This window comes from Coffea arabica, chromosome 3e (assembly GCF_036785885.1).
Source record: "Coffea arabica cultivar ET-39 chromosome 3e, Coffea Arabica ET-39 HiFi, whole genome shotgun sequence".
In the NCBI taxonomy this organism is placed as follows: domain Eukaryota; kingdom Viridiplantae; phylum Streptophyta; class Magnoliopsida; order Gentianales; family Rubiaceae; genus Coffea; species Coffea arabica.
Window position 1 is genome coordinate 33,241,574 of NC_092315.1, and position 72,089 is coordinate 33,313,662.

At 37.0% G+C, this 72,089-nt stretch overlaps 2 protein-coding genes across 5 annotated transcripts; both read right to left on the reverse strand.

The window, feature by feature from the left end:
- Positions 1-7,657: 7,657 nt before the first annotated feature.
- Positions 7,658-31,029, reverse strand: LOC113736712 (electron transfer flavoprotein-ubiquinone oxidoreductase, mitochondrial). 4 transcript variants are annotated; one of them, XM_072083363.1, is made up of 19 exons: positions 30,515-30,700; positions 28,771-28,849; positions 25,825-25,883; positions 24,239-24,345; positions 22,119-22,200; positions 21,933-22,041; positions 21,202-21,248; positions 21,033-21,107; positions 19,919-20,035; positions 18,337-18,405; positions 17,236-17,328; positions 16,818-16,920; positions 10,677-10,801; positions 10,339-10,388; positions 10,170-10,236; positions 9,448-9,527; positions 8,806-8,934; positions 8,652-8,718; positions 7,658-7,970 (listed from the first exon to the last, which is right to left on the reverse strand). In XM_072083363.1, the coding sequence occupies exons 1-19, from the start codon at positions 30,557-30,559 to the stop codon at positions 7,887-7,889; spliced, it is 1,587 nt and encodes a 528-aa protein (XP_071939464.1). In that variant the 5' UTR covers positions 30,560-30,700; the 3' UTR covers positions 7,658-7,886. The 4 variants fall into 4 exon arrangements, 3 of the variants coding, with proteins under 3 accessions (XP_071939464.1, XP_027119587.1, XP_071939463.1); XM_027263786.2 differs by lacking the exon at positions 25,825-25,883 and having other exon boundaries at positions 28,773-28,849; positions 30,515-31,029; XM_072083362.1 differs by lacking the exons at positions 18,337-18,405; positions 25,825-25,883 and having other exon boundaries at positions 28,773-28,849; positions 30,515-31,029.
- Positions 31,030-52,343: 21,314 nt separating this feature from the next.
- Positions 52,344-54,495, reverse strand: LOC113737526 (zinc finger BED domain-containing protein RICESLEEPER 2-like). Its single transcript, XM_027264750.2, has 2 exons — positions 52,435-54,495; positions 52,344-52,370 (listed from the first exon to the last, which is right to left on the reverse strand). The coding sequence occupies exons 1-2, from the start codon at positions 54,493-54,495 to the stop codon at positions 52,344-52,346; spliced, it is 2,088 nt and encodes a 695-aa protein (XP_027120551.2).
- Between the last annotated feature and the right edge of the window lie 17,594 nt (positions 54,496-72,089).

The following is a 72,089-nucleotide window of genomic DNA, read 5'->3' on the forward strand; positions in this document are numbered from 1 at the left end:
CAATCATTAAATCGTTGAAAATTTCACTTTTCATTTGGGTCGAGCGCGATAAAGTACACGCTCGCCTAGAAAATTCGTTTTGAAAATCATTGGAAACACTTAACACATTATCAAACAATAACAACAAGTCATGAAGTCAAGGAGAACATAACAAACAAGGAACACTCACCTATGTACGCAAAACAACGTGCAAAATATTCTTCCGGATATTATCTTAGTCACCGAGAAAACCTAAGATTAAACGAGAAAGAATATTACAGCTCATCTAGTTCAAACAATTAGGTGAAATCAAAGAAACTCAACAATTGATGAGTAGAACGTATAAAAAGACTTTAAAGTGAAACGAGGACATTTGGACCCGTGGACAAGAATAATTAGGGTTTCGTAGACCAAACGTAAAACCAAACTAAAGACAAGTCGGAATCCAACTAGATAGGCTAAGAAATACTGTTTTCGGAATCGTTTATATGGTTCAAAATCATCTCATATTCAAGTAGATATTATACACTAAAGGTCTTAATGAAATTCATGAAAAAAAGGAGGTCAAAATACCCAGGAAAATCCTAAACCACTCCTCTTTATTTGGGTAAGAGTAAGTACACATTTGGAGTTTCCAATTGAAGAAGGATCGTGTTTTAAGATGGAAAACGGTCATAGTATTTGCCAAACGAAAAATATACAAGTTCAAATAGAAACTTAGCCCTAGAGCGAAAATTTGGGCAGCACGCCCTTTGTATTTACCTATTTCCCAGCCATTTATGGCTTCATTGTTTTCCTCAATCAATCCCAACATTACACACAATATAAATAGCCACTCAATAGGCTCAATGTCATATGATTACCAAATCAAGCTAGGACATGTGTGGAAATGACGTTTAGGTTGGAAAACAAAAGGCAGATTTGCTGTTGCTTAGCGGAACTAACACAACTGAAGTGACACTAGTCGAATTGAGGTACAATGTACACCGTTTCGAAGCTAAGAGAAAGGGCTACAATGTTGAAGAAGGCCACTCAGTCCAGTTTGCAATGTATCTAGGTCAAATTTACCAAAACAACCCCAGATTTTCCAGTTCGCAGTTCAACTAGCAGTCCTGATTCATTCAATCATATCTCAACACATACAACTCCAATTCAAGTGATTCCAAAGCCATTTGAAATCTAAGATACAAGGTTATAAGTCTTAAAAAGACATCGACAACCAAATCAGTAGTATTCCTGGTCAAAACAACCAATTACAAAAGCTGGTTAGCATGTTCGGATAGAAACAGGGCAGCAGGGGTATTGTGGTCTTTTCACAGGCTACGTTGCTCCGATTGAGCTGAAATTTTACAGAATACTATAAAACATCATTCTATACAACTTTCATGTTTTAACCCAAGGCTAATTCGGCCTCTAACTAAGGGAAACAGTACTGGGCAGAAAGGGGTTAATTGAAACCCTAAGTCCGAAATTTCCTTTCAAAGCGGAAATTTTCCGCAAATAGCCACAATTTACGCACTATGGATTCATTCTAGACCATTCCCAACCATCATCCATGGCCACATCATAAGAAACATAGAAAAAAAGAAAAATCATGAATAAATAGAAAAATTCACCAATCTCAACCAAAATCATGAAATCTTTCACCAAATCACATCTTTGACTAACACAAGCTACCAAATTAACATTAGCAAGTCCAAAGAATGAACTCCTTAGCTACTCACCTTGCAACTCAAGAGAAGAGCCAACTAAGCACCTTTGTTTCTCAAACCACTTCACCAACTACCTCAAGACCACTTAGCAAAGGGATTTTATGGAGTGATTTGAAGTTTTATCGATTTGATTTGAAGATTGGAGCAAGATTATGAAGTAGGAAGTTGGAGGATTTTTTTCTTTTCTTGAGCAAGAGGTTCGGCCAAAGGGGAGCAAAATGTGATGAATTTTTGGTCACATTTTGATTAAATGGTAAAGTAGGAAAGTTAATCAAAGTCCAAAAATAAATGGCATGGTGACACTTGTCACCTTTTGGCCCTAAAGCTTATCCTTTTTCCCTCTCACACCAACTCATTTAGTAACCTCTAGTTATCTCTTAACACCTGCTAAAATAAATCCGGTATCCAAAACTTAACCTAACTGGCCGAAGTTTTCCGAACTTTCCGCACTAGCGGGTCCCACGTCCGGTATACGCTCTTAATTTCTCAAAAACTAACTGATACTAGAAAAATCATCGAAAAACTATATTTACTCATACAAATTACCTAGAAAATTTTTCTAATAAAGAAAATGCAGAATAACATGCAATTAATTAACATAAAACCTAGAAAATAAGAAAATGTACGGGTTCTCACAAAAAGCAGTTAAACACGTAATTAGATCGATAAATAAGTAATATAACACGTTTGAATTTCTAATTAAAGCATGAAGAGTATTTATATAAATTTTGGATTCTCATGCCACAAACTTCTGTTATCCATTTCTCAAGCAGTAAAAACAATTAAGCACTTAAATTCAGCAATAATAAGGTATATAAAAATTAAAATAAAACCATGAAATTTACACAAAATTTTCAGATCCTCAAATTCATGATCTTTTGTTACATTTTGGATGGAGAAATTTGACATGCATATGAAGGGTTAGACCTCATTTCATTAGTTTATAGTGTTGCATGTTAAGTTTTGAACCAAGTGGAGGAATTTTGTTGAAAAAGAAAGCTAAACTTTGCTCGAAAATTTCCAGGCTAAACCAAGACCATAAAGTTGATTTTTTTTTTTAAATTTCCAATTTTGATAGGGTTTATATGGGAATTTTTCTGTGCATACATTTTTATTTCTTTGTTTTGAGATGCCCGTTGAAATATACTTGATTTGAGGAGAAAAAATGTGAAATTTAGATAAATTAAACCTGTTAATTTGATTTATATAGCAAATACACCAATTATTAAATTAGAATAAAAATTTGAAATATACAAAATAACTATAAGTACTTATGTTGGTTTGCAGGAGCTGAGTTTAACCAAGAACCCCACCCTAAAAACAGCGCGTGATTTGAACGTAAATCAGTGAATGTTCCTATTATTATTTATGGCTGAATGATTTTTTATGGAAACTTGGTGTATGCTTGACTGGTTTATGATTGTAAGAATTAAAATGGAAGGTTTGGATGTCTTATAATGAATCTATTGATTGCATAAAGATACTACTGCTGGAAAGGGTGTACTTTATCGTCCTTGTTCCAAATGAAATTGAAAGTCATTATTCTAAAAGTTAATTACTTGTGCATGTATTGTAGATCCGGTGCGTACTCTACCGCATCGGCCGAACTGGGCCCTAAAACCCATCACTAGACGGCCTATTCGAACTGACAACGGGCTTGGTTGGGTAGACTAGTAGCCTTGAGTGTCATAGCCTAGTTGACCCATAGGAGATTTATGGACTTCCCAGTGTGTGAAATCATGGTGTACTCGATTATTACCTTGTAAACAATGGTTATTTAATTGTTTATTGAATAAAGTGGATCATTGGATAATTGACGGTGGATCGTGCGGTGATAGTGAATTGGCTCCCATAGTGAGCTTGTATTCTTTTAATGAATATACTATTTTATTTCAAAGTTGCTAATGTTTGTGGATTTTATTTTTCTAGCATAAAATGATATTTTGGTTGACAAATAATTGTTTAACTTATTTATTGCCTACTTGGAACTTCACTGGGTGTAAGCTTATCCGATAATTTGTTTTCCTTATTGAGATGGCAGTTATGGGAGGCGAGGAATAGAGGACTTAAGCCTGGAAATTTTGATTTGTAATAGACTAGACTTGTAGTAGTGATCTAAGTTTATAACTTGTACTTCTCCTTTTGAGTTGTAAAAGGATTATATGAATCTTTTGTAGTAGTAAATATGTTTTGGAAGTTAGTGAAGTGAGACATAGTGAAATGATCCAGGTGGTATTAGAGCCTAGGTTTGAAATGATCCAAGAAATCAAAAAATTATATAATTATAGTAAGTTAAAAGTTTAATAGGGAAAAAATGTTGAATATAAGATTCTAGGGGAAAGTCTAATTGAGAACCTAATTTAACTTGTGATCAAAGTAAATGGAAGGAAATGGAAAACATAAGGTACCTCAGAATTCTCGATGAACCGTCTTGTTCCAGGTAGGACCAGGCCCGCCATTTCGATAGTACTTCCCATGGAGTAGAATGGATAGTCAATGTGATTATTAGAGGATCTACTTATATCCCAATCGAGTACTGCTTGCCACAGTGGATGAAAGGCAGAGGTTAGCGAGGGCAAATGAGGAGGGTCATGCAAGAATCCAGGAAATAAAGGGAATCATGATAATGCAAATGGTAGAATCCGAGAGTTGGAGTCTGATGTGACAAGGGAGCAAGAACAAACCAATGCTTTGTGTGAATGGCTACAGGAAACAAATGATCGCCTCACAAGGATCCAAAGACAAGTTTGAGATAGGACTTAAGGAATTTTGGTAGAATGTGAAGTTATGATTGAGTTAGTCGTGAAGGAAACCATGAGAAGAGAAGAAATGCAACTGAAGGAAACCAAGAAGTTCAAGGAGAAGAAATCCCTAGAGCTAAAGATGGGGCAGAGCCAACTGAAGAGATAGGATCCACTAGCTCCATTATGTTGAGTAGCTTTATGTTAGGTCAAAACGTTTGTACTGCTGGTTGGGATGATTGGGAAGGAACTCTCGTATATTTTGATGTGGTATCATGTGCGTTTGTATTGTTTGACGTGTTTGTTTCCTTTTCAATTGTACTTGAACTTGCTATGTATTGTGACTGCCTTCATTTGTGACAATTTGAATGGTTATCCCTAGAGCTAAAGATGGGACAGAGCCAACTGAAGAGATAGGATCCACTGGCTCCATTATGTTGAGTAGCTTTATGTTAGGTCAAAACGTTTGTACTGCTGGTTGGGATGATTGGGAAGGAACTCTCGTATATTTTGATGTGGTATCATGTGCGTTTGTATTGTTTGACTTGTTTGTTTCCTTTTCAATTGTACTTGAACTTGCTATGTATTGTGACTGCCTTCATTTGTGACAATTTGAATGGTTATGTATTTGGTATTATCGTAATATATTTGTACTATTGTGATATAATATGGAAAGAAATGTGAATTTAATAATACAGTAAGTGCTATTATTCATGTGCATATTAGTCATTATTCATTCATGTATAGAACTATTATGAGTCAATATGAAAACTGGGGAGCGACGACATTGGGGATGTAGGCCTAGACAACCCCAAGAACAAAGGAAGAGCAAGAAGTCTCAACTGCTTGAGCCTGTGAAACGGGAGCTGATATAGGAAACTAGATAGCCATGGATTTAAACCGTATGACGGATCTTATAGAAAGGTTAGCAATCCAACAAGATCCAGAACCGAGACCCGGACTTGTACAACAGCCTAGGGATCGGTGAAATAGGGAAGGATAAAGCTTTAGAACGTTTTTAGAAATTTTCTCCACCTAAGTTTTTAGGAGGTCTTGATCCTAAAGTGGCTGAGAATTGGCTCGAAAATATGATAAACATTTTTGCCGCCATAAAGTATTCAAAGCAAAGACAAGTGACATTTGCAGTGTTTCAGTTTGAGGGAGTGGCTCGCTCTTGATGAAATCTTATAAAAATGAAGTGGAGAGGGAACGAGTCCCTTGGACCTGGGCAAACTTTACCAAAGAGTCTAACGAGAAGTTCATTCCCCCTCTTATCCAAGAGAAGTGAGAGGACGAATTCTTACAACTTTGTCAGGGGACAATGAGTGTCACTGAATATGAGGTTTAGTTTACTAAATTGTCAAAATTTGCCCCATAATTGGTCACCACTGAGCAAAAGAGAAGATGTTGGTTCATTCAATGATTGAACTTAGAAATCCAGGAAGCCTTAGTCGCAACCCAAATAAGCACCTTTGCTAAGGCTCTAGACAAAGCCCAACGCATTGAGAGTGCAAAGTATGGCAAGTAGCTTTAGAAAATCAAAAGGGGACGCCCCACCACCTAAATATAAGAAAGGAGCAAGCGGAGAGAGATTCTCACCAATAGGCTCAAAGACAATCAGGAGAAGCCCAATCAAGAAGAGCCACGTTAAAAGGAGCTCAATCACGAGGGGGACAGTTTGGAGGAGCCCCGAGAAAAAACCAGACATCAACATCCCACCGAGTTTTGTGGATACTATGGAAAGACTAACCACTTAGAGAACGACTGTTGGAGAAAGGGGCAAAAGTGTTTATTTTGTAGGAGTACCGATCATCAAATTAGTAACTATCGTAAACAGCCTCCTAAACGCAATAATGCTCCACAACTAGATAGAACTACCGCTAAACGGTCTACTGAAGGTGGGAACAAGCCAATGATGCTAGCTCAGGTGGATGCCATAGATAGACTATAATCCGGAATCGTCCAAAGCGATTGAAGGTACGATTCATGTATTTCATCGCTTGGCCAAAATTTTGATTGATCCTGGTTCTATCCATTCATTTGTGACTCCTAATTTTATACGTGGGATTGACTTGAAACCTGAAAAATTATCACACTATTTAGAAGTTAGAACGCCTATGAGCGAACATTGTTTTATTAACTGATACCATTTATAAAAATTGTGAGATATGGATTGGAGAAAGAAAATTTTTAATAGATCATATTATAACCCTGCCTGTTTAGGGTTATGATATCATCTTAGGTATGGATTATTTAACCAGGTATCACGTCCAATTGAATTGTAGAACTAAAGTGGTTGAATTTTATATACTTAGCAAAGCAATCCTAAGATTGGATGTGAAGGGTAGATTGGTTTCCTTAGCCCGTATTTCAATGATCCAAACTAGAAAACTATTGAGTAAAAGGGCACAAAGTTATCTTGCCTATTTAATTAACACCCTGAAAGATAAGGTGAAAATTGAGGATGTGTCAATGGCACAGCATTATTTGGATGCTTTTCCTGAGGAATTAATATCATTGCCTCCTGAGAGAGAGGTAAAATTTAAGATTGAATTGATGTCTGAAACAAACCCCATTTCTAAGACACCTTATCGTATGATGCCAGTTGAACTTAAAGGAGTTAAAGATACAATTGCAGGATTTGTTGAAACGATGTTTTATACAACTAAATATATCCCCATGGGAAATGGTAGTACAGTTTGTCAAAAAAAAAGATGAAGGATTGACACTATATATAGATTATCAGGAGTTACATAATGTTACAATTAAAAATAAATACCATTTATCACATATTGACGAATTATTTGATCAACGTCAAGGATTTGTGATATTTTCTAAAATAGATCTCAGACAGGACTATTATCAACTACAAATTAAGAGAAAAGATGCATCTAAGTCATTCTTTAATACTCGATATGGACATTATGAATTTGCAATGATGTCCCCGGCAACATTCATGGACCTAATGCATCGGATTTTTAGGCCATACTCGAATCAATTCGCTATGATGTTTATCGATGATATTTTGTTATATTCGAAAACCTGAAAGGAACATGAGCAACATCTAAGGATAGTATTGCAAACTAAGGATACGTAATACCTCGTATGGTATTGCATTTTCGAGAATTATCGAAGTTGGAAAGAGAAAGGCATGATACTAAGAAGAAAGAGAGGCAATACGGCTAAGAAATATCCAAAAGAAAATAAAGCAAAGGAAAGAGAAAATGTCAAACCATAGCCTATATATTCATGCCAACCTGAAACGTAGATTAGCTCTTGCAGAACTTTATCTTTTATTTTTTCTTCTTTTCATCTCCCTTTCAAAATTCACATTGCACATGAACAATAAAGAGTTAACAAAGTATATAAAGTTTTTAAGTGCTGAATGAGGCATCTCTTTTTGCATGACATTCGAGTAACTACAACATTATTGACGTCAATCTTCAACAATCACCTACATGATTGAGTAACCTGGGCCACCGCCACCTTCTGGCACCGTCCATTGGATGTTCTGTTTTGGGTCCTTAATATCACAAGCCTGGAACAGGATTTAGCAGATATATACTTTAACTTCGCAAGTAACATAAGAAAGGGCAGTAGCATCAAATTCCCACATCTACCTTTCTTGTAAACCCTGACTTCAAATTTAATATAATTTTTACTTCTGATATCCTGCGTAAAACAATCTTATCTTCCATTCATTCGTTCTTTACCAATGTGCAATTCAGCAGTCCTGATCCTTTATCACCAAAGTGACCAAAGGATTACTCCATTTAAAGTGGACATTTTACCCCATATCCAATCTGACATTTATGCTAATGAGCAATCAAGAAACAATATGTACGTGAGAAATGATGAATGAATTTCCAAATCTTACCTGTACGTACAAATCCTACAGAGTGATTTTCATTAATTAAAAATGCACATGAGAAACATTGAAAAAATCTCCAAATTCTTACCATTACATACAAATCCTATGAAGTGATTTTCATCAGAGTGAATCAGTAATGACTTTGCAGTTTTACTTAATGGCAATACGTTGGAAATCTTTCCTTTGAACCATTCTCCTTTCTCAGATTAAAAAATGACTGAGCTACTAATGATCTACCTTGCGGGAAAAATTAACCATGGGCTTCAGTTATGCCAATTGGTTTTTGCACCACATTACACTTGGAAAACACTTTGGCAAAGCATGAAACTTAAAAAAATGACTCCATACCTTGCAGTGCAGGCAATTTTGGGCATTGATTTGCAGCTTCAGCTGACCCTTTTCATCGGGCATGTACCTACATCATTCATACCAAGATGATAAAAGAAATTCCAAGCAAGAGAAAAAGCAAAACAATTCAAGCCATGCTAGACAAGCATATTACTCATAAACATGGGCAGGGCAATATCTCGACTCAGGGCCATCATAGATAGGCAGATTCACAAGTTCAGGAATTTGAGGGTCTCTCAGCCGAAGATGAGCGGGTTGGTCATGATCATGATTTGTATTGCTCCTGAAGGCCCAAGAAAAACAAGTGAAAAAAAACACTGTAGGATGTCGAAAAGATAAGCACCAGAATTAGCATTGACCTTTCTTAGACAATGCGACTTCATTCAAATTACACAAACTAAACTAGGCCCTTGAAAGGAAAATCAACCATTTATACTATCAAGAACTTGCTTTAGTACTTGTTTGAATGCTTTTTCGTACACTACAGCATATTTCTGTACCTTTGTTGGGCTTACAAAATAATAATCCTGCCCCATCATCCAACTTCAAAAGTATTTATTCTAACTGAAACCAAAATTAAAACCAGACTCGTAAATCACTCGTTCACAACATTTTCAGCTTCTATTACAGCTAAAAGGTCTTCCTCTTTATGTTTAGATCAGACATAACTTGTCGTAAAGGTGCTCACACGCACCATTAAAACCCACTCCAGCATGGGGGTTTCTAACGTGAGTTGAAACCACAAGCTCATAAAGAATATCCGCCATTTACTGACACTCCAACATGAAGTTTCTACCTGTATAGAGATGTTGGTACGTCAAATGACAGAACCCCATCAGGCTTTGGGTATTCAATTCGTGGGCATAACCGCGCTTCCTGAGAATATAGGACAATAATTAATACTGTGTAGAAGTCAATACTATCAATACAGAAGACATATGTAAAAAGGTCCCCTCAGTTGAAACTCATTTATCAGTACAAACAGCTAAGTGCACTAGTTCAGCAAAAGCATTTTACCATGTTTATTCTACAGGAAGGCAATAACAAATTAAGAAAGTTGGTATAATAGACTATCGACATGTGCACTAACTTAGTAGTGTAATAGAAAGTGTAATAGTCTCTGTTATTTCCATAGCCTATTACACTAACTTAAGTTACTAAAAGTCCTTGAATCATATCTATGGACAGAAATAAATCATGTAGTCAGAATGCATACTTGAAAGCAATGGTTTTCTCCCAATATGTAAAACCTTTAAAAAAACAATTTTCCTTTTTGGTGCATTTTTAATCTTTCACCAAAACTCAGAAAATTTTTAGTCAACTGTTTTACCACTTAATATACATCCTAAACCCTACCTCCTCAAACAAAAAAAGAAAATAAAGACAGGAATCCCTTATGTTGAATCCGATTTAATGTACATTATCTCTGTGGTCTGCTTTCCCACAGTTTTAATCCTCAAGTACAGACCCATCTAATAAGATTCCAATTATGTTTGTTAAGTTTTAGTAGGTTCTCACCTTTGTCGCCTCATGATCAGGTTTTCCATGCTTCAGAGTCCAGGGAGATCTTCCTTTCATTACATAGCTGCCCACAAAGAAAGAATGTTTAGAACATCAAATAAAAAGAATTGTTCAGAAGAATGACAAAGTCTTCTCAAAACAATGAAGTAAAAGGACAATATCTTACTGTTCTAAAGCACTCAAAACCAATCCTGGAATGAGCCCATATTCAAATGCCTGCAATATAAGTAGTGGAAACTTAAAGGTCAAGCCTACAAATAATTATTGAGTGGACGTTATAAATAAAACTTTCCAGAGAATCCACTGGTTTTTTGTTTATCTTAGAGCTTCAATCCAGAACATCAGACATGAAAGTCTCCAGTTTTTGACAATCTCATATCAAGTTATTTGAAAGATCTTGTTCAATCCAGGTGACAGCAGATATATTTTTCATCTAAAGTTGGATTCAGAACATGATGAAGAGAATTTTCACAAAATTGTAAGTGTTTATATGGCAAAACTCACAGGGCGGAAATTCCTTGCAGCATGGAGTTCTCTCCATATCCATGAATTTATTAATTTTTCCCAATAGGCTTCCATTGAGAAACCTTCATGGAGCACGCCAAATGCAGTTTCTGCTGCTACCATCCCTGTGACGAATTAGCATATTAGAAGTGCACACTTGTTTCTTCAGGCATCCTTCCCACCCAAGTAGCCATCTTAAAGTATTCGGAGCTATCCACAGTATATGATATTTCAGATGCATATTAACTATCATGCAGTACACTTTTCTCTTAGAAAACGTGTGCTTTAGGCTTTGTAAAGAGGTATCTTGGGAGGAAAACATCTAGTCACCGTATTATGAGTGACCAACTAATATTTATAGGAGTACAAACCTAACGGACTGTTTACAAGAATACCCTTACTAATATATTATCTACAAGAATACTAATATTCTCCTAACACTCCCCCTCAAGTTGGAGCATATATATCATAAGCACCCAACTTGTTACAAAGGTATTTCACCCTAGAGCCCCCTAAACTCTTGGTAAACAAATCAGCCAATTGATCTGCAGACGGTACATGAGATGTCTTGATGATTCCATCAAGTAATTTCTCTCGAATGAAATGACAATCAACTTCAATATGTTTTGTCCTTTCATGAAACACTGGATTAGACGCAATATGGACAGCCGCCTGATTATCACACACTAAATTCATAGGCTGTTTATACTCAAACCCAATTTCAACTAACATGTTTTTCAACCAAACCAACTCACACACAGTGTGAGCCATAGCACGGTATTCAGATTCTGCACTTGATCTGGAGACAACTGTTTGCTTCTTACTCTTCCACGACACTAAATTACCACCAACAAACACACAATATCCTGTGGTCGATCTTCGATCTGAGGCAGAACCAGCCCAATCTGCATCACTATATCCTTCAATATCAGTGTGTCCATGATTTTGATATAGCAACCCTTTTCCAGGAGCACCCTTAAGATACCTGAGAATTCGTATAACAGCATCCCAATGACTAGTACGAGGAGTATCAAGAAATTGACTCACAACACTCACTGCAAATGAAATGTCAGGTCTCGTTACAGTGAGATAATTTAACTTACCCACAAGTTTTCGATATTGCTTAGGATCATCAAGTAATGCTCCTTGATCTCTTGCTAATTTCACATTGGGATCCATAGGAGTATCCACAGGTCGGCAACCTAACATCCCAACTTCACTCAACATATCGAGTACATATTTCCTTTGACATAAATAAATCCCATATTTAGACCGAGCTACCTCAATACCCAGAAAATACTGTAAATGACCTAAATCCTTTGTCTGAAAGTTTGCCTGCAGATTGGATTTAAGTTTCTGGATCCCCACAACATCATCACCTGTAATCACAATATCATCCACATAAACAACTAATAAAATTTTACCAGCATTAGAATGCCCATAAAATACAGAGTGGTCTACTCCACATCTCGTCAGACCGAACTCCATGACCACACTACTAAACCGGCCAAACCAAGCCCTTGGAGACTGTTTCAATCCATATAAGGATTTTTTCAAACAACAAACCAACTGCGAATTCTCCCCCTGAACAACAAATCCAGGAGGTTGTTCCATATATACCTCTTCGTCCAAATCTCCATGCAGAAATGCATTTTTCACATCCAACTGATGCAATGGCCAATTGTAAGTTGCTGCCAAAGAGATAAGAAGGCGAACCGAGGTAATCTTTGCAACAGGAGAAAATGTTTCTAAGTAGTCTACTCCATACACCTGAGTAAATCCTCGAGCTACCAGACGAGCCTTCAATCTATCAATAGAACCATTAGGCTGCACCTTTATAGTGTACACCCATTTACAACCAACAACAGGCTTACCTGAAGGACGAGGGACAAGATCCCAAGTACTATTTTTCTCCAAAGCAAGCATCTCTTCCTGCATAGCTAACCTCCAACCAGGATCATTGAGAGCATGGGTAATAGACTTAGGAATGGATACCGAATCAAGAGATGCAACAAAAGAAGAATATGACAGAGAGAGACGAGAATAAGAGACAAAATTAGAAATAGGATGAGAAGTACAATGTCTCTTACTTTTACGTAAAGCAATAGGAAGATCTGACTCACAAGAGGGCGTCATACCTGGATCTAAAGATTGAGAGTTAATTGGTGAAGTGCGTAGCATATCAGGAGCTTTCTCAACCATGGAACGACGAGAATAAACTTGAAGATTAGGATGAGATAATCGAGTGGTGGAATCTGGTGAACCCGATAACTCAGGTAATAAAGATGAAGGGACTGGTAAAACAGGAGGAGAAAAAGAGGAACACTGGTCTAACTCACAAGACATAACTTGCTTCATAAAATAAGGAGTGGATTCAAAGAAAGTAACATCAGCACAAGTGAAAAAACGATTTAAAACTGGACTGTAACATCTATACCCCTTTTGCGCTCGTGCGTATCCTAAGAAAATACACTTAATGGCACGAGAATCTAATTTATCCACCCCGGGAGCAAGCTGATGAACAAAACACACACAACCAAAAATACGAGGAGGTAATTTAAATATAGGGTCCTGAGGAAAAAGAATGGAGTGAGGTAGTTGGCCTCCAAGAATATCGGATGGCATGCGATTAATTAAATAACATGCAGTTAAAACTGCATCACTCCAAAATTGTTTGGGTACATTCATGTGCAACAAAAGTGTCCGAGCAACTTCGATTAAATGTCCAATTTTTCTTTCAGCAACTCCATTCTGTTGTGGAGTGTGAGGACAAGAGGACTGATGAAGAATACCGGACTTAGTCATAAAGGTATCAAAAGGAGTGGAAAAATATTCTTTCGCATTATCACTGCGAAGTATACGTACAGGCACACCAAATTGAGTCTTTATTTCTGTAACAAATGCACAAAAAATGGAATATAATTCTGAACGATCTTTCATTAAATAAAGCCATGTACTCTGGAAAAATCATCAACAAAGATTACAAAATATTTAAAACCTAACTTTGAAGTTACTCGACTAGGACCCCAAACATCAGAATGAACTAACAAAAAGGGTTCCGAAACCCGTTTATTGACTCTAGGGACAAAAGAAACACGATGATGCTTTCCTAATTGACAAGACTCACATTCTAATGAAGACAACTGACTCAAGGTAGGGACCAACTTCTTCAAATTTTGTAGAGACGGATGACCCAAACGACAGTGAATTTTAAGAGGAGAAACAGTAGCAGGGCACGCAATCGGACCATTAGAGTTGAGAAAGTAAAGACCATTATGCTCATGTCCTCCACCAATCGTCCTCTTTGTCTTCAAATCCTGAATGACAACAAAATCAGGAGAAAAAATAACTGAACACTGTAGAGATTTAGTAAGCTTACTAACGGACATTAGATTAAAAGGCAAACTGGGAACGTAAAGAACAGAAGGCAGCGGAAGAGATGAGTTAATTTCTACAGTGCCTAGTCCTTTAACTTTAGTTGTAGATCCATCAGCTAAAGTAACATGAGGGAAGGAAGTAGACTCTTGAAAATTAGAAAAATTTCTAGAGGTACCTGACATATGATCAGTAGCTCCGGAATCAATGATCCATGAGTCAAAATTAGATGATGTGGAGAGACAAGCCATAGCATTACCTTTTTGTGCTACAGAAGTAGAGGGAAGAGATGCGTGATTTGCAGTTTGGTACTGCAGAAATTTGATATAATCTTCCTCAGATATGGTAACAGTCTTCTGAGACCCTTGTGCTAAAGAACTTGATTCAGTTTGATCAGTGGTAACCGTATTAACAAACCGAGGTGGTTTTTCATTTAAATCCCAACAAGTATCACGAGTGTGATTCTTTAAACCACAATGATTGCACTCACGGGTGCCTCGACCTCCACGACCCCCACGACCTCCTCTACTTCTTCCTCCACGAGAGCCACGTCCAAAATTAAGTTGCTCTGTCCGATTATTGTTAGCAATTAAAGCAGATTTGTCATTAATTAAAGCACCATCACCCTGTGCATTGTCCTTAGATGCAGAACGTAAGACCCGAGCATACGCCTCTGCAAAGGATGGTAATTGTTCACCTGCTAAAATTTGAGATTTGATTGGTTCAAATTCCGGCTTGAGACCAGCCAGGAATTTGAGCACAAGCATTTGTTCTCTTTGCCTCTGCATAACCTTGATATCACTTGAGAGAGGCATTACAGCATTTAATTCCTCTGAGACTCGCTTAAGATCAGCAAAGTATTCAGTTACTGTCTTGTTATCTTGTTGCAACTGAAAATACTCCAAAGAAATATCAAACATCCGTGAGAGATTACTGCAATATAATAACCGGACATAATCCCAAACTTCTTTTGTTGTCTCACAATGAGAACACATGTAAGCAATTCGTGGCTCCATAGAATTCCATATTGCTCCAAGAATTTGGGCATCCTCTTGAATCCACATTAGTTTCTTGCTATCCTCCGTAGGAGAGTCATCTGTGAGATAACGTTGCTTTCCTAAGCCTGTCAGATAAATCTTAACAGCTTTTGACCACTGTTGATAATTGGTATCATTCAACTTCCAATTTGTGATTTGAGGCATCACCATTGGCATAATATTAGTGGACGTCACAATACTTTTTGATAAACTTTCAGCCATAGCGAATAGCACTTCAAACCCAAGAAAGGGTCAAAACTCGAGACGCGTGAACAGTACGCGTGAACAGTGCGCCGTGAACAGTACTTTTGCTAGATGTTTAACCTAAACCCTAGGACTCTTGCTCTGATACCATGTAAAGAGGTATCTTGGGAGGAAAACATCTAGTCACCGTATTATGAGTGACCAACTAATATTTATAGGAGTACAAACCTAACGGACTGTTTACAAGAATACCCTTACTAATATATTATCTACAAGAATACTAATATTCTCCTAACAGGCTTATTACAGATGACAAGCAATATCATGATGTCCATATCAGAGTGATTCTTTGAACTGTAACAAGAAGACATAAGATAAACAGTAAACAAGTGCCGCCTTAAGGCCACACATCCTTCGCTCTAGCCTTCAACAAGAAGTCCATTTCTCTTCATCATTCTGACATTCGATGACTTAACTCATCAAAAGATGAACAACTGCTATCAAATAAGCTTATTTGATTCAACTAGACATGAGACCTATGAAGTTTGAAAGATAAAATAGTTCAAAGAGAGACCTGGAAACATTTGGGAGTCATAATATATAGTTGACGTACATTAAAGGAGAATGTTGGGAAAAATCACACTTAGCTTTTAATATCTATCTAGTAATTCAATCAATCATTGCAACATTCTAGTCTAACTCTTCGATGTGCAGAATATTAGGTTTTGGGCTCTATCTCCATACTGAAAAACAGAATCAAAAAGGATCCAAGCATTTAAAATATTAAGGTTCTACTCAAAGAAATCGACTTGTGCTATTCAGGGAAGAAAGTAGATGCTCTAAGACAGACCAAAACTACAAACTGTAAACCTTATAGTTGGGATGATGGACCAGTCGAAAGGAATACAAGCTCACAAGCATTTCAAATGAGCATAGATGAAAGATATCTAGTACATTAAATTCTGACAAGAAGTAATATTGCAAAGCAAAATGTTTTACAAAAAAATGACATTGAGTAAAATTAGGATTGTATGGTTTATAACCCAAACTTTTTTTTCAAGAAACAACTGAGAGTTTATCACCCAAAGCAACTGTATATTTACTCCAAAAAGTTGGCTTACGTGGGCAGATTGATAATACCCCAATTCTTCCAGGAAAATAAAAGTTTCTAGTCTAAAAGCATATTAGCAAGTGCTCTTAGTCCATATGTTATACAGATTTCATCACACAGCAGGATTTAATTTTTCAATCAAAGATTCAACAAAACCCAAAAAAAAAACCAAAAAAAAATGGTCATGGCATGCAGTTATTTTTAGGAAAAAAAAAAGGTTCAATTACTATGTTAATTTTGTATTCATTGGAAACAATGAGCCTAAATGTTGATTGCTTCACCTACACATACGCATGTCTTTATGCATCTTCAAGTTGTTATATATATAACGCCTGAAATTACCTAATTCAGAAGTGGACTTAAATTAATCAGCTAAAACCCAAATAACAAGAGAATGAAAGTGGAAGCTGGTACCTGATTTCATAGCAGTATGTGTTCCCTTTATTTTTGGTACATTTAAGAAGCCAGCAGAACATCCAATAATTGCTCCACCAGGGAAAACTGGATATGGGATAGACTGAAATTTAATTAACATCTCATTTAGTATACAGCACAATGAAATACAAAGAATTTAAATCTATAAATGGATATGTTTTGGACAAATGGTCACTTGTCTCTCCCTTTGATTTAAATACAGCATTGTAAGAGTGCATTTCACCTAAATAATCAATGTACTCAGTGCAGTTCTCATAAACAGCTAAGAAGAGTGGCACTCATTGAGATCCCGCAAACAACAGGGTCAAACTATAATGCAACCTTTGTTGTTAGCAGTATCCTGCTGTATCTAGTTTAAGGAACTGCTTGATATCCGGAAAAAGAACTTAAGGCACACCTGATAACCGCCTTCATTCAAAGTCCGAGCACCATATTGAAGGACAGTCCCTCTCTCAAGAAGATTGCGGATGGCAGGATGATGTTTAAATTTCTGACATAAAGACAAATGATATAAAAAAAAAACTAGTGTTATTTGGACATAAGCTAGAAAAAACTAATCACACATGAGCCATCATCTGGCTTGAAATTACACAGAAAAATTAAAACAAATTTTCATTGAAAAAGAAATGTTCCAAGAAAACTTTCAAACGTATTTATCAGGATCATGGAAAGGAACAGTAATCAAGTTTCTACCCAAAGACCCACAATGGTATTAAAAATTATAGGTTTCCTCATAGCACATTTTGCAAATATAAAAGAAAATACTAAACTAGGCATATGATGGTACATGGAGTACGATAAGGTTAAGATTGTAACTATGTGCATGTGCAAAATCTATGGCATGACAGTAGATGGTAAGAACAAGTCAAAATCCATGTCCAAGATGTTTCAGATGCATATTTGCATGAAGTGTTCAGTAATCAGTTTACATTTATTTAATCAGCAGGAAGAATTAAACAGATTGCCACGAAAATTGTAAAACATACCCCCTTCCCTTGCGACAAGCAAAATGAAAATTTTGAATATTTCCCTTCTTCTTTTGCAAACACTAGGACCACAAAGAATATTAATATCTAGCCTGCCAGATTAATTATACTTGAGATTTTCCTGCCCCTCTCCTCCACAACCCCCAAAAAGAAGGCATGAAGGCATTCAAACCCTAGTCCCCCCACTTGACAACTTGGATTTAGTGAACTTAAAAGTCGGAATCACAGCAATTTTTGGTATTTCATAGTCCAGTTCCATCTCGTCCAAGTCAACCCTCAGGAGTAGCAGAGCACTAATAAAAGTATGCACATCTGACAACAGCATTATAGTCCACATTGTCACATGAACATTTGCCCACAATTGAATTGACTCATTAAACTTCAAAAGAAGGACAATGGGAAGAATTAAGTTTGAAACCCTGTGAATATCACAATAAACTCCCAAGAAATGTAAAAAACAAAAAACATACAAAGATAGGGGAAACTTTTATTATTAAGAGACCCAAATGAACCTGGAATTCTTCATATGGGTTCAAGAATGGGTTCTGATAGTTCAGAGCAACCACAAAACCAATAGCAACCTGTAAACCAGTAAATCAATACTCTCAATTTCTAGCAAAGCCTGCTACTAGATTTCAATGGATATTTTATCCACATAGAGTTTTTGTGAAAAATACAAGACTAACCACACAAATTTGGAAATTGTAACTTTCATGTATTAAAAATTTCATTGCCTACAAGAGAGTTCATACAAATGAGAGAACCAAGAAACCTGAGTAATCTACCAATATGTTTAATGAAAAACAAATTTCTATCTCCTTAAATTTTGACAACCAAATACTATAGAATTCTAGACTATTTAGCACAGAGTTTTCACTTGGTACCATGTAATATGGTACATACATCTTCGATTGAACTATTCATCAGAGAAGTTAATCAGCTACTAATGAAATTATAATTAAAAGGCTCCATCAGACATCAACAATCCATTCCTGTCACATGGACTTAGGTTACATGGTCTATGAGATTCCCTTCTGAGCAGAAATGATATTAGAACCTCAGAATTAGACTAATTTTCTTATGCATATCTTCCATCTCCATGCCAGGATAATCACATTGTAACAAGATGGGCTAATATTTCAACCACATAGGGTGCTCTAAAGGGCAAACTGTAATGAAATACCACATTCAACATCATAAAAAGCCTAGTTGATGCAGTCAACAAAGTTTTCCAGGAAAGCTAAAATAAAAGATTTTCATGATATTCCTCAAGCTCCAATTAAGCATCCCCTGAAGATTAGCAGCCTAATTAGGAGCAACAATACATCAATTAAGTTCTTTATTTAAGATTATTGTAACTTAATTCCTCAAGTTCTAATAGTTTCTAGAGTTTTAGGTCTCAAGGTGCATTTTGGTCTATAACTTGTTCGCAAAAATTTCGAGCAATTGTCTCGTTAGTCTTTTATAGTCATTAACTAGATGGAGTAGACATTGTGAAGAGAAGTTCTATAATTTGCTTTACAGTTTAGCATAAAAATCGGATTTTTAGCAAAGTTTATAGCTTATACATACTTATCTTCCTTCATTATTCTAGAGAGATAGATTGATGAATAAGAATCCAGTTTTGGCTTATTAGTTGTTTTATTCTTCCTCCCCCTAAACCCCCATTTTCCAACACTACATGCTGCAAACATTTTCAGGTTCGACTTTTCTTGAAAATTTTATTGAACTAAACCTTCAAATATTTTCCCTTCAACCAACTTCTACACACAAAATAGGAAGCTCAATGCTTAGATGAAATCCTTTTGGAAGTAAGAAGCTGCAACTAGCCCTTACCACATTCCCATCATGAAGGATAAGAGGAGGAAATCTCCCGATGACTTATTTGTTTCTGGGTCTTCTAGTCAGAACATATCAATGTGTGATCTTAAGATAATTATACGATTACTGAAATGAATTGATGAGTCCAATTAAATCACACTTACAGAGGGTACCGATTTTCATACTGCAGCCACACTCTTCTACTAGCACAAAGGCCAAAATCACATTGATCACATATGACGGAAAGAAAAGATTTGAGAGAGAGAGAGAGACCTGTCTATCTTTCATATGGTACAAAAAAGATCCGCCATATGTCTTATGATCCAAGGGCCAACCAAGTGTGTGAAGCACTAACCCAGGATAGTGTTTATCACCACTGACTTCCCATACCTGAGAAAAATAACCCCAGCAATCTTCAGTAGATGCAGAGATTAGTAGATCTGCTTTACGACTAAAGATCAAGGTCAACTTTCTTCTCAAGTTATATTCAAATCAGGGAGATCGAGTGTAAGCTGCTGCAAAAGCAATTGAGTATAACACAATTGAACATCCAAATCTTCTAATCTTTCTGATGCAGAACGTTTAAGGATTTTCTAGCTTTTCCTATTAATGTGTTCTGGTAACTTTTTTATGTTCACTAGTGTTTTATGTTGTACTAGAATTTCGGGGTTTGAAGGGCATTTATGCAATTTCACCACATTTTGGAAGAGGTCAGAGCTGTACATTGCTGAAAGTAATTTCAGGTCATTCAGGGCAGCATAAAAAATTAGGGTTTAACAGAAAATCATATTGGCTTCTAACAATAACTTTATATGTTCCAGCCTGCTTGGCCCCATACACTTTTTAAGCTGTAATCTCTCTTAAGTCATTCAATTCTCTTGGTTGTTAAGTTTTCTTAATTCCTAAATTCTTAACCTTCCAAGTCCTGATCCTGTATAAACACAGCTTGTAATAGCTTTAGGACACACTAGAGTGAATAAAACTCAAAAATGCTGCTGAATTAAAACTCAAAAGATAATTGTAGACTCTTTTTTCCTAGTACCGTGTTGGTGTATTTCTTCTTCTTTCTACTCATGCCTTCTCTGACTCTCAATGTTTAAGAATTTTCTACAAATAAATTCAGAAATGCTATCTTCTGATTCTTAAAATCTTCCAAAAACTAATTTCTGAAATCAATATTATCCAGAAACACTTCTTTAATTTTTCATCGTTTTGATGTTTAGAATTCTTTCGCACACTTCAAACAATAAAATAAAGAGGTGCTGAAACAAACAATTTAATGTTCTTAAATCAATACCACTAAAAGCAAATTGCAGCAGATGTAAAAATGTTCAATTGCACTAACAAAGGAAAAGTAAAAATGATAACGGAACATGGAACAAGTTACCTCTTTAATTCCTAAAGCATATGTCTGATGCTGTCCCTGCCCTTTATCTCTCAAGTTATACTTACTGATTACATTCTGTACATAGTGAGAAGAATAAGATGATATTTAATGGACTAGCAAACACAGCAAACTATAACTGATTCTTGCACTCAAATCATTTCTGAAAAACCTCCGATAATGATCCTCGACATCCCTCAGCAAGAAGAGTAACTTTCCCTGCAGAGCAACCAAAGCAATGAGCAGAGAACCTGAATTTATTAATCAAAAAGAAGGAAATGGAGACAAACTTAATATAAAAGTCATATTTGAAACAAGCCTTTGGAGGTTCCAGTTCTCTTTTGTTATTCTCTTTAACTTTTTGGTTTCTGTTGGGAATTATTGGTAACTTCTCATTGTTCATTGTTCATTACACTGCATTGGTCTATTCAACACCCTACATCCAAAAAGAGGAATGATATAGTCTGTAAATGTTTCTCCTCTGTATAACTTGTACAAGCCGTATAACCCTATATGTGAATGAAAGATGAGCGTGCCAAAATACAGTGCTCTTCTCACTAGCTTTTGGCAGACTGTTCCAAGCAAACTCTAGTGGGGTTGACCCGTATGATTAGAATTTTCAACCTAAATGCCATGCATGAAGCATCTCAGGACATAGCAAAAGAATGATTTCTGCAGCTTTGTATGAAAAATTCCCTTCTTAAACCACTACGACCAACTATTTCAGTATAAATGCATAATAAACATATTAAATGCTTGAAAAATAGAATGGGAGAAATGATTGGTAGTAAGAAGCTTTCACCTAGTATTTTTAAATGAAATCAACCTTAAAAGCAGCATCTCACATACTTCACCAGTCCATTATCACAAAAAGAGAAAACTAGAGTACCAGAGTGAACATGCCTTTCAATTCCACCCCTGGTTGAAAGTTGTCTTTTCTAGTGCCATCTTTGGCCACTCCCATATCATTGGTTGCAACCCCAATAACCTTGTCATCCACATCATATAGAACCTGACAATTGAGATTATCCATAAAAGTGCAAAATTGTGAACAGAAATTCAAGAAAGAGATGAGAAAAAACATGATACCTCACTAGCAGCAAAACCTGGGTATATCTCAACACCTAATTCTTCAGCCTTCACTCCCAGCCAACGAACCAGCTCAGACAAACTAAATCACCACAGTTCCAGCAGCAAAATAACAAAACAAAATTCTAACCATCAAACTGATGTACAAAACTCTCCAGGAGAAATCAAGAATGTTACAACTATGCAACCATATGTACTACAAGTTTCCAAGAAATTTTAACATCATAAAAGCGAAACAATTATCATGCTTAATAGAGGTATTACTATTCAAAAGTTCGCACACTAGAGAGGATGATTTTGGCTGAAGAAAATGATTGTGGTGCAGGACTCGAAGGAAATAAGAAAAGAAAGTTGACTTTCGTAAGATCCCAACTTAAATCTGATCTACGATTTTGTTAATCCAGTCATGTTTGACCATATTTTGTATCTGCTATGATAAGGGTATTCTAGTATGTCCATTAGCACACTGCAGCACAATAATTGCATCTCGTGGCTTAATTGTAACTTAGGGCCAATAACTGTAAAAATGCATTTATGACTGCAGCAGTATTACAATGGTCAGATCTTGGTCTCCTGGTCTGCTTGTCTACCAGGTTCTATTTGGAGTAAAATTCTAGGTCCTAAGTTTGAATGTCTCATAAAAGTAGCATGTATCAAGTAATTTTCAGCCACAGAATAAAAAGCATCTTCAGTGTGAAAGCTCTCTGTATTGATATGTGGAGCTTCACTTCTCTTCTTCCTTTCCCTTCTTGTTCTACCTCTTGTCATACTTCATCTTCCAATTTTTGATACCAGTTACTCTTTCTTAAATCTCATAAAATACATTCTCAGCAAGCCAGCATTCAAGTAAAGTAAAACTAAAAGAATATCTATCTTTGACTCCAAATCAGTCCCTCCACTTGTCTACTTGCTTGTCAGTTCCTATATGCTGAAACCTAAAAGATCCTGCATTATATTGTACTTGAGACTAAGGTTTCACCCCCAAGATCTCAGAAAGTGAAGGATCTCAATATCTTCAACCAGTATAGTTGCATCTTGATCAAATTCTAAATAAGTATCATAGTTTGAGACAAGGGAACATGTCTTCATCAGACTACATGTAAATGCATTAATCTGCAGCTTGTATTTTCTCAAAGTTGAGTTAATAAAGACCCTCGCATTACAGCTGCTAGACTAAAACAACTTTTAAGCGAAGATATCAGGATAAAGTTGCAGTAAATGTCATATAACAGGCTTTTAAGCATCTCACCATGTCAAGCTCATACAGGTAAACTATGAAGCAAAATGGACAGTGATCATTTTTCAAGTTTTTGAAATATTGGTTCCAATGCTGGCAACCAACACCATTAATTTGATGTTTAATTTACGATTCTGCAGTATTTTCTTACACTTCATTGAATAACAGCTGTCCTAGTTTTGGGTTAAAATATATTTAATGAAGAAAAACTAACAGGTTAAAGATAAATGTAGAAAACTCATAGGGTTCCTATGCTGGTTCATTGTACCTAAGACGTACGCGAGGAACATGTAACACCACCATCATTTTCAAATTATGGTGCATCATGGAAGAGGTAACATTAATATAGAAAAGCTTCTGTTGAGGAATGCCAACATAATTTTGGCATGGGTCAACATGTGTTATAAATCTACTTAGTTTCCTATACTGTCTTAAAAGCCATTTTCCATTGTGCATTCACAAGAATTTCAAGTCTTTTATAGGTAAAACCAAGTTAACAAGCATTTGGACTCTTTCAAGTTATGCTAGCCCACAAGCAAACCTTCTTTTAAGTTTTATGCAGATTTATATACTTGATCGTCTAGCATAATGAGAGCTAAAAGACTTTCTTGCATATAATTTGTTTTCTTCTGTTCTTTCTGTTCACTATTTCTTGCATCTAATTTGCCATATCTCCATTTCATAACTAAGAGAAGTCCTGCATTATCAACTCTTAGTTCACCTGTGACAGTAATAGCACAGGCAAAAAACAAATTAACTACCAATGAAATCACAATTTCACATGCAATGAATCGTATTGGGCTCAAATTAATCACAAGATTAGAAATATTTCAGCACTCCACTATATGAGCATCCACATGGCATCAGAAGCACAAGTATATACCTTATAACATAGTTTCCTTTGTTGTTAAAAGGACTAGGCAGAGGCAAAGCATGATTCTTGGTTAGCAATAGAAACTTATCAGAAGTTACAGGGACATGTATCGGTGCCTGCAGAGAATTAAGTGAGCATAAAATGTCTGGGAATATCAAAATAAGAAAGATAATAGTCACACATGGCAAAAGAACTTCAGAACAACATTAACAGAGCACACTAGTATTAGATTTATATGCAGTTTTCTAAAGAACATTGGTAGGAAAACAAAATCATCCATGGGGTAATCTGTTTTATTACAGTTATGGGATAATACCAAACAGGAAAATCAAAACTTAGAAATCCATAAATGGTGGATCTGGTACACTGTTGCCTCTTCTGTAAACAAAATGATACATTTTTCAGTTAACTCTCCATTACTGGTATCAGTTTTTTTTTTTTTTTCCAACAAACGATTATCAGTTTTATGTTATATTAGGAATTTAATGTCCAAAGGCAGTCTTCTTGTCAACACACCCTGAATTAGGTCAGTTTGGTGTGACGTTAGCCCTTTCTCTTTTTGGGGACTGTAGGTCTTTGGCATCAACTTGGATGTATAAATTCCTTAGCCCTTACTTTCCATATTTGCTACATTTTGTAGCCATTAACTTCACTTCATCCCAGAAAAGCTGGCATCCAGGTGCACTTGCAATGTATATGTGTTACAGTCACATAGGAATATCAAGACTTGACTTTCCAAGCCAATTGTAGCGCCATTGTTTGACTACTAAATGCAGAGATCATTCCCAGGAAAAATCTAGGCGAGGTTCCTTATATTCTGTACATCTTTTCTTCTCCCATATCTTCCTAACTAATAGTACCATTGCCTTATCCTGCACCAATTGGACAACGCAAGGAAAGAATAACCCTCCAAGGCAGTTAGTTCAGTTCCAAGCCTTAGTGGAAATCAGAGATAACACCTGATTTCAACAATCTTCCCCCACTACTCCAGAGATCTTTTCATAAATTTATCCTGCATAGTAGCAATAACTCCCCAATAGGTGAAACTTTTGCATCATTAGCCTCCTTTACAAGCAAGAAAACTAAGAGTCAAGATTTTAAGAACCAAAGTTGAACTCGGAAAACCTTAGGTCCCAAGATAATTTTAAAAAACCTATATTTGAAGTGCACTGAAATAATTAACCATGATAAGCAAAGCTCAAAACCTAGAAACGTTGGATCCAAATAATTTTACAAACCTATACTTTTCAGCAATGGCAAAGGAGGCCTATAAACAAATTCAAATTCTAGAGTGGCAGGGAAAGTAACAACATCTCTAGACAGGAAATCACGAATATCTTAACTCCTCCCACATTGCTTCCTTTGTAATCTAACATGACATTATCTTCCACTTCAGCTATTACCTTGGCTAAGAAAAGGATAAAACCAACCACCTTGGCTAAGAAAAGGATAAAACCAACCACCTTGGCTAAGAAAAGGATAAAACCAACCACCAGTTGTTTGATCAATATATTCAATGTAAAATCAAGAGAAAAAAAAAGGTTGCTTTCCCATGGTACATTATTTATATTTCAACTGCATGAGTATAAAAATACCTTCAGATTCTTCTTGTTGGAGGGATACGAAAGAGTCAGAGAGATTTTCACGCTTATCAACCCGCAGTTCCTCCCGTCAAATTAGATTTATGCTATTTAACTTGATAAAGAAGCGTCTGTTGAAAGTTTCAAGGACTAATAACATCTTTCAAAGAGAAAGTGACAGTACTAGAAATAAGGAACTGAGATAACATAGACTTTATTAGCTTGAATACCAACATGATTCAGGTTAAGTTTAAAACTATCCTTCAACCAGCTGCAGAGGACAAGGAAGGTAAGTGCTGTTTGGCACGTTGAATGGTACTGATGAAGTCTAGCATCAAAGAGATGAAGAAGAAAGGTAACAAATTTCTAGGAATCTCAACTAGAAAGTAAGCTAAAGTTGTTTTAGTGCCCAAATCATGATATTCTAGAGTGAAGTTATAATTGTTCAAGATTACATGTGTATATGCATTTAAAAACAAGGGTCCCAAGCCGAGATTTTTTGGCATTAAGCAAATCTAAGACCTCAGAACTTAAAATTGAAGAAGCTAAAGGCTCAAGATCAGAGATGCAAGTTTGACTGGATGACCTTATCGACTCCCTGATCAGAATTCAACAACATATTCTGCTTTTGGAACACTGGTGTTGTACAAGTCAACTTTAATGAGAATGCCCATTTTAGAAATGACTAGTAGCCCTAAAAGGCATCCATACATGAAGAGAATTGATTTATTTCAGGCTATACTGAACTTTCAAACTAAACTTCAAAACCTGAAATCTAGAATAACATAATAATAATACTAAAAGAAAAAGTATCCAAAATACGTATGACATTGATCATTTAGTACCGTATTCGGCGAAGGGTCTAAAAGGCCTATTATTATCTATGCATCCTATGTTTCTCTTTCCAACACTAATGCAAATTGTTTCCATGCACTTCCTTGCCACTACATCATTTGCTAATCGTCCATCATGCTGAAAGAAAAACCTCAAGCTTGTTTACGCCATTGGAATCTTAAACTCAAAATGGACTTATTTAAGCCATTGACATATCTTATAACAATCAATATATGTCACATGCAGCAACAACAGTTCATTTCTTGTTTAAGCCACTAATGAACGCAGGCAAAACAGCAATTATGTAGCATGTGCTAAACATGAAACTCTCAACTAGTACTACTTAGCACTTGAATGCCCCTGAAAAGGCTATTTTATGATCACCTGTATGAAGCTATACATTTATGTACACATAGTGTATCTTGTTAGAGGACTAACACCAGAGACACGACTAAACATCTTGCTGGTAAAACTCAACTTACACATAGATACTGCATGTCCTGCAAGAGCACTGCTGACACATAAATGACAAAAACAAGACAGCTTAAAGCACCATGAGTGTGTTTCGATATAAGATTATTTGTAGAATATTTTGGAACATTTGTCGGACTTTTTTGTGATTTGATATATGTTAGATTAAAAGGTGGTCGGGAAGATAAAAAGGTGATTGAAAAATGATACGAATCCCGTTGATGACGAAATTCGCAACAACGAACCCCGGATCGATGGTGATTATGGCAAGCTTGAATTTTGGCAAAATTTCCTATTTTGACCCATCTAATCCCCGTGATTGGAACCTTGATACTATCTCAACCCTCAATCCTACGAATTAGCAAACCCTAGGAATGTTAGAAGGCGCCACAGTCAAGAATGGTGAACTTGATTGATAAGCCGACGAACACGAAGAAGATTCTAGGTGTTCAAGAAGGGCTCGTAGAGCCAAGAGAGCAACCCTCAAGAATGATGTTCTGTAAAATATTTCGTAATCTATTTTGATGGATAAGAAAACAACAATATTTAATGAGTCCTGACACAACAATACCTAACGTAACTAGGACTAACCAAAAGACACAACTAATTAGCGAACCCACAATCCTACAAATTAGTGAACCCTAAGAATGTTAGAAGGCGCCACAATCAAGGATGGTGAACTTGATTGATAAGCCGAACAAACACTAGATGTTCGAGAAAGGCTCATAGAGCCAAGAGAGCAACTCTCAAGAACGATGTTCTGTAAAATATTTCGTATTTATTTTGATGGAAAAGGAAACAACGATATTTAATGAGTCTTGACACAACAATACCTAACGTAACTAGGACTAACCAAAAGACACAACTAATTGAACCATTTTAACCCTAACTAAGGTTGGCTCCAAGCTTAAGAGCTGGACCGATGAATTAACCACTAAGCGACCCAAATTAAAGGCTAAACTAACAATACAAATGCTAGAAATTTAAACTGAAATTTCTCTCCCTAATGCTTTCTTCCAAAACGACTTGAGCAGCCCCTTTAACGAGCAAGTAGTTCCACACTTGAGACCCCATGCTCACATCAAAAAATGTGTTTATGATGCAATCAAAAAACCTTTTGTAACTATAACAAGTCCAAACAAACCCAATTGCTAATAATAATAATAATAATAGTAATAGTAATAATAATATTAGCAGTAATAAGAATAATACTAATAATAATAACAACAGTAATAATAGAAATACTAGTAGTAATAATAATAATAATAATAATAATAATAATAACAACAACAACAACAACAATAATAACAATAACAATAATAACAACAACAACAACAACAACAACAATAACAATAACAATAACAATAACAACAACAACAACAACAACAACAACAACAACAACATCAACAATAACAATAGCAATAACAATAGCAATAACAATAATTCGCCAATTTCGTGATTCCACATGACAATTCATGATGAGCAAACCATTGCATAACAAAGATTGACCAATCAGACATTGAAAGTTTTGTATATCCATTGTCATCATGTTGAAGTACACACATTATGAATTAAAGGCATGCATATCCATATCAACGGTATTGTCTATGATTAATTGACAAGACACATAAGAAGGAAACAAAAACAAAAGGTAATACATCTTCCTGTTTCCACTGTGGGAGAAGTTCATCCAGTGCACGGGGCTCAAACACATTCCCTGACAAGATATGAGCACCTAAACAGAGCACAATCAACAAGTTGCAAAATGAAAAATATCAATGGGCATACATCTCCATGTGCATCATACAAATTAGAATAAAAAACTTTAATGAGACATCATATAGCAAGCAGACAGATTCTTCTTTTGTATTCCTTGCAATCAGAACTTATCAGTTACAATATCAAGAATTGAGAAGCAGCTGCTTTTCCCAATCAAGAGCTCGATGATAGGTTTTATTTAATTGTCTATAAAACAACTAAAACTCAACTATACCCAAATCCCACTGATAGCTTATTTTTCTTTCGCGGATAACTAGGTCATCCTAGACTAGTCCATTGGCATGATAAGAATAGGTGATAAGTTGATTTCCACCTGGATGCCACAAAACAATGCTGGGTTCATATTAATTATCCAATAAAAAGTGTTGTATTAATCCAAGGAATGCAATTATAGTCCAAATTAGGACGGATTTATCTACCTCGATTATCAATAATACAACTCCAGAAAGGAAAATTCTTTTGGAGCATCACATGGTTTCCTTTACCAAGCTTCACATTCTAATGCCAATTGACTTCTCTCCTAACCTAGATGTACAAATATCTGCTCTTCCCTGTTTCCAGCAATTGAAGCTTAGAACTACTTAGAAGACTCTAGCATATGTTTGGACTTCAGAGGACAAATGATGCAACCACTGGAACAAGAAAAAAAAGTCAAGGGAAAGATCCTAAGTATGCCTTCCTCTAGTAGTTCAATCGATCTGAGAGTTTTCTTCTAAAGAAGAAAATATGAAGCTTCTTTGGTCCTTGCCACATGGTGGTTTCTTAAATAATAGAGCAGGTTGATGAAAGGGAAAGCGATGAATGGGACCCTTCTGCAATCTAGTGTGTATCACATTGATTCTGGCTCAATGACATGTCCTCTGTCCAATACAAAAAGACCAGGAGACATGACAAACCTAATACACTTTTCAATCTTGAGGAAAATAAGACCAATTTGTTTACCATTAAAATGAGTAATCCACCAGTTGCAGACTCATAGAACACTACAAAGAACACCATACCAATGGCTACACTGCAGACTTAAATGACATTACACCCTCAATCAATTCTATACCTCGTCCAAGGCGAGTAAGATACATGGTCGTTGATACACATAAAGAGACTCGTGTCACATGGTTAATAGCAGTTATTTCATTTTTAGTGTTCGGGTACTTCAAATCCCTAATTAATCAACGGCATCACTTAAATATTATCAAAATAACTCCAGCTATAAGATAACAATTTCTTTGTACTTTGAAAACTTTGTATGGTATTATGATCCAAATCACAAGCACCACAAAACTCCAGCATCACTTGTAACTTACATAAGAGTTTCATGTACTATATGTCCCCAAAATATGCTGCAAAATGAAAAAATCATGCCATCATGCCCACACTCCAGAACTTTTGCCGTGTCTGGAGCACCACAAAATGCCGAGTCCAACGCCATCCCCATTCAAAAACACGCCTTCTATCAGAAAATAACCTATCATACCGACTAATGAATCATAAAACACTAACAACATCCATTAATCATGTGAACAATTAGCCTAATCAACTACAAAATAAGCCCCAATATATAATCTGTATAAACAAATAAATTAATTTCAAGAAACCAAAATAACTCAAGAAATCAACATACCAACTTGAGCACCTTTCTCCACAACACAAACTGACAAATCAACATTCTTCTCGTGGCACAATTGCTTAAACCTTATTGCTGCAGAGAGGCCAGCAGGGCCAGCTCCAACAATTACCACATCATAATTCATAGACTCTCTGCTGATGACTGCTTCTGCTCCACTACAGAAGCTTCGACCGTTTAAAAACTCACCCCCAGCTCGGGTGGAAGTTGCAATTTTCAATGGATTTAATGGAAACCCAGATGAGAAAACGAAGGAAAATCTTGGTCGTTTGTATGAAAGTTTGTCATAAAGGGCATTGTTAGTCTGGGTTAATGGTGAATTTGGGCGTGGGTTTATGGAGTTGTAAGTAGAATAACATGTACTAAAGCGTTTTTGTGATGATTTTAGTTTGGATTTGGATGAAAGAGAGATGAATCTGTGCATGATTGATGACTGGTTGAACTTGTGGAGTGTGTAGTGCGAAGACGGAGGAATGAAATGTGTTCGGCAGAAAAGCGGGTGTTAATCACAAAAACTCTGTATAGTCAAATTTATCTACGGATCTTTTTCCCGTACCTGTGTCATTTTCTGTCTCATTTTTTATTATATTGCTATTTCTCCTACATAAATATCATATTTGAGTTTTTTTTTTGTTTTCTTAAGATCTAATAATTATTAATTGAGTAATATACAAAATTTAACAAACTCAAAAAATTAAAATACATAAAAAATCTCAATGAATAATTTTCTCAATTAAAAAATTGCATAAAAAATCTCAATGAATAATTTTCTCAATTAAAAAATTAATAAAAATGCATAAAAAATCTCAATGAATAATTTTCTCAATTAAAAAATTGCATAAAAAATCTCAATGAATAATTTTCTCAATTAAAAAATTAATAAGTTTGTTAAATTTTGTATATTACTCAAAAATGAGATTTTTTATGAATTTTCTGCTGTAATTTTTAATTTTCTATTATATATTACTTTTTTGAAACTGTTATATTTATTTTTTATTCAATTAATAGTTATTGGATCTTAAGGAAACAAAAAAAAAACTAAAACATGGTGTTTATGTAGGAGAAATAGTAATATAATAAAAAATGGGACAGAGAATGGCACAGGGTGTAGGACAGAAGATCCGTTACAGTCAAATTTGCAATTTACTTCCAAATTTTTATTTTATCTCTCTCACTCTTCGTAAAAGACAAAACTATCCGGTCATTATGCGGTTTTTTTTTTCTTTTTCTTTTTTCTTTCCTCAAAATAACTTGGGTGTGAATTGAGGGATTTGGTCTGATTTGTTTTGAAATCCTCAACCCAAATCCCCTAAGCTGTTAAAGAATTTTATTTTAAGGATGAAATTTCAAATCCACACATAAGATGGACGTATTTTAGTTAGGATTTCAACTTCGTCCAATATAAGATGTCATTTGAATCTATTATACTTCTAATCTAATTTAAAACTCTTACATCTCTTTGCAACAAAAGGTTCTTTCGAAAAAAACTCCCCTACTGTGAAAAAGAGAACTTAAGATCCAAATCTCTCCGTAGACACCGAATTTTGATTGTCAAAAAACAGTTATTTCACATTTTTCAAGTCATATTTGCATGTACTTATTTTTTTTAGAAGTCGGGTTTAATTTCTTCAATTTAATACCCTTTACCTTTATTTATTCAATTTTCCTTTTGACATTTGGAGTGACACAAGCAGCCATGTTTCATTTGATTTTTGAACCTAAAATAAATATGTTTTAGTTTAGGACAGTTTGTCAAATCCAATTTCAAATCTCCAAACAAAGTCCAATATATAAAGTTCAAGGTCCAACCCATTTCTTTCAAAATAATGATAAATAATAATAATGAAAATTGTGTGTGTCCTAGAAATTTTATAATTTTTTTTCCACAAACATTAGATATCATTTTATATATTAACTTGATACTACAAGGGCTTAATTACAAAAGGTGGCCTCAGCCCTCCAATCATTGTTGGCTGCTTCTATTAGCTAATTTGGGAAGTTGTTTTCCCAATCAATGTCATTAACTAGTTTTGTTGCAAATTGTGTTAGCCTATGACTTCCTACGTTAGCTGATCTAGGTACAAAAGAAACTGTGTAATGTTCAAAACCTTTAATTAGGTCCTCAATGTCTTTCAGAATGGTTGCTACATGACCTTCCTGCATAGTGTTGCTTGTGATCATGTCAACTGCTGCTTTACAATCTGACAGCACTTCTAATTTTTCCCCAACCTACTTGTCTTGCCGTTTGGAATGCCATCCTAATGGTTAAGGTTTCTTCCATTAGTGCCTCTCCCATTTTTGTTTCCATTACTCCTCTCGCTCTCATAATATCTCCTGTCCTGTTCCTTGTTATTATCCCCTTTCCTGTTCTGATCAATTTTGAACTTATAGCAGCATTTGTAATGATTCTGATGATTCCTTCTTTTGGTGGCTCTCTCACCTGTCCTTGCTGGTTTTACCCTACTCCTCTCTCATTTTTCTTCTTTTCTCTTCCTGTAATCTCTTCATATTCAGCCCACTCTTGTTGTGCCTTCCCAATTATTTCTCTTGCTTCTCCTTTTTGATGTTCGAACTGGGCCTTGTTCCGTGCTTTTCCATATCTGCCATAGTATGTTTGCTGTTAGGTTGATTCTTTCCTTTCCTTTTGCCATTGTCTCAGTCTAAGTAACTGTTTTCCACCATCTCCACAGATTATTTTGAAGATCATGCAATCCTTCCCATCTCACTGGTGCTATTTTCCATACTGTTTGAGCGATCAGCATTGAAAAAACATTGAAAAAACATGTGCTCCATTGTTTCTACTTCCTCCCTGCACACATTGCATATTCTGTCACCTTTTCTTGTTCTATTGTCGATTGTCTCTTTGATAGCTAAGCTATTCTGCAGGCTCCTCCAGATAAACTGTTTCAGCTTGTACTTCAAGTTCAGCTTCCAGAGTTGTTTCCAGATGCTATGATTTCTGATTTCCCAGTTTGTTTCCTCTCCTACACTTTCTCTTCTCTTTTCATTGCTCTTCTCCTGCACGACATTTGCATAGCCTGTCTTCACTGTGTACATCCCAGATTTTGAGAAACTCCAAAAGAACCTATCTTTTCTTTTGAAGCAACTGAGTTGCATGTCGATTATCTGCACTCTATCCTCTGGATTGAGAATTTGTTGCAGGATTTCTATGTTCCATCTTTCATCTTTTATTAGCTGGTTCACGGTTTGAATCTGGCAGTTTGGAGAGCAGCTTGTGGTTACTTTGCCTGTTCTCGATCCCATTATCCACCTATCATTCCATATGTTCACCTATCATCCTTCTCCTATTCTTTTCCACAGCCCTCTTTGTATCAGTCTCCATGCACTATGAATGCTTTTCCATGTCCATGATGCTGATTGGAGGGGAGGGGACATTGTTTTCAAGAGCATTTGGATCCTTTAGGTACTTTGCTCTGATCACCTTACTTATTAGCGGATTTGGAGAAGTGATAATTCTCCAAAGTTGCTTAGCAAGTAAGGTTTCATTAAAGGCTTCCAAATCTTTGAATCCCAGTCCCCCCTTTCCTTTGACTTCTGATAATTTCTTCCAGCTTATCCAATGCATTTTCCTGTCTTGCTGCACACTTCCCCACCCGAAATTTGCTATACACTTGCATATATCCTTGCACAGTCCTTTTGGCAACTTAAAGCAAGCCATGGCAAAATTTGGCATTGCTTGAATCATCGACTTGATCAGGACTTCCTTTCCAACTGAACTCAGCATTTTGTTTTTCCATCCTTTCAGTTTGTTCATAACTGAGTTCTTGATATACTCAAAAACTTGGTTTTTTGATCTACCTATAACCATAGGCAAGCCTAAATATCTGTCACTACCTACTTCACTCATATCTCCTAGCTCTTGACACACTTCTTCTCTGACATGTATAGAAGTATTCCTACTGAAGTACACAGCTGATTTGTCAAAATTTACCAGTTGTCTAGGCACCTTTGAGTAATTCTGTAAGATATCCTTTACCTGCTTGGCCTTCTGGACTGTTGCTTTGCAGCAGATTAACGAATCATCAGCAAAGAATAAGTGCGAGATTTAGGGGCTGCTTTTGCATACTTTGATTCTTGTGACATTTCCCTGGTTCATCTCCCTGTTGATCATGTGAGAAAGTCCCTCTGCACAAATCAGAAAAATGTAAGGAGAAAGGGGGTCTTCTTGTCTCAGCCCTCTACCGGCTTTGATGAATCCCACCCTTTCTCCATTCAGATTAAAAGAATAAGACACAGAAGAAACACAAGACATGATCCATTGAACAAAAATAAGATAGAAGCCCATGCGCATCATCATTCTCCCTACAAACTTCCATTCAACCCTATCATAGGCTTTGGACATATCTAGTTTTAGGGACATAAAACCTACTCTTCCTTTTCTTTTGTTTTTCAGGAAATGCATGACTTCTTGTGCAATAAGAACATTATTAATAATCTGCCTGCTAGGAACAAGGGCAGATTGAGACTCACTGATGCACTTGTTTAGCATAATTTTCAGCTTGTTTGCCAGCACCTTAGATATGATTTTATACATTGTGTTGCACAGACTGATAGGCCTATACTGAGTCAAATTTAGAGGGTTAACAACCTTAGGGATTAGAGTGATAAGAGTTTCATTAACGGCCTTCAACATATTCCTGTATGGAAGAAACTGGTTACAACATTGACCACATCTAGACAGATGATATTCCAGTACTTTTGAAAAAATAGTGGAGACATACCATCTGTGCCAGAAGATTTATTTGGATGCATTGAAAAGAGTGCTTTTTTTATTTCTGCTTCATTCACTGGTTGTATCAGTTGTTCATTCATTTTTCTTGAGATAGTATTGGGAACACCTTGTGTTACTTCTTGTTCCTGTTCAGTATTTGCTTTTGTAAACAGCTGTTCGTAATAGTTGCATATCTCCTCCGTCACTTCTTGTTCAGTTTTGCACCATTCACCATTATTTCTCTGTGACATTGTAATTTTGTTCCTTCTCCTTGTAGCCAGTACACTTGCATGGAAATAAGCAGTATTCTTATCCCTTTCTTGCAGCCACCTGCATCTCGCTTGCTGACTCCAATAGAGTTCTTCCTCTTTATATGCCTTGCTGAGTTGAAGCTTCATATCCGTTAGCTGACCTCATTTCCCTTCTCCATTGGACTCTTTTATTTCCTGCATTTTCTCTTTAATCTGTTAAATTTTCTTTCTAGAGTTCATCCTCAACTTTCTGTTCCTTGTCAACAGAACCATTCTACATTCCTTGATCTTCCTCATCATTTTGAACTTTCTTGATCCCTTCTTTTCTATTCCCCATGCTGCCTAATACCTTTACTTTCCTCATTTCTTGCCCATCTTTGATCAAAGTAAAATCTCCTTTTTGATTTTCTCTGATTGGGGTTAGTGTCCAGAATAAGGATACAATGATCTGAAGCCTCATTTTCCTGATGAAGATAGATTGCCTTTTCAAAATGTTGATACCAGCTCACTGATCCTAAACATTTGTCTAGTCTCTTTCTCACCTCTCCCTCCCCTTCCCATTGGTTACACCATGTCCATGGTTTTCCTTTAAAATCTATGTCCACCAATTCATTTTCCCTGATGAACCTGTTAAACTCTCTGAAACTGCCCTTAGCTCTCACTTTCCCCTCCCATTTTTCTTCCCCTAATCTGATATCATTGAAATCTCTCACTAAGATCCAGTGATCCTCCCATTCCTTCTTTTTTTGCTCTATCATCTTCCATTGCTCTTTCCTAATGTTCTCCTCAGTACTAGCATATACTCCCACTAACCACCATACACACTTCGCCTCTAAGTCCTTTATTTTTGCCTCTATGAAGAAATTTCCATCATTGATGATCTCCACCTGCACCTCCTCCTTCTAGAAAAGAGTTAGGCCTCCTGCCTTGCCAACTGAGTCTACCACATGACATTGGTCAAACTTTATCTGCCTCTTAACTTTTTCCATTATTGCTTTTTGATTTTTTGTCTTACTCAAGAACATAATACTTGGAAAGTGGAGATTTATCATCTCCTTTAGTTGGGGAATTGTCAAGTGTCCTCTCATACCTCGACAATTCCACACCAGTACCTTCATTTGCACTGTGGAGGCATTACAGGGATAACCTCCAATTCCCCTTGTTCTTTGAACTTTTGGACCTCCTTCTTGAGTAATTTTTGTAGTGGTTCCTCCCAGCCATCTTCCTCCATTGGTTCACCGATCCATTTGAACTGGTGGATTGGAGTTTTTTGTTCTAGCTTCAGGGTCCTGCCCATCCATATCCATTTTGGTATTCTTAATGCTTGATTGAATCTCCTCTTTCATTTTCTTATTTTGCATTCCCTTCACACCTTCCTGTTGTTGATTCTCTTTCTGCACCTCTCTCCTTCTCCTCCCCTCTCTTTTCCCTCTGACATTACTTTTCAGAATCTCCTCCCATTTGTCCCTCTTGTCCTATCTTTCCCTCTTTCCCTCTTTCTCTCCCCTATCCCCTTTTCCTCCTCCATCTGTTTTTCCTTTCCTTTTTTTTGCTCCATTGTTTCCAGAACTCCCAGTGTTCTAGTTGTTTCAGATTTTCCCTCCCCTGGTCCTTTGATCTGATTTTTTAGAACCATTTCCTTCCCAGTTCCTTCCCTAATTGGAGATATCATAATGTTTCCTGCTCTCATCCATGGTCCAAATTGAGCCTCTCTATGAGTCTGGTTTACATTCATTTCCAATTTACACACCTTATCACCATGACATATTATCCCACATTTATAGCAAAAATCAGGACATTTTTCATACTTGAATTCAACCCAGACCACTTTCCTATTGAGCTTTACTATGGTTCCTCCAATTAGATGTTGTAATAAGTCTACCTCAGCCAGGATCTTCATGTGCCTCCCCTTCTTCCCCCCTCCTAGAGGTAGAATGACTTCCTTTACTTTTCGAAACACCCTTCCAATCTTCAATCCCGCAGCAATACTCATCCATTGGGTTGGCAAGTTCCAAATCTGAATCCATATGGGCGAGAATAAAAAACACTCAATATTTTTTTTTTCAAATTCTGCACTCCATTCTCTAATCACCAACACTTGGTTGTCCAGAATCCTTGGTTCCCCTCTTAGCTCTCTTTTGTGAGGACCCGTAAATCTTCCTTATTTCATAATATTTTTATTTTATTTTCTCGCATGCATTTTCTTCATTATACCCTATTATATTGATTTTTCAGAGATTTTTATAAGTGAGTAGAGTTTTCAAATCATTTTTCTAGTTTAAATTAGTTCATATTAAGTTTGAAGCATATTATGGATGTGGGGCCCGCTAGTGCGTTAAGTGCGATAAATTTTTGTCGATTAATTGAAGTTTTGTATCAAGAAATATTATTTTACAAGGTGCTAGGAAATAATTAGAGGTTACCTAGAGGGATTAACCATTGGAAGACAACAAGATGAGGATTAACCCTTGGATGCCATTTGTCCTTGAAACATTGGACCTTGACTTTGACTTGGACTTGTCTTAACCTTTACTAAACCAAATTTTGACCCAATTTCTTTCCATTTTCATTGTCTTGGCCGAAATTTATGGAGAGGAAAGAACAAGAGAGAGTTTCTTCAACTTCAACTTCAATTCTTACTCAAATCTTGAGTTTCAACCGTTGAATTATCAAATTACTCCATCCAAGTTGCTTACTAAGGAGGATTAAAGCTTCTAGTGGAGGGATTTGTGAAGGAAAAACCCTAAGTTATCATCTTTCTTGAGGTGTCAAGGTACTTTGCTTACAAACTTCCTCTTTACTTCAATCAATTGATAAGTAGTGGCTTATAGTTGGTATAGATGCTACTTTGTGGAAGATTTCATGGATTAAAGTGGAGTTAGCTAAATTTCTGATTTTTTTGGGATTTTCTGTTTTCATATGATGATTATGGTTGGCCTTGGATTGATGACTCTAAATTGTGTTAAATGGATCCCTTGTGCGTTAATTGCGATTATTTGCGGAAAATTTCAGCTTGTGCGGAAAATTTCAGCTTAGGGTTAGTAATCTGCCCTGATTTTGCACTGCATGTTCGTCCTTAAAGGAGGCCGAATCAGCCCTTGACCAAAACATGAAAGTTGTTGGTAATTGAGTTAGCTAGGTACCTGTAAATTTCAGCTCAATCGGAGCACTGTAGCATGTGAAATGACCAAAATACCCTTGACTACCCATGAGCTCTATTTCGCGGACAGATTTCTGTTTTCGTGGAGATTTCCATTTTTTACCATGAAAATGCATGATTTGGCTTTGGAGTCTTCATAAGAAATGTAGCTATATGTCTTGGCTTCGAAACGCCATAAGATTCGTTTCCATCCGATAAGTATAGCTTCGGTTGTGGTTGTTATGCCGAAAGGTGTTTTATCGCCTTTGATTTGTATGTGAAATTGTATTTGATTTGGGATGAGATTTGGTTTTTGATTGTAGGATGGAAAGTGAAGAAATTAAGGGGAAATGCTGTCCGTTTATTTTCTTGAAGTTTGAATAAGTAAAAGTGAGATTCGAAATGTGATTTGGGGATGCGTTGGACTTACTTTTCTTTAATGGTGTTACTTGAGTTAGATTCCATTTGAACTTGTATTTTTCCGCATGGTGATTGTGACAACCGTTTTAAGCATGATACTTAGTTACGAATGTCAAGTTTTGAACTTCAAATATTTATTCCTTTTCTGTTCGAAACAAAGAAGAGTTGCATAGGGTTTCTCGGCCGCAAAACCTAATTTTATCAAGCGAGGCTTTAGGTGTGAATTTAGGGTTTATTTATTTTTCTTTCCTCGGTCGTAAAATCTAAATGTACTCTTTTCACTTTAAAACTCATATGTATACATTGTACTAGTAAATATTCGGATTTTCTTTGAATCACTTAAACCTTTGATGGTTGAAGCATAATGTGTTCTTTTGATTATATTAGGCTTCCTTGGTGATTGAGGGTGTTATCCAGAAGGATATTTTGGAAGTTATTTTGCGTAAATAGGTGAGTGTTCCTTGTTTGTTATATTTTCCTTGATTTCATGGCTTGTGGCTGTTGTTTGATAATGTGTTAAGTGCTTTCAACGATTTTCAAAATGAGTTTTTTAGGCGAGTGTGTACTTTATCGCACTCGACCTAAATGAATGTGAAATTTTCAATGATTCAATGATTGAAACGTTACTTGTGCATGCTGTAAGCCTTTTGGCTAAATTGGGCCCTGCCCTTCGTTACCGATCGACTCGAGCCAGGAGCGGATTCGGTCGGGCGATATGGTGACCCTGGGTGAATATTTGGTATACTCGAGTATTACCTTGTTGTCGGGTGAAGCCTGACCAACGTCTAGGAGGGGGTGAATGAAATGAACGAACGAACGAGGGTTTTACTTACAAAAATACATTTTCAAATGATTGGAGGAATAAGGGGAATGACAGAAGAACGAATGAACGAACTAATAAATGGCTCCTTGTGAGCCCGTATCATTTTAATGAATGTGTTATTATCGCTTTCCATTATAAATGTTTCTTGAATTTTTTATACTCTATGTTTAATGTATTGGATTGATTATTTGATTATGTGTTCGGAACCTCACTGAGCTTTTAACTCATTCCTTTAGTTTTATTTTCCTTAACAGGGGACGAGAGTTTTGTATAGACTAGCTTAGGCTAGATCTCTGATTTTGTAATGGTTCTCGCCCTAGTGCTTGGCATGGGCTGGATGTATGCAGAATTGAGAACCGTTGTATATTCGATATTTGTACTCTCTTTTGAGATAGCAATGTATATAAGTTTCGCTTTAAGTTTTGGATTGTTATTATACTCTTTCTTGTGGTTTTATTCTGGTTTTGATTGAGAACTGAAGTGAACGACTGATTCCCGACGAGAGTTGGGTAGGCGGTCCGCCGAACCTTTTGGTTTGCCCTAGGGTGAGGTGGGGCTGTCACAGTTGGTATCAGAACCTGCTTCGTATGGTCTCTGCGCGGAGTGAGTTTGGGCTAAGTGATGAATAAGTATGAAGGACTAAGTGCTCGTTCGAGCATAAGCTATGAATCATAAGTGTTATAGGCCTTAAATCTTTTCATGGTATCTGAGAACCATAGATAGGTACGCCAGGTAGGAATCTCGATTGTAGATAGTTTACTCTTGGGACTGGCCAGCTCGAGATGTGAATTATCTTCTTTCGGATTCTTGTGCCCGAGTACTCCAGAGTTGAGGCGATGTTAAGTATTTGAGACTTGCATTTTGGGAACATGAATAGGTTTTGTCTGGCTAAAATGAGTACAAGAGGTCAATAGACATCTAGTTTGGATAGTAAGTGACGTGAGAGACCGGACGGAATTATTCAACTGAGACTGGGTCGATATCGCCTTTTCTTTTGATTTACCCCTTATATTGTATGACATGACATTAGTTTGTGTATTTGTGTATATGATTATCTGTCTAATTTGATATGTATGTGTGTATTTGACCATCTGTCTTCTTGATATGTGGTGTGTTATGTGTGTATATGTCTATTTGTATATTTGGTGCACTAGAATTTAGTTACTTTAGTCAATTTACTATGTTTATTTACTAAATTATCTTTTCGGGAAAAGAAAAGAAAAGAGAGAGGAAAAAAAGAATAAAATAAATAAAGATAATATGGAGGGAAGATGTAGTCACGGACGTAGTCGTGGCCGTGGAACTAAGCGAGTCCAAGAGCCAAGAGAAGAAAGGGAAACAACAGCCGAACAAAGACAAGGACCGAGAGTGCCACTTGTACTTAGGAACTTATAATGACCAATTGTTTTACCCGGTAGGCTATCATCTGAGTTCTAGCGATTTCGTGAGATGGCACATTGGGTTGATATGTATAAGAAAATTGCGGTTCTTGGAGACGAAATAGAGGTCCAAAGGAGACTAGCCGAGTACCGGGAAGGGCGATGGAAGCACGAGTATTCGGAGAAAATTGAGCTCTTGCACAAGAACATTGAGATAAAAAGGAAATACGAAGGGATTTCCGAGGAGGCCTTTGCAATAGCACAAAGCACTACTTCTATGGGGGTTCCGGAGAAAGCTCCAAGGACAGAAATTGCAAGGCCACAAGTGAAGATCTTTCATGCAAAGAAAAGGGGTAAATCTCTTGAAAGTCAAAGGCCAAAACAGGGTGAGCGAGGTAGGCCATTCGCTAAGATGGGTCGTGGAGCGGGTGGTGTGAAAATTTTGGAGACACTTAGGGAAGATACTCCTAGAGGAAACCCAGATGGAGAAGGACCACTGAGAGGTATCTCACGAGGAGATCAAACCTCAATCCCTTTCCCATTTTGTGGCTATTGTAGAAAATCCAATCATATCGAAGTGGGTTGTTGGAAAAAGGGGGGAAGGTGTCTGTGCTGTGGGAGCGCCAAGCACAGGATTGCAAATTGCCCGGTTCAATTGTGTGAAAAGAAAGGAACCCAGCAACCAACCAAGACTGACCCTGGACCGTCAAATGGAGAAGGGACTGGAATGAAGATCCTCGTTTCTTCTGAGGACGTAGAAGGTACAAGTCATTGGTTACTTTAGATTTTGATAGATCCCGTTAATAGAAAATTTTCGAGGACGAAATTTCTTAAGGGGAGAAGAGTGTGAGGACCCGTAAATCTTCCTTATTTCATAATATTTTTATTTTATTTTCTCGCATGCATTTTCTTCATTATACCCTATTATATTGATTTTCCAGAGATTTTTATAAGTGAGTAGAGTTTTCAAGTAATTTTTCTAGTTTAAAATTAGTTCATATTAAGTTTGAAGCGTATTGTGGATGTGGGGCCCGCTAGTGCGTTAAGCGCGATAAATTTTTGCCGATTAATTGAAGTTTTGTATCAAGAAATATTATTTTACAAGGTGCTAGGAAATAATTAGAGGTTACCTAGAGGGATTAACCATTGGAAGACAACAAGATGAGGATTAACCCTTGGATGCCATTTGTCCTTGAAACATTGGACCTTGACTTTGACTTGGACTTGTCTTAACCTTTACTAAACCAAATTTTGACCCAATTTCTTTCCATTTTCATTGTCTTGGCCGAAATTTATGGAGAGGAAAGAACAAGAGAGAGTTTCTTCAACTTCAACTTCAATTCTTGCTCAAATCTTGAGTTTCAACCGTTGAATTATCAAATTATTCCATCCAAGTTGCTTACTAAGGAGGATTAAAGCTTCTAGTGGAGGGATTTGTGAAGGAAAAATCCTAAGTTATCATCTTTCTTGAGGTGTCAAGGTACTTTGTTTACAAACTTCCTCTTTACTTCAATCAATTGATAAGTAGTGGCTTATAGTTGGTATAGATGCTACTTTGTGGAAGATTTCATGGATTAAAGTGGAGTTAGCTAAATTTCTGATTTTTTTTGGAATTTTCTGTTTTCATATGATGATTATGGTTGGCCTTGGATTGATGACTCTAAATTGTGTTAAATGGATCCCTTGTGCATTAATTGCGGTTATTTGCGGAAAATTTCAGCTTGTGCGGAAAATTTCAGTTTAGGGTTAGTAATTTGTCCTGATTTTACACTGCATGTTCATCCTTGAAGGAGGCCAAATCAGCCCTTGCCCAAAACATGAAAGTTGTTGATAATTGCGTTAGCTAGTTACCTGTAAATTTTCAACTCAATCGGAGCACTGTAGCATGTGAAATGATCAAAATACCCTTGACTGCCCATGAGCTCTATTTTGCGGACAGATTTCTGTTTTCGTGGAGATTTCCATTTTTTACCATGAAAATGCATGATTTGGCTTTGAAGTCTTCATAAGAAATGTAGCTATATGTCTTGGCTTCGAAACGCCATAAGATTCGTTTCCATCCGATAAGTATAGCTTCGGTTGTGGTTGTTATACCGAAAGGTGTTTTATCGCCTTTGATTTGTATGTGAAATTGTATTTGATTTGGGATGAGATTTGGTCTTTGATTGTAGGATGGAAAGTGAAGAAATTAAGGGAAAATGCTGTCCATTTATTTTCTTGAAGTTTGAATAAGTAAAAGTGAGATTCGAAATGTGATTTGGGAAAGCGTTGGACTTACTTTTCTTTAATGGTGTTACTTGAGCTAGATTCCATTTGAACTTGTACTTTTCCGCATGGTGATTGTGACAACCGTTTTAAGCATGATACTTAGTTACGAATGTCAAGTTTTGAACTTCAAATATTTATTCCTTTTCTGTTCGAAACAAAAAAGAGTTGCATAGGGTTTCTCAGTCGCAAAACCTAATTTTATCAAGCGAGGCTTTAGGTGTGAATTTAGGGTTTATTTATTTTTCTTTCCTCGGCCGGAAAATCTAAATGTACTCTTTTCACTTTAAAACTCATATGTATACATTGTACTAGTAAGTATTCGGATTTTCTTTGAATCACTTAAACCTTTGATGGTTAAAGCATAATATGTTCTTTTGATTATATTAGGCTTCCTTGGTGATTGAGGGTGTTATCCAGAAGGATATTTTGGACGTTATTTTGCGTAAATAGGTGAGTGTTCCTTGTTTGTTATATTTTCCTTGATTTCATGGCTTGTTGCTGTTGTTTGATAATGTGTTAAGTGCTTTCAACGATTTCCAAAACGAGTTTTCTAGGCGAGTGTGTACTTTATCACACTCGACCTAAATGAATGTGAAATTTTCAATGATTCAATGATTGAAACGTTACTTGTGCATGCTGTAAGCCTTTTGGCTAAATTGGGCCCTGCCCTTCGTTACCGATCGACTCGAATCAGGAGCGGATTCGGTCGGGCGATATGGTGACCCTGGGTGAATATTTGGTATACTCGAATATTACCTTGTTGTCGGATGGAGCCTGGCCAACATCCAGAAGGGGGTGAATGAAATGAACGAATGAACGAGAGTTTTACTTACGAAAATGCATTTTCAAATGATTGGAGGAATAAGGGGAATGACAGGAGAACAAATGAACGAACGAATAAATGGCTCCCTATGAGCCCATATCCTTTTAATGAATGTGTTATTATCGCTTTCCATTGTAAATGTTTCTTGAATTTTTTGTACTCTTTGTTTAATATATTGGATTGATTGTTTGATTATGTGTTCGGAACCTCACTGAGCTTTTAGCTCATTCCTTTAGTTTTGTTTTCCTTAACAGGGGACGGGAGCTTTGTATAGACTAGCTTAGGCTAGATCTCTGATTTTGTAATGGTTCTCGCCCTAGTGTTTGGCATGAGATGGATGTATGCAGAATTGAGAACCGTTGTATATTCGATATTTGTACTCCCTTTTGAGATAGCAATGTATATAAGTTTCGCTTTAAGTTTTGGATTGTTATTATACTCTTTCTTGTGATTTTATTCTGGTTTTGATTGAGGACTGAAGTGAACGACTGAGTCCCGGCGAGAGTTGGGCAGGCGGTCCGCCGAACCCTTTGGTTCGCCCTAGGGTGAGGTGGGGCTGTCACATCTTTCCCTTTCAACCTCTTTCTCTAACTGAAATTGAAACACATTGGGTCCTATTTCCATCAATCTTAGGTTCCTGGGGTAACCCCAGACGTGATTGGTGAAATTTTTAACTCCTGTGAAATTTGCTATCTTATCACCCATTATTCTACCCACTAGACTTCCTCTATAGTCCTGTACACTTAGTTCCACATCCTCATCACTCAGATCTATTCCTTCCACCTCTTTCTCCAACAGATCAAACCTTTTCAACGCACTGACAAGAACTTCCTCCATCTCCTTTTGGAGGATTCACGATTTTCCCAGTACTATCTCAAAATGCAAAGAGCTCCTACTCAACCTGTTGAAGAAACAAACGCAACCTTGATACAAGACAGGAGAAAAGCTATAATATGACTAGTGTTTTAACAAAAGCATAAAGCAGAGGAAAGAAAAGATGAAAAAAGGCTAGCTAAAAATTAAAAATAAAAGGAAAATGGGAGAAAAAACCCTTCCCCCTCTACACAGGACCTAGAACTACAAGGGTCTAATCTATGTGTGCATGGACTCTGCCTCTAGCTCATGGTTAGGTACTAGTGTTTCCAGTTGCGGAGAGGAAAGAGCTAATCTTGGTAGATTTGGAAACAAATGTTGTAAAAGGTTTGGATAGTGCAAACAATCGGGTCTTAGCTCTAGGGTATTGATGATTTAAGAAGTATCTTCTAGAGATCTCTGCTCGGACATTCTTGAGCTCCGAAGTTTTGGAGATTGTGTTCTGGTATTTGAAAATTTTGAGTTTAATTATTGGGCGGGAGTTTTCAGGAACAAACTCCTACAACGAGGAGAAGAGCTCTACTTTATGAGAGAGAAGCTCTCACTTTTGGAGAGAGAAAAACTTTTTTTCTAGAAATTATCTAATGATAAATGATAATTGAGCTTCCAAGAAGTTTCTTACCACCTATCATTTCTTCCACTTCTCTCCCCACAAGTCTCCTCACACATTACACATAGTAACCCAACACAATTCACTCCCAACATTCAATCTATCTCTCAGTTATTTTTGTCAGTCAATTTTCACACAAACACACACATACAACACATATAAACTTACACATGGTCGCACGGTTAAAATAAAAAAAAAAAGAAGAAGAAAGATGAAATTGTTTGCAATGAAAAGGAACTAAGGAAAGGCTTGGACTCGGGATCCTTTTTGTTCAAATTGGAAGCATAATGAGGCCCTTTCTTTTCTTTTTATTCCCTTATTTGTATTAAATCAGCTTTGTGAACCAACTTATCCTTTGACCCTTAAGTTTAATGTCACGCCCCAAATCCAGATCCCTAGATCGGATTTCCAATGTGACACGTCGTATCTATGGAATCTTACTCCCATAAATATAAAGTATCATGATCATAACTTACAAAATTTCACTAAAATTTAAATCTTACAGATACCAATGAAATACATACATTTCACCAAATTGCACCTACAAAATGCTTTACTCTAACTTTCTAGAATTTAAACATCTATCTATATACATTTCTCACTTATCTTCTAAATGTACATGAGTTGGCTTTCTTGATCAGCAAAGAAAAATAAAGAGACGTGGGTTGAATCGACGTATGCCCAGCAGATAGTACTTACTCCCCTGTCGGATCATATAGCTATACACATACTATATACATTTGCAAATTCGATCACACTACACCATATGCATACATCAATTAAAAACATTTGTCATCCCATTCTATATATTACATAAACATATTTCATTGAAGGTCAGTGGCATGCACATAAGTGTCCTCTGTCTGACATGGCACTTAATCATGTAGGTTCTAGAGGTGGCTCTCGTCGAACATGGCATAGAAATATACATAACATGACATGATCATATTCAATGAATATACTTGCAAATCATAAAACATATCAATCATGTCATCTCATTTCACAAACATAGCTCATAAACAAGTGCATGCAATATTCGACTTTTGAGTACTCAGCCTAAAGACTGAACCTCTTCTAGAAGAGCAGTAGATTAAGCATTTTCCTTGATCTTCACTTAATTTATCCATACAATGACTATTCATAACCGATCAAACATTTTTCCTGATCTTCACTCAATCATCACAATGACAGGACTATAGTTCCTACCATCTTTTCCAAGATCGTTTAGAGCTTTTCGTAACAAAAAATCATTTCACACGTCACATGCACATTTTAGAAAATCCAAAGGAATAAGCACCACCTACCTTAATATGCTGACTTGAAAATATCTTAACATGCCTTAAACTTGCTTTCACCTGTGATCAATAACATATAAACCTTAATTAATTCATTGCCTAAACCCCTAAAATACCTAATCCTATTTTAAATAACCTTAGAAATATGTTTGGGCATACTCTAGAATGTACTTGAATAATTTTTGAAAATAGAATATTTCCCATTTTTAGAAAGTTTTCCCTTTTTAGAAAATTCCTTAATTTGGTTATCCTTGAAATAAGCGTTAATTATTTATTTATTCATTTATTTATTTAACTCATTTATCAATTCATTTACTTTTATAGAAATGGTGCACATTAGTTCAGATCGAATTTGAATTTGGGGTTTGGATCTAGAACTAAACCCCACTAATGAAAAAGCCTTGTTTATTTTAATAGTTGGATTAACAATTTTTATTTGGGTTGTTAAAAGAGTCCTTGGATTCATTTAGGCCAAAAGTAATCTTTATAATAATGTTGGCTTTATTAAAAGACACATTGGATTTGACCAAATTATACTTATTTTAATTGTGTCATTCTTTAAACAACTTGTTTTCAATTTAAGCAAAAAGGGTTCTTTAATCTGAAACTAGTCCAACTTCAAAAGTTTTGAGCCACAAAGGAAATTTTTTTTCCAAATACTTTAGCTACCACATGTGACGCCCCCACTTCTCCCTAAGGCAAACCAAAGGGTATCCGCGGGACGCCTGCCCAACTCTCGCCAGGACTCAAGGCAATTTCCATTCAAGCTTAACGTAATACTATTCAACAATACCAGATAAAGTAAGAAAGTGCGAAAAAACTTTAAACTTAACCTTACATAACAATTATCCAATCCTTGTCTCGGATTTCCAAAAGTACATCGAAACCCAAAATGTACTACAGCCAAATACATCAAATATCCAAATCATACATTAGGTTTCCAAAAGTACAACCAACAAGAGGTCTAGTCCAAAATACATTAGAAAGCCTAATACAAAAGTACATCAAAAGGGAGTTCCTTCGAGTCTCATTCCAAACCCATTCCTGTTAAGGAAAACAAATCTACAGGGTGAGCAAAACGCTCGTGAGGCCAAGAACACACATGCAAGCACATTGTTCAAGTAACAATCCCAATTTAACAAATAGAGCAATAATATTGCAATAATTAACAATTCGAGCGGAAAAAAAATAAACAGAAACAATTCAAGGATATAGTAGTTCTCAGGAGTTAAGTTCCACTTGCACGAGCAATAACCTCCACGAATTGACACTTCGCCAATCGGGTAGGTTTAGTCCGTAGAACTCCACTTAACCTGTCCCCTTTCACCTTACATACCCCTGTATCGGGCCCGCCTGTTATTTGTTTGTGGCGATACTATTCGAGTATGTCAAGTAAGACATCTCATTAGGTCAATCTTATATATCTCATGGTTCGCCAAGATTCCCGACCAAGCCCATGCCGGCTCGAGTCCAAGGTCGGCCAATGAGATGTGGGCGTCCCCATGTGCATTTATGTGTCGAGGAGATTCACTCCAACGACGTATGCAGCCATAGCATACCATATCATGTATCAAGCATTGATATATACAAGTAATCGATGTATTCGAGCAATTGATATATTCAAACAATTTGAGCACGAGTTAAATCATTTCAAATGAGAACGAGCGCGATAAAGTACACACTCGACTCCATTTTCCAAAATCTCAAGTATCAATAACAAGTAATTATGTATCGAATTCACAGGAGTTCAAGTAACACACACTTGACACTCACCAAGTAAAACGAGAAGAAAAGGGCACTCGAAGTTTAAGCGTCCACCGTGGGATCCTTTTGTGGGTCCTCGTGTGCGCCAGAGCAAATAATAGTGAAGTATCACTCGTATATCCCAATTGTCAAGAAAGATTGTACACTAGTACAATCTAAGGAAATCTCATGAAATCGAACCTCAATTACTCGTAAATCGAGGTTCGAGTGGGGTTTGATAACGTTCAAGAGTATTTAAGTCTTTATCTAGGAAATCGGGGATAAAACATTTAGATAATATCAAAAGAATAAAGAGTTCTTGAAAAACTTTATTTCCTTGAAAGTTGGAAAATTTCAGTTTTGTTATAAATTTTTGAAAAATCGTAACTCACTCGACATAAGTCAAGAATTGGAAAACTTTATACCGTCGGAAACCTCTTAGAAAGTACTACAAGTTTCTAGAAGACACTTTTCCATGAATCAAAGTGGAAAGTGCTCAAAAACGAGTTTGAAGGTACTGTCTCGGTTCACAAGGCAGAATTAAGTTGGATTTTGGCCAACTTTGAAAATTTGGCAAAATTCACACGTTGTGAACCGGCGTCTGAAATTTGTATCAATTAGAGTTGCAAGTGAGGTTTATAGAAGAGCAAGTGGATCAAGAATCGGAGTTTCGAGTACCGAGATACGGTAGCTCAAAGTTGGGGAAAATTCAAGACTGGAGAAGAATTTCCAGATTTGAACTTCCAACATTAGAAGTTTAGTTAGGTATTGAAACGAACTTGGATTGGTACCAAAATTGGCAGTATTTTACTCTTATATGAAGGGTATCTCTCTATCAAATTTCACAGAAAAATACCTTCGGGAAGGTAGTCAACGAACCAACTAAAGTTTGGAAAAATTCTTAAGGCAATCTGCCTCTAATCCTTTTCTTTCCAAATCCAATCGTTTGGCTAAGAAAATCCTCCAATCATGGTTCATATGTGAAAGGAAAGTCTAAGGAACATTCATGGTACATTTGGTAGGTGTTTAACACCAAGAATTTCATTTAGTAAGACCACAACAAGTCTCATCTCAAATCTGTCCAAAACTAGGTTTTTCCAAAACAGAGCAGTGTTCTTGTTTTGATCACAACTCAGTCGACTTAACTCGGAATTGAGCATGGTTTATGGAATTGGAAAATACATTCATAGGGCTAAAAATTCACAGAAGAAAACATTTTGAAATTTGGCAAACAACCAGCTCGAAATTGAGCCTCAAGTTGCTGCTTCTACAAATCATTCCAGCAGAACAGAGAAACAGGACTGCTATCTTAAAACGAATGGTTCGGCTCCCACACATGGAACCAGAACGTGCATTTTATACCGTTGGAAAGGTATGGATGTCTAGCTTCAAATGCTACTGACGACACTCGATTTCGACGTCGGAGGACAAAGTTATGGTCAAAATGCTACCACTGGACAGGGTTATCGGAAAACAGTTTTCCAGCTTGACTAGTTCACAAATAAATTCATTTGCCCATCCAAACGTTAATGTTTTCCAATGAAAATTTTTACACATCTAATACAACATATAAACATCAGATTCAAGCCATTAGATCATCAAAAATTGGCCTTATCATGGCCGAACAAAGCAGGGGCAGTTTCGGAAATTTTTGTCGTGGCCTCAACTTTGAGTTTCCAACAATAATTCTCCATTAGGGGTGCAAACGAGCCGAATCGAGTCGAGTTTTGAGCTTATCGAGTCGAGTCAGGCGTATTTATATGAGAGCTCGAGTTCGAGCTCGAGCTCATCGAGCTCGAAAAATAGAGCTCGAGCTCGGCTCGACGTAAGAAAAGGAAAACTCGAGATCGACTCGTTTATGACTCGCGAGCTTAGCTCGAAATCTGGCTCGCGAATAGCTCGAGTTTCGCTCGATTTTCTAGCTCGCATGAAGCTCGAAAGCAGCTCGAATTCTAGCTCGTTTGGAGCTCGAGTTCGAACTCGAAAATAGCTCGAAAATTTCTGAAACTTTAAGCAAGAATACAGCATTTTTTCCCCATTTTTTGACAAAATTTGCGCATGAAATAACTACAATTTTTCACATATTCTTGATTTTGAGGCCTACAAATTATGCACTAATAAAATCATAAATGTCCAAATGTCCACTAATACAAATTATCCAAAAATTATCCACTAATACAAATTATCCAAATGTCCACAAAAATCCATTAATACAAATTTTGATAACTTCACTGATCAGGAATATATTTAGCAATTGTCTCAGCACATATTTGAAAAGACACATCCCTTCAGTCTCAGTAGGTTACCTTTGTAATCTTCCCTAATGCCAGCAATGGATCTACGAACCAACCTGCAGGCAACATGCAAGAGCTTCTTCAATCCATCAAGAACTTCAAAAGATAGAAATATACTCATTAAAATGAAATTATATGAGGAAATACAGGTCTTTTAGTCCAATTTTTCAGCCAAAGCTCAAAATATTACAAGCTATCACAAATTTACAACACAAAATATCTGTTGTAGACAGCTTGATACATCCAATTGAAAAGATATATAGGCACGAAAGTCCAGCCCCAATTTCGTTAAGCTGTTTTAGTCTCCCTCTACCCATTTTACAGAGAAAGCAAAAAAAAACTTGGGCAAAAATTAATTATCTTTGCAGAAGAACCTGCCCGGAAAAAAAAAATCAGATAACTTCAAACAACTCAACAAATTTCACGACTTTCTATTGAAACTGTAAATACTGAGAAGGATCAATCACAATAACTCAACAAATATAACCACACACTAGTGTAAAAGCATCATGTGTATTCGGATGTTATAAAATAGCGCCTAACTAATAAGCAAAGCTGTACAACCGAAACTTCAAAGCCTAAAGAAAACAAGCCAATGGCAGTTTCAAGAAAATCACTACATAATCAATCCAATACAACAATAACATCCAAGACAAAAAGCAGATTATCCTATGATTGAAACCATATACTGAGAAAAACAAAGTCTGCTTAGCAACCATACAACAAAAGAACTTAAGACTGCTTTACTTAAACATGCTTGAAAACAATCAAAATGGAATCTTTGAAGCTCAAAACAGACCACCCAAACAAACTGAAAAAGATCAAATCTTTCCAATAAATCCATTGCACAACCTTTCATACAGAATGAAACATACCAACTGAAGCAGACCTCATAAGAAACGGAAACAGCCACCATTTGCATCTTCAACCAAAACCCTCCTTTTCAGCACATCTTTATGACAATTCCAATCAAAGAAAACCAAAGTCTAAATAGGAAATTAAAGGTAAATTACCTCAAACATCTCCAAAGTCAAGAAATAGGCAACACAATCTCTTGTTTATCCTTCAATTTCTGAAAAAACAAAAAAATAAAATAAAAAAATTAAGAAATTGTAAGACCGAATTTAAATATTATGTGTGATAATTTTATTTTTTTTGTTACCTTTTCCCTTTTCTTCACCCCGTGTACCTTACGACACCAATCTCCAGCACACATCAACATTTCTACAGTTTCTGGAGCCAAGGAAGCACGGTAAGAGTCGATTACTCTGGTTCCAGCACTAAATATAACTTCCGAAGCTACAGTGCTTATTGGAATGGCTAAAATGTCAGCAGCCATCTTGGGAAGAATCTTGTATTTTGTTGTGTCTTTCCACCACTTCAAGGCATCCAAATTCACGATATCTACCGTTGAATCATCTGCAGCTGTGAGGAGACCATCTTCAAAGTAGGTATCCAACTCATTCTTGATGGGTTGAACACTCTCAACGGTAGCGATGTGGGTCAGAAATTCACTCATACCCGAAACATGGGACACTGATGAAGATGCACTACTGCTGCTCTTGGTTGGATGATCATTGCCGACTAGTAGTTGAGAAGATGATCCACTTTGGCCTGAAACATGTATCTCCACATATTCATCATATAGGTCATACAAGGCTTGTCGAACCTTGCCTATGTTGCTTTGCACTTCATGTGGAGGATAAAGCAATGGAAAACAATAGTTTATAACTCTCATCTTGCATCTGGGATCCAAAATAGCTGCTATAGACATTAACAAGTTACACTCTCCCCAGTACTTATCAAATTTCAACTTCATCTTTTGCACCATTGACCGGACAAAATCATCTTCATCATCAACCTTACTATCTAGTAGTACTTTAATCCGACAAACTTCATTTAGATATAAATTTGCAGTCGGATAATCACTACCAGATATCACATGAGTTGCTGTCCAAAAAACTTTTAAAATATTGCACACTTTTGTAACCTTTTCCCAATCTTCCAAAGTTGGACAGAAATCATAATTTGGCTCTCTATCTCTGTACCTGGGAAAAACATCTTGAAACTCCAGTGCACAAGTTAACATCTCATAAGTAGAATTCCACCTTGTTTTGCAGTCATAAATTAGTATTTTTTCTGGCAACTGCAGCTGGCGTACAATTTCAACAAATTGAAGGCGTCTTCCATCTGTCTTATTGATAAACTCCACACTGTCCCTGATTGTTCCAACTATTTCCTTGATTTGATTGAGTCCATCTTGAACCATTAAATTCAGTATATGCGCACAACATCTCACATGAAACAACTTTCCTTTTGCTAATAGACACTTGTTTCGGGAGAAAGTGTCCTTTAAACATCTCAGTGCACTGTCATTATTCGAGGCATTATCGACTGAGACTGTATAAATCTTGCTCTCAATTCCCCAATCCGTTAAACACTTGAAAATAGCATCCGCAATTTGGATGCCCCGACGTGGAGGAGGGACGTGCACAAAGTTGAGAACCCATTTCTGCAATCTCCAATTGCTATCAATCCAATGTCCGGTTATGACCATATACTCATTTTTTTGGTTCTTGGACTTCCAAAGATCTGTAGTCAAGCTAATTTTCTTGACTTTCTTTAATTGGTTCTTTAATTTTGTCTTCTCTCTTTCATAAACTGATGTGCAGTCGTTTTTGTTCATAGTCCGACTGATTCTTTGCCATTCCGGCATCCCTCTTTTTTGCATCAAATTGAAGCCTTCTTCCTCCACAATTGAAAATGGATGCTCATGCATAAGCACCCATTCAGCAGTAGCCTCTCTCATGACTGCCATATCAAACCTCCCGGAGTGAAGGTAGGTTTGAGAAGCTTTGGCAGAATCAGCAGATGGGAAATTGATCTTTGTTTGTTGTGTTGCTTTTTTGAGTTTTTGCAATCGGATAGCACATGACTTCCTATGCCTCAGCAAACTTGAAGTTGTACTAGTTTTCGTCTTCTTGAACTTTGCATGGCAATGAATACACTCCGACATAAGAATTTTTTGATGGCCAACTTCAACATCTTTGAAGTCATCCCATGCTACTGATTTTTTTATCCTCTTTTTTTTCCGAAAAGCATCCAAGCCATCATCCGCATCAGCTTCTTCCACAACTGTTTGAGTGGTTGTATGTGTATCACCTTCTAATGCTTCATCTTCACTCCCTAATTCTTCATCACCAAGAGATAATTCCAGCTCTTTATCAATGTTAATAGCAATAGCCTTGTCAAAAATATTCACCGGACTAGCGGAATCACCAACTGATCTATTAATTGGTGAAGACTGCTCTTGGTTGGACGTATCCATCTTATATTCTCAATTTTTTTTAACATGCCAAAAGAAAAAAAGGAACATGAGCAGCATTCTCTAGTCCCAAAACAGATTACTATTACTAGTAAACAAGTTAGTAGTAGTAATTATTTTCAAGAAACAAGAGGACAGCAAGGCTCATAATGACAAGAACATACATGACCATGGAATGATAATAAGTAGCTTGTACTGTCAAGTGTCAACACAGTTTTCACCCCCAAAAAAATAAGTAATTAAACAGATGTCTCCTTAAATGCCACTATCCCATAGTTACTACAAGATCTGGAGCAATATCAAGCCTCTTAGCACTGTCTCCATTTCATTTTAAGCATTTTTATTATCAGAATCCAAAAAATTATACAATTGTAAGCATTATTATTAGCAAAACATGGGACATCACAAAATTGGAACCAATCTAGGCATAATTATTATAGACAGTGTAGAAATCATAAGTGCCAGAGCTCATGGTAGAGAAACAAGTGCAGAAATCCAGATTCTTCAACATGATCGTGAGTCGTGACCAAGTCTATTCAAAGTTTGCTAGACCAATTTCAAACACAATAACCACCACAAATCCCATTACAACCAATGCAGAAGTAAATAGACAGTAAAAAGGGTAAATATTAAAACATAAGCTAGGGAAGCTGCAAGAAATGGGTTCCTTAAGCCTACCCACAGCTAAACATGGGTTCCTTATGGTGCCTGGATTCATCATCGACTACACTAGTAAAGCTGCTGCTCCTAGTCGGGTAATTTTTCTATCTTTGAACATTTTAATTTTCATGGTGAAATGGGTTTTTTCTACTCTGTTTGATGTAGGAAGTCAATAATCCTGTAAGGCGTTGATTAATTCTCTGTCTATGCTGCTATAATTGAATTGCATGAGCAAAATCAGAACCTTCCTGTATTTATTCTAATCCTGATTTCATAGCTCAAAATTTCAGTTTTCCTGCAGTTTTGCAAACTGTGGGTGTCTTTCTTTTTGACGAGTGTATTTTCTGGATGTAAATCCAGGAAGCTTGCTATTACTGACTTTGGACTTAAATTCTGGAACTGGGATTATTTTGGGTTGAAACTTCTCAATTGCAGACTTTATGAACTTTCATTCGTCGATTTGGCAAAATTTCTCCATTACCTGTATTTCCTTTCTCTTGGATTACTGTTTAAATAGCTTATGTTTTAATATTTACACCTCTGTTTTAATAAGATTTAACCTTTTTACAGAATTACCAATGTCAGTTCATACCTGCAAAATCTAGGGAAGTTGGGGACAAAGCCCGGAGATGGGGATGAGCCGGGAAGCTGGTTGGGTTCGGACTTTGGAGAGTCCGTCAGTCAGCCTGGTGCAAGAAAAGAGGGAAAGTAAAGTGCTAGTCGAGTTGGCACTTGCGGTTGCGGAGCTGAAGCGGAGCTGGCGGAAGTGCGGAAGTGGTGGTTGCTAAAGGAGGTTGCGCAATCAGATTGGGAGGTTGTGCACTCAGATTCTTGGCACTGTGGATCACCTTCCAGTTCCTCGTCCGTCAGTCAGCCTCCGGCAGTGGGTTGAGCACTCAGATTCTTGCACGGCTTGGAGGTTGCTGAAGTGGAGATGGCGGAAGCGGTGGAGATGCAGCTAGCAGTAGCACCGATGACTGTGGCTGAAGTGGGAGGAAGTGAAGAAACTCGAGATGCAGCTAGCGGTAGCAGCAATGGCAGTGACGGAAGTGGAAATTGGGAGTTTGGGACAGTCGGTGGCGGAGGAAGAAGATCAATCGAAGGAGTCAGCAGAGCATACAAGTTAACCTAAGTGAAGGAAGGAGGAAAGTTTACCAACAGTGGCTGAACATCGATTATAGCTTAGTGCGCAGAAAACATGTAAATTTTAATTGAATCAAGGGTATTTTTGTAATTTCACACTTACTCGAGCCCAACGAGCGGCTCGTCGAGCTATCGAGCCTAAGAAACGAAGGCTCGAGCTCGCCTCGTTTATCTTAACGAACTGCTCGAGCTCGGCTCGAGCTCGGTCAACACGAGCTCGAGCCAAGCTTTGACTCGAGCTGCTCGCGAGCAGCTCGAGTCGTCACCAGCCCTATTCTCCATATATCTATCATTTTAACCACTAAACCACCATTAAATCCAACATTAAACCTCTTATCAGCAACAACCCAAGAGTGGGAGTTCATAGAGCCCACTTTTCAAATTTTCCAACAATATCAAGCCATCCACTTACATGCAAGTGCTTAGAGATGCATTTCTACTACCATAAACCAAGTTTAAGGTGTTGGATTATGTTATACCTCCTTAGTGCTTTAGATCAGAAAATTTCGGTCCTCAAGAGGCTCCAAGAAACCGTGAAATGCAGCCCTTTGGTTAGCTAGATCCAACCTCCAAGTAGTTTGCTAGTTGATCTACAAGTTTGGTGAAAATTGGTTGGAGTTTTGTTGTTGATTTGGTGAAGAAATTTTTGAAACAATGGAGTTAGAGAGGGAGAGGGGGCTGGCCGGCCATAGGAGAGAGAAGAGAGAGTGAGATTTGATCAAGGTTAGCTTCCAAGAGAAGATTAAAATGAGTGGTGTAAATTCACTCCAAGGTCAACTCTCATTAGGGCTCGTTTGGTGCGTTTAGGGCTCGATTTTCTCTCGCGTTTGGTTCACTAGTGCCCTAAACCTCTAATGCACTTATGTTCATATAAATATTATTCAGTCTTAATTGTCCCGAAATAAGGGTCTAAAGTCCCTCAAATAAAGTCGCGCGTGTGAAAACGCGTACCGTCAATTTTAACGCTATAACGCGAAACCTCCGAGAAATGCTTATAACGATAATACTAATAACTATCACTTGAGTATTTAAACATTAAAATACCTAATTTAGGTCCATTGTATAAGTCTCCAATATTCCAAGCTTATTGTACTCTCAATTGGTTAAAATTTCCAAGCACTATCCACTATTCTCACTAAACGTGCTTCCGGAAATTAAATTTTGAATCAAGTCACCTTAAAAATATAATGAAGCTATAATTCCATGTAATTAGGTTCAATAGGTCTAGAAAATAATATTCGGAATAAATGGACAATTAAATCATTAAATAAGCCCAAATTAGGGTTTCAAAATAAATAAATTTCTTGTGAATCCTTACATGAGTTTAGTATTAATTCCTTAATTAGCCTTTCTTAATCTATCATTGATCATTCTTAACTCTCCAATATTAATACACTCCCGATTCAAGTATAGCCTCGAAAAACGTGTACTCGTCATTCCAAACTAAACGAATTTTCAAAAAGTGAATTTTCCAACAAAACGCTTTAAAAACATAAAAGAAGCGTCGTTCCATATAAATGGATTTAAAATGATCGAAATAATTAATTCAAAAAAAATGAGTGAATAATCATTTAAATAGTCCAGTAATATTCTATAAAAATAAGAAAATTTTCGGGTCCTCACACCACATCCTAATTAACCCAAACTTCAGAGGCTATTCTACAATTTGTAAGATTTTGGCCTTGTACTTTTAATTGAATCATTACTGAGCTACTGATTAAATACATGGAAAAGAATTTCGAACTCTAAAGTTTAACATAAGCATTTGGATGCGTGTTAAATTACGAGACGTGTTATCACATAAAAACCAATTTAGGATTTTGACTTAATTTAAGTTAAATGGCTTTTAGTGAAAATAACTAAGAAAATGTGTTGGGACCCTCTTTGTCAAATCTACAAAACTTGTGCAATTGTGCGAACAAAAACACTAAAGAAAATAACCTTAATTAATAACCTAATAAAAGGCCCAACGTGTAAATTTCACAAAGTCTATTAAACATCATCTCTTAAGACCCGATACAGCACTTGTAGCCAACTTCAAACTTAAGGAAAACGGTTTACATGTCTTGGTATTTTGGTTTCCACTAACCAATCAAAACATAACAGACTTTCATACAAAGATTCTTCTTGAGTAAACCCAACATAGAATTTGGATACATAAGTCACAGTTAATTAAATTAAACCAAAACACCATGCTTATATAAACGTGAGAATCTAAATGAGAAGGCGAAAGTATAAATTAAATAAAATATTCCAAATCCTAACACCCTTGCTTCATGTGTTGCAATTACTGATAGCAAGCTCCAAGATCTTCTTCTTCCTCTTTTTTTTTTTTTTTTTTGTTTCCCAAACTCAAGTTTAAGTTTCCATGCCTCGGTTCTATGTTCGCCAACCACGGAACATTATGGAATCATCAGGCTATGCCTCTAAATTCGTACAAGAAAACTAGTGGTACTCCTCTATGTCTCTTTCTTATCTGCTCAGGTTCTTAGTTCGGCAAGTCCAGGTTTAATAGTAGTAGTATTCCGAAGTCAGCGATACAAGTAATAACATTTAATAAGAAGAGCACAGTGACTTGCCAATCCCGTGATTTCAACAGCTAAACCTATCAAAATTGACCAAACTTTTACTCTAATTGCATAAATGTTTTTCAGCTCCTAAGCTTGAAAATCTTTGCGTAGTAAACGAAACTCAAGGAAATTTTAGAAGAAAAGTTCATATTTCATATGTCCATTGTCCAAACCAGTCGAATTCTTGCGTTCCTTTTTTTTCTTTTTCTCTACACTTGAAACTTTGTTCCTGTGAAACCCACGACTGTTGGCACCAATTTTATTACTTTTATCATTTTATTTTCTCAATTAATTAAAAAGATAAAGCTACTATGTAAAAGGAGTAAAATAAAATAACGGTAGGATGGGATAAGGGGTTCTAATAAACTAAAACTCTTACCCAAGCTACCTACTAGTAAGTAGTGCTAGGTTTAGGATTTTATTAAAAAACCCTAGACAGAAAAATAACCCCAACCTTACCTTTCTTTCGTCTACCTCCCTAGAGCAAAAGCCGTCAGAGAGGAGAGAAGGAGAAGCAGGCGACACCGTCAATCGATCCGACAACTAGGCACCTAAACCGGTAAATCTCGAGTTCACGCAAGAAAACTTCTCTTTTAAGTTTTAGTAGTTGTATTAATTGTTCCAAGAACTTTATGGACATGTATTGTTGCTATATAGGTGTAGAGATATATGTCTGATAAGATTCGTATCTGGGTTAATAGAAATAGAGGGGTTGATTTTAATCTTGAGATTATAGGGTGTTTGAATCTGTTAAAAAAAAAAAGAGAAGGGAAAGGGAAGAGCAGCGGCGGCTCTTGGCTAGACGTTGCGGAAGCAACGCCGCACACAAAAAAAAAAAGAAAAGAAAGAGGTGTGCAGGGTTGGCTTCGGCCAACCCAAGACAAAAAAAAAAAAAAAACAATCATTGAGGGATGTCGCCAGCAAGTGTTGGCGACAATGGAACAAGAACATGGTTGGCCTTTTGGCCAACCAATTGAGGAATTGGGTCGCCAGAGAATCTGGCGACCATGGTCAGACATGGTTGGCCTTTTGGGTAAAAAATAAAAAAAGAGAAGCAATTGAAATTTGGGCTAAACTATAGTATAAAATTTAGTAAATGTCTAATAAATAAATTTTACATATAACTAGTCCATTTTTATAGTATATCGTGGATATTAAAATTCAAGATCTAAGTTAAAACAATTGTGAGAATTGAAGGGTAGTTATGTAAACTTTATACTTAATCAATTACGTCTAAGATGCTTAGAGGGAAATCTAAAACATCCTTATCTAGCTCTATTAGGTTAATGTGGACAAAGTGAGATAAGTTCTAAATTGTTAAACAAAACGGTTAAAATAACAATAATAATGATAATAATAATAGTAATAATAATGGATAATCATAAATCATAAATAAGCATAGTGAGATAGTAGTCAAGATAATAAGCATGATCATGAATAATTACTTTCTTTTAAACTAGGAAACTTTACTAAAAGGAGAACCTTCCCAATTAAGAAACTTTCTAAAAATGGAAACTTTCCAAATTTGGAAAATTTCTAAAAATAGAGATCATCCAATTTAGAAAAGATGCTATTGGGGTCCATATAAGGGTCTAGACATGAACCTTCGACTTACTCAGAGTTTGTATATTTATGCGTCTATAGGAAGTAACAACTAATTAGGGAACTCCTGCATTTGATAGGTACGGTACAAGGACCTAAGGTAGTTCCACTCGAGCAGCCAAACAAAGGTAGGTGGTACTTACCCTTCTGAGATTTCAAATGTGCAAAATGAAATTCTTGTTTTCAATCCTATTTTGTTGTGTTGACTCGAAAGGTGTTTGATTAAATACTTTACTTGGATATTTATGAAAGTTATATTTTACTATACAAAAATGGACCATGTGACTTATTTGAAATGTTTTGATACGTTAGTATATACAAACGAGTTGAATCCTTTTTGACCTCAAAGATTTATGTATGTGACACGTGAAATGAAATTTTTGACAAGTAAAGCTCAGAGCAGTCATGGAATAGACGGTAGGGACTATAGTCCTGTCTAATCGCCATGGTAGCCTGGTATAAAGTCCGGTCGATTGGCAAAGTCATGGTAGCCTGGTATAGAGTCTGGCCGATTGACAAAGTCATGGTAGCCTGGTATAAAGTCCGGCCGATTGACAAGGTCATGGTATCCTGGTATAAAGTCTGGCCGATTGACCCAAGTATGAAATGAGACCAATTAGTAGTCATGAAATCTATTGGTCGCCCAACTAGAAGGGGTTTAATCTCTAGGTTGAGTACTCAGTAGCCGGTCATTGCATGTACTTGTTATGAGCTGATCTGAAAGAAGATTTACGAACGGATATGGAATGATTTATGAACTGGTCGGAAATGAGACTTACGAACTGATATGAATTGTTTTATGATTGGATATGAAGAGACTTGTGAATTGAGACGAAATGATTTATGGCTTTATGATTTTCCATGCTCATTTATCAATAAGATGCTTTTAAATGGCTTGCCATTTGTTACTACTGATTGTTTTATAAATGATGTTACTTTCAAAATTATGGAGGTGGTCGATGCGCAAATGATTTGATTTGTACCTATGTATATATTTATAAAATTACGAGTACATGGTCCAACAGAGGGATAAATATTACCTACTGAGCGATGTGTCGTTCAACCCACTTCTTACCATTTGTGCAGATTCTGAAGAGTATGAGTTGGTTTACGTAGAAGACCCTGAGGATGACTTTTATTAATTTTAGATGAATAGATGTTGGCGGGCTAGCTACTTCTAGCTGTTAGTCTTATTTACTTTTGTTTCCACTATTTCCATCAGAGAATAAATGTACGAACGTCTTGAATATTCGTGGACTTCCTTTTATATATAAATTTTCTATTAAGAATTAATTTCTGTTGTTTAAACTTCAATGAAAAAAAAAGAAAAAAAGAGAAAAGAGGACACGCGCTATTTCCTCATTTTTTTACAGGCTTCGGACAACACAGAAAATTGCAGCTAACCATTTCTTCCATTTTTGTACTCATTTTCCGTTGCATTTTTTTTCCTCCAAGTACTCTCAGTACAATGCCAACGCATCTTGGTGTTAAGTTCCAGAATCAATGCCCATCTAAGGGCCCAAATTCTTGCCAAAAATGCAGCTCCAATCTCCTCCCTTTGTTCTAGGTTTTGGAGGGTTTCGGCAACTATAAAAGCTGAGGATAACAAGCAAAGAGGGGGCGACTTAGTGACGGTTGGGAGGTTAAACAGCGGCTAGGTTTTGATAGAGAAAGAAACTAAGGGAGCGGGGGAGAGAGGAGTTGTTGACGGCTAGGTAAGGAAGAAACCAGAGAGCTGGAGTTGCGGCGGAGGTTGAGAAAACTGAAGAGGGCGAGGGAGAACTGAGGGTGAGAGTGAGAGAGGAAGCTGTCATCATTTTCATCATGTTGTCATTCGTTGCAAATCCGCATCGAGAGGAAAAGCAAGGGAATAGGCTATGGAGAACAAAGGAGAGGCAGAGGAAGAAGAAGCTGGTTCTTGCTGGAGTCCATTTCTCCGCTGTTCAGACGTCGTTCGACCATTCAACAGAGGGTTAAAGGTAATCCTTCCATCATTTTCGTTCATGAGTTATGGGATTTTATATCAGAAAAACATTAAAATCTCTGCCGCCATGACTGTGGCCGTGCTCTTTTCCTGTCTTTTTTCTTTAAACTTGCTAGTTGTGGATCCGATAGGGCGGGGAATGAGTTGACCCATGTTGGTTTGTGTTTTCTTTGCTGTGAAAAATCGACCAAGGTTGTTCCAATACATCTCTCGTGACAGTTTATTGCTTCCCTTGGTTGTTCGTTTCCTGTGAGAGTGATTAAATGGTTCGGTTAAGATTTTCTGTTGAGATTTTGCGTAGAGCGTAGGCTTGGTAGTCGTGTTTTAGGCCAAAAGAAATTGCAGAAAAGAAACCAGGGTTTTGAATGACAGTTTTGGGGTCTTAATGCCTTGATTCAATCCATGTTTAAGCATGTTTGGGACTTTTATGAGGTGCCGAGGGACGCTGCAACAAAGTTAGAGTCCTCTACTTTGAAAAGAAAAATAAAATTCTGCTCTTTTTGGTTTGTTGCAGTTTCGGGAATGGCTGGAGTTTCATTTTTGCTTTGTTTGTTGCTTGATAGTAATCCCATGTATGTGACTGCTGCATTTTAGAATAGCAATCAATGGTAACGCAGACCTGCTGCTTTTTGTCATGCTGTCTCCATTTTCTTTTCTCCTATTTGTTTAGTTGTTACCAGCAGCTGCTTTCTTGTGTTTCGGTGGAGTCTTGCTGATTTGCTCAAAAGTTGGTTTGAGGTTGTTTTGGCCTGAATTGGTTGTTGATCTGTTTAGCTCCTCAAATTTTGTTTGAGATTTCATTTGGCCGCAAGTTTTCTCCTTTCGCTCCTCTGATGTACTTTTCATAGCCAGTTGCCCTCTTTACTATGTTGGAAATGCGTAAATGTATTTTGGTTAATGGTAGCACTGGATTGAGGGTGTTATACCTGAGTTTGGTTGGAGTCTCTTTGCACGGATATGCTTCATGAAAGTTGCATAGGAGAAACTAGCAAGGAAGATGGAACTTCCGAGCCACTTTTGCATGAAAGTTTCCATGATTTCGCATCATTTCTTTCTGTGTTTTTACTTGTTTGAATGTCAAAGTTGTGTGTTGTGTTGCTCAATTCAAAGTTTGGACATTGGTTTGAGAGTTTGATCAAAGTTTGTGTTAGTTTCTGAAATCTGTGGTCAAAGATGAAAATGCAGCAGACATTCATTTTTGTTGTAGAAAGCTTCAGTGGCAGAAATTGTTCTTCTACGTAAGTTTGCATGCAAACAAAAAAATGAAAAACTGCCCTTTAACCCTTTGATTGGTGTTTAATGCTGCAAAAGCCCAATTATGTCATAATTTCTTGCAATAAGGTTCTAGAGTAATTGTAATTTGAACCACTACTTGATTTTTTCTTTGCTTATGGGCCCTTGGTGTTCCCAAAATGTGTTAATTGGGTTTGAGTGATTGGTTAATATTTGCAATTGGGTCCTTCGTAGTTCTTCTATTTTTGAAATATGATCAATAATTCACTTTTTTCTTGGAAATTATGCATTATTTGATTTCATTTAAGTTGCAATTAGGAGGGATTTGGTGATTTTGTTTATACTTTACTATTTAATTGGTGTCTTGACCCTTTTATTGTTTTGAAGCTATTTTTCCTTCATTTGATTACCATTGCAAGGAAGGTACATTCTACCCCTTATTTTCACTTTATTTGCCTCTATATGTCTATGTGATTTATGTGCTTAATTGCATGCCTTTTGAATGTTTTCATTTTATTTATTTATTTATTTATCCATTTTATTTGTTTTAGTTTTGTATAGTTATTTTCAATTTCGATCATTTGAAAGGCACTTGAATGCCAAAGTTGTAATAGTTAGGTTATTATTTTATTTATTTTATTCCATTTCCTCTCTTAGATTGTAGTAGGCTTCCCCCGAATGTAATAGTTAGGACTTTATTTGCTCTATTTGCCTTATGTGTGTTTTGCATGTCTATGTGCTATGTGTTACCGCTTTCTTAGGGTCTTGCATCTAGATATCATGTTTATGTGTTATGTGTTTATGTGATATTATGTGTTTACATGCTTTTTTTATATTTATATTTCACATGACATGATTAGTTAGTTATGATTAATGTGTGACGTTATCACACTAGTCCAACGCTAGTTGTGATCCATTTCTCGATACTACACTAGTCCAACGCTAGTTGTGGTTCCCTTGTCCGATTTCTCACTAATCCAACGCTAGCGAGAAAATAGAAATAAGGGCTAATCCAACGCTAGACCCTTAAGAGCCTTTCGAACGTTAAATCATGATTGTGTGATAAAATCACTTCATCTCATGCATGTTTTCTACTTTTAGAGTTTTTTATCATTTTTGCATGGCATTCCCCTTATATGTATTGTCCTTATCTCATATTTTCCCTTATATGTATATTCCTTCCCCCTATGTGCGATACATAACATTAGATTTGCATTTCATTTAAGAATTAGAATTAGGGTAGTGCATTTGCTTGACTAGATTAGGGAATACCCCCTTGAATATGGGATATGAACGAGTTTGGCTTTCTAGCCTTAGCACGCTCGTATTCCCTCTATAAAAGGAAAAATTGAGTCACGAACATTAGTCCCCTGTACCCGACATGATGCATTCCTTTAGGTCACGTATATTTGTATAATTATTTTTATTTTCCTTTTCTTTTCTTAGAGTATCATATTTTTGCATTATCCGTGACTTCTCCAAAGAGTCACTATTGGGCGTCACAATTAATGTGATTGGCACCATTCGAGTTTTGAAGAGAAATTTTGACCCCCCCATCGACACCCTCCTAGGTCTAGGGTTTGCATTCATATATTACATCCGAATGTGATAAATTTTTTGGTTAAAATAAGAAAATCCTTGACTAAATCGCGCAACTAACCTTGGCTAGGTTGAAAGGGTGCCTTGGATTCTTATCCTTGCCTTCCCTTTCTTCAAATGTGACTCCCGAATCTTTTTCTCTGATTTTCGTAGATTTGGAGTCGTTTAAAAAGGGTTTTCTACTTTTTTCTTTAAAATTCATTTTTAAGTGACTTGGTACACCTTAACTCTATATCAAGTGGCGACTCCGATTTTTCCAATCAAAAACCCTTTTTAAACTATTATTTTGGGTCAAATCGTCGCATTTTCAAGTCCCATTTAGACCCATGTTTTTCAAAAATTCATTTTTCAAATAAAAAATCCATCTTTCCAAACTCATTATTTAATTTTTAAAAAATGGGGCATGACACTCTTTCGCTTCCTCGATCCAAGGCATTGTGGTCGGGTCTAAGATTTTTCGTTCGCCCACTTCATCCCAACAAATCGGGGACCTACACTTCCGACCATAAAGCGCTTCATACGGAGCCATTTGAATAGAAGAGTGAAAACTATTATTATAGGCAAATTCCACCAGAGTCAAAAACTTACTCCAATTTTTCCCAAAATCCAGAACACAAATCCTCAACATATCCTTAAGAGTTTGGATTGTCCTCTCAGATTGTCCATCAGTCTGAGGATGATAAGTGGTACTGAAATTCAATTTAGTCCCTAACACCTCTTGCATCTTTTGCCAGAACCTTGATACGAATCTCGGGTCTCTATCGGACACAATACTCACGGGGATTCCGTGTAACCTGATAATCTCATCTAGATATAGTTTAGCTAACTTCTCCAATGGGTACTTCATGTTAATCGGCAGAAAGTGAGCTGATTTGGTCAGTCTATCCACTATCACGCAAATAGCATCATGGTCTCTTTGTGTCCTCGGTAATCTTGATACAAAATCCATGGTGATATTTTTCCATTTCCACTCAGGTATCTCCAACGGTTGTAAAAGTTCCGATGGTTTCTGATGTTCGGCCTTAACCTGTTGACAAACCAAGCAAGTCTGAACAAATTGGGCAATTTCTCTTTTCATATTCTCCCATCAATACAGACTCTTCAAGTCTTGGTACATTTTATTTCCTCCAGGATGTACCGTAAACTTCGATCGGTGTGCCTCTTCTAAAATCTCCTTCTTAAGTTCCTCATCTTTTGGCACCACTATCCGATTCCGAAACTTCAAAATACCATTCGATCCCAGGTTAAAATCCGACTTTTCTCCTTTTTCAACTTTTTCCGACCATTTTTGCACTTCAGTGTCCTTTTCTTGAGATCCTTTGATATGCTCCAGCAAAGTGGAATTCATTATAATATTCCCCAAAATGACCTTCCTCGATTCCAGTCGAGGGTTCCAATAACTAACTGTCTCCAACAAATGGAGTTCCTTAATCATCAACCCAGCCATTTGCACTTGACGACTCAAAGCATCGGCCACTACATTGGCCTTTCTTGGATGGTACTTTATAGTGCAATCATAATTTTCTAGAAATTCTATCCATCTACGTTGCCTCAAATTCAGTTCCTTTTGTGAAAATAAGTACTTAAGGCTTTTGTGATCAGTGAAAACCTCAAATGTCACTCCATACAGGTAGTGTCTCCATTTCTTTAAAGCAAATACCACCGCTGCCAATTCTAAGTCATGGGTCGGGTAATTCCCTTCATGCGGTTTCAATTTCCTAGAAACATATGCTATTACCTTATCATTTTGCATTAAAACACATCCCAATCATTCCTTAGAGGCATTTGTGTAAACCACAAAACTATCCGTTCCATTTGGTAGATTTAATACCGGGGCTCTGGTTAAATGTCTTTTCAACTCCTGGAAACTCTCTTCGCACTTAGGACTTCAAATAAACTTTCCACTCTTCTTGGTCAGTTCGGTCATTGGTCCAGCAATTTTAGAAAAATCCTTGATAAACCTCTGGTAATACCCTGCTAATCCAATAAAACTCCGAACCTTAGTAGGGTTTTCCGGTCATTTTCACTTCGAGACAGCTTCAACTTTAGCTGGATCCACTTTAATCCCATCCTTAGAAATTATGTGTCCTAAGAAAGTCATTTCTTTTAACCAAAACTCACACTTGCTAAATTTAGCATATAATTGGTGTTCCCTCAAGGTTTGTAAAACAATTCTCAAGTGTTTCTCATGATCTTTCGCATTCTTAGAATACACTAAAATGTCATCAATGAAAACCACCACAAATTGATCCAGATAAGGTTTAAAAACCTATGCATTAGATCCATGAAAGTTGCAGGAGCATTAGTTAACCCAAATGGCATCACTGCAAATTCAAAGTGCCCGTACCTCGAGTTAAAAGCAGTCTTGGGTATGTCCTTTTTCAAAATCCTCAATTGGTAATAACCCTGTCTCAAATCCAACTTCGAAAATACTACCGCCCCTTGCAATTGGTCAAACAATTCATCAATGCCAGGCAACGGATACTTATTCTTAATTGTGACATCATTCAAGCTTCTATAGTCTATACATAGTCTTAAACTCCCATCCTTTTTCTTTACGAATAAAATCGGGGCTCCCCACGGAGAATCACTCTCTTTTATAAAATCCCTATCCAACAAGTCCTGCAGTTGCAATTTCAATTCCTTCAATTCCGGTGGTGCCATCCGATATGGTGTTTTAGAGATAGGTGCTACTCCCGGAGTCACATCAATCTTAAAAGCTATTTTCCGTTCAGGGGATAAAGACTCTAATTCTTCAGGAAAAGCATATGGAAAGTCTTTCACTACATGCACGTCTTCCAAACTCACCTTATCACTAGGGGTGTTAATAAGAAAAGCCAAATACCCTTGAACTCCTTTGCTTAATAATTTTCTAACCCGAATCCCTGAGATAAGTGCAGACAAAGCCAATTTACCCCTTACATCCAACTTCAGGGTTGCCTCCCCTGGAATGCACAATTCTACAATCTTTGTTCGGCAGCTCAATTGGGCATTATAACGGGCTAGCCAATCCATTCCTAAAATCACATTATATCCCTTAATGGCTAAACTTATCAGGTCGGCCAATAATTTTCGCTCCCCAACACAGACTCCACAGTCTCTATACACCAGGTTAGCAGTTAAACTTTGATCCCCAGTAGGTGTTTTAACCTCCAGATCATACGGTAACTTAATTGGCTTCAAATCTATCCCACTCATAAAATTAGGGTTTTCAAAAAAATGTGTTGCACCCGGATCAATTAAAACTCTAACTAAACGATAAAAGATTGGAATTGTACCTTCAACCATTTCAGTCGCTTCAGGGATTTGCTGATAATCCAGTGCATAAACCCTAGCCGGTACTTTCGGTCGACTTCCTTCGGCACTGGTCTGTTTGGAGGTTGAATTTTCTGGTCTTTGAGGGTTACCTCCTGTTTTTGGTGATTTCGGACAGTTGGCGACTTGATGTTCAGCACTACCACAAAACAAACATTTCCCTAACTTCCTCTAGCAGTCATTTTCAGAGTGGTTGGATTTACCACAGTATCCACATGTAACTTGAGAAGTCGCAGCCGAACCAGTGGAAGGCGCTCCTTTAGCCTGAGCCGGTCCACTTCGACCTCCTCTGGATAAAGCTCCCCTAGAAGCTCCAGTGGTCCTTATTCCTCCTATTCCTCTTCCCATTTTGGAAGGTTGTGCGCTTTTACTAGCTTGCCCAGACGCAGAGCTAGAGAAATTCCTCTTTATATTGTTAAAGTCCCTCACTTGCAGTCTTGCATACTCAACCCTCTCTAAAGCCTCAGTAAAGGTAGAAATTTGGGTTGCGGCCAAACCCTCCTGAATTTCCATATTAAGTCCCTGTACAAACCGTCTAATTCTCTTCCGTTCATTGACTACTAGTTCAAGAGCGTACTTAGAAAGTTTAGTGAACTTCCCTTCATACTCTGCCACACTAAGGGCTCCTTGTTTCAACTTAATAAATTCATCTTCCCTCTTTTCTTGAATCAGGGGTGGAAGAAATTTTTCATTAAATTCTCTCGTGAAATTCTCCCAGATCCAAGGGGTTTGAGCTTTCTCCCATTTTCCTTTTATTATATCCCACCAAGCACGACCTACTCCCTCAAATTGGAAAGCAGCGAAATTCACTCGCCTATCCTCAGCGTAGTCTAGGGCGGCGAATATATTGGTCATCCTCTCTAACCAATTTTCCGCTATTTCAGGATCAGGTTCTCCAAGAAACTTAAGCGGGTTGAACTTTAAGAACCTCTCTAAGGCTCTATCCTCTCCTCTTTCCTGACCCCCAGGTTGGTTGAACGGTCCAGGACCTGGTCTCTCAGCTAAGCGCTCTAGGATATCAGTCATCCTATTAATGGCAGTAGCCACTTGATTACCCTCAATGTTTTCCTGTCCTTGGGTCGGTTCAGTTGCCGATCCCTGGTCATCCCTTTGAGGTTGGACCTGTCTAGTCTCTCGCCCACGACTTCGACCACGTCTTAGTCCTTCCATAATCTAGGCGTGCCTAGTGCAAGAAATAAATCAATTATGCGATGCAAAGCAGAAAGCAGGAACCAATCAAGAAAACATTGAAAATAACAATAATTTACATTCATTAGCATATCAAATTCATACAATTAGCAAGTCATGGGGTAGTCACAAAAATATAGTACACAGGTGCCACAAAAGTACTTTTAGTCACAGAAAACTAAAGTAAAAGCAAGTGCCTCAAAAGCAGGCCACACAATCATGCAAAATACAATGGCCTCAGCACTTAGCATCACCCCTGCTAATTCTAGCTGTACTAGTCAAAAGGGTCAAAAGAAAGGTCAATCAATCTAGACCTAATCCACAGTAGGACTATCGGGTGGAACCTCCTTCTCAAGATCCTCCTCCAAATCCTCCTCCTGATCAGGGCTCGGAACCACCTCCATCGCCTCATCCACCAATCTAGAAGCATCAGTCAAGATGTCAGAAGCCCGACTACGGACCCCCTCTCCCAACCTAGTGAGTCGAGCCCTAGTACTCTGGAGTTCCTCACGAACCACAGCAGATGTGGCCACCTCACCCTCCAATACCTCCTCGAGCTCCACAATCCTCTCTCCCTGAGCGCTAACCATCTGTCTAAACTCGTCCACCTCTACCTGTAAATTTCGGTTAAGATCCACTAACTGACGATGCTCGTCGTCCAAAGCAAGCACGAGGTGGTTCGGGTAGGCAAAGGTCAACCTACACGAACATCGGGGATATCTGTCAGATGGGGAATAGCGTACTCGAGCGCCCCCACCTAGTGCTCGGTAGTAGATAAGCCTAGGAGGCACTGCATGACCATTCGCATGGCCATTCCCGTTAGCTGCCGGAAATCCATTTCCGTTTTCCATCCCTACAAAATAATAGCACTTTTCGGGTTAGAAATTTAATCATTACTTAGTTCGGATGTCGTTTATGCATGCCTAACCCAGTCACTAACTTGCCCCAAGTACCTTTCAAGATATAACTTAATTATCCGGTTTCAGATCTTAAGGGTAGAGTATCTAATATGTCTCCCATATAGATCTCTAACCTAGCGCTCTAATACCAACTGTGACGCCCCCACTTCTCCCTAAGGCAAACCAAAGGGTATTCGCGGGACGCCTGCCCAACTCTCGCCTGGACTCAAGCAATCACCATTCAAGCTTATAGCGGTGCTAGAAGTCAACAACCAGAAAAGATAAAGACAAATAGTTCGGAAGCGTTCAAGCTTAACGAAATATAACAATCATCCAATCCTTACATCGGGTTTGCATAATACAGTCCAAAATATACAATATCCCAAAAGTCTAGACAAAAGAGTTGGAACCCTATTACAAGAGTACACAAAAGAGAAATTCCTCCGAATCTCACTCCAAACCCAAATCCTGTTAAGGAAAACAAATCTACAGGGTGAGCAAAATGCTCGTGAGGCCAAGAACACACATGCAAGCACATTGTTCAAGTAACAACCCCAATTTAACAAGTAAAACAACAATATTGCAATAAATAACAATCCGAGCGAAAAAGTAAACATAAACAATTCAAGGATATCGGTGCTCTCAGGAGCTAATTTCCACTTACTTTGCCATTGTTATTCGTATACCTTCCCGCGATGATACTCCGTCAACCGGGTCGGTATTTCCATTCCTTAGATCACCACTTACTTCCCTCCGTCCACCGTGCACCTCCCGGGCCCGCAAGACATTTATTAGGCGATACTCCTCGAGTATGCCAAGTAAGACCTTTCAATAGGTCGAGCTTCATTTTCTCATGGCTCGCCAAGGTTCCTGACCAAACCCATGCCGGCTCGAGTCCAAGGTCGGCCTATAAGTTTGGGCGTCCCCCATTTTCATTTGAGAGTCGAGGAGATTCACTCCAACGACGTATGCAGTCATAGCATACCATTTCATTTCATTCAATCATCTCATTTCATTCAATTAACTCATTCATAATTTATTTAGTACATTTGAATCGTGAGTCATGTATTTCAAATAAGAACAAGTGCGGTAAAGTACACACTCGCCTCTATTTTCAAAATCTCCAAACAATCATAACAATTAAATTTGTATCAAGTATTCATGCACTTGACACTCACTGTGAGTCAATAGCAAAAGTGTCACTTCGAGGTTCAAACTTCCACCGTGGGATCCTCTTGAAGGTCCTCGTGTGCGCCTGAGCAAATAATAGTGAATTATCATTCACACATCCCAATTATCAAGAAAGATTGTGCACTAGTACAATCTAGGGAAATTTCATGAAAATGAACCTCAATTACTCGTAAATCGAGATTCAAGTGGAGTTTCTTAAAGTACAAGAGCAAT

Bases quoted from the DNA above. Each gene is read 5' to 3' on its own strand.
- LOC113736712 (XM_027263786.2), bottom strand. From the start codon at position 30,941: ATGCACAGATTCATCTCTCTTTCATCCAAATCCAAACTAAAATCATCA. The intron at 10,389-10,676 runs GTGAGTTTTGCC...CTTATATTGCAG, and splicing joins CTGCAAGGAATTTCCGCCCT to GCATTTGAATATGGGCTCAT. The intron at 7,971-8,651 runs GTATGGAGTCAT...ATCCTGTTCCAG, and splicing joins AAAATTGCCTGCACTGCAAG to GCTTGTGATATTAAGGACCC.
- LOC113737526 (XM_027264750.2), bottom strand. From the start codon at position 54,495: ATGGATACGTCCAACCAAGAGCAGTCTTCACCAATTAATAGATCAGTT. The intron at 52,371-52,434 runs GTAATCGACTCT...TGTGTGCTGGAG, and splicing joins TATTTAGTGCTGGAACCAGA to ATTGGTGTCGTAAGGTACAC.